General features: G+C 42.7%; 1 protein-coding gene and 1 non-coding gene across 3 annotated transcripts; one reads left to right on the top strand and one right to left on the bottom strand.

Annotated features, from left to right (window-relative positions):
- Positions 1 to 11,351: 11,351 nt before the first annotated feature.
- On the bottom strand, positions 11,352 to 60,996 carry SNX31 (sorting nexin 31). Of its 2 annotated transcripts, XM_063080098.1 has the most exons (14): positions 60,931 to 60,996; positions 60,770 to 60,844; positions 50,862 to 50,976; positions 47,700 to 47,764; positions 39,412 to 39,522; positions 35,548 to 35,638; positions 34,518 to 34,605; positions 32,937 to 33,006; positions 27,438 to 27,530; positions 26,398 to 26,601; positions 20,646 to 20,759; positions 17,644 to 17,721; positions 14,232 to 14,288; positions 11,352 to 11,447 (listed from the first exon to the last, which is right to left on the bottom strand). In XM_063080098.1, the coding sequence occupies exons 1-14, from the start codon at positions 60,994 to 60,996 to the stop codon at positions 11,352 to 11,354; spliced, it is 1,323 nt and encodes a 440-aa protein (XP_062936168.1). The 2 variants fall into 2 exon arrangements, with proteins under 2 accessions (XP_062936168.1, XP_062936169.1); XM_063080099.1 differs by lacking the exons at positions 47,700 to 47,764; positions 50,862 to 50,976; positions 60,770 to 60,844; positions 60,931 to 60,996 and adding an exon at positions 39,829 to 39,851 and having other exon boundaries at positions 39,412 to 39,523.
- On the top strand, positions 46,979 to 47,085 carry LOC134364289 (U6 spliceosomal RNA). The gene has a single exon (XR_010021831.1). It is a non-coding gene; the product is annotated as a U6 spliceosomal RNA (small nuclear RNA).
- Positions 60,997 to 67,393: the final 6,397 nt, after the last annotated feature.

Below are 67,393 nucleotides of genomic sequence, written 5' to 3'. Positions count from 1 at the left end.
TTTTTCTTCTTTTAGTTTATCAACTCCAATCCTACAGCCAAAACGACTTCCCCTGCACAGTGACCATTCCTCCTCTGAGTTCTAGCACCTCTTGCTCACCCAAACCACCCTCCAGGATATCTCCCGTCCATCCATTTAAGAACCTTCTACTCAGTCTGATAGTGTGTTCTTGGTAATGTCACATAAATGTTTAGGATTATTGTCAAATTTGAGAAAACCTATATCAAATTGCTTTCATACAAGAAGGATAGGATTTTCAGGGCATTTCACATTTTCTTGTTTGGTGACTAATCACAAATATTATTCTTTGAATTGATGACACTTTAATTTGTCATTGCATCTTCCTTGTGGTTGTGCATTGAGTTGACAATATTTTCACTGGTGCCCATAACTTGTGTCAAGTCAGCAAGGAATTTAAACCTTTTCCAAATGTGTTCATGTAATTCACTCCTCTTCATTTATTGGCTTGTCAAATAATCTGAGAGCCTATTTAGTACTTCTGTTCAAATTGATCTTTTTCTCTTCATGAATGACTGCTATTGTTTGATCTGAAAAAATGTAGGGACTGTGAAGACAGCTTCTTCTGGGATGAAATTAAGGGAATGAGCCACATGCTGCACATATTCTGTGACTCAGATGTCACCACATCTGGGGACTTTGACACAATGGGTATTAAGAGTGTTCATGGAAGCGATTCCTATACTACAACAATAACTTAATGCTGCGTGGAAGTGACCATGAACTACTTCAATATATCCCACTAGGTGCAAACCAAAGTATCTCCAACTGCATTTCTGCTTAGCCAGAGCCCAGAAATTCCTGTAGCCACTCCAATGCTACTCCACCAGAGGAGAAGAGTGCCTTGGAAGTCTGAGAGGAAAGAGACAGCAATCTTAATCAATTTTAGTTAAAATATTTTAATTTTGCAAGCTTTACAAAAATATATGACCATGTGAACAGAGTTCCAGAGTCCCTGCCAGGGTCCTGGAATGGGCTGTACAAAGGAGGGCTGGATATTAGTTTCCTATTGCCACTGTAAGAAATCACCACAAACTTAATGACTTAAACAACACTAATTAATTATCTTACAGTTCAAAGGGTCAGAAGTCCAAAATCAGCTTCACTGGCCTAAAATCAGTGTGTAGGCAGTGAGTGCTGCTTTCCTTCTGGGGGCTCTTGGGAGAATCTGTTTCCTTGACTTCTCTGGCTTCTAGAGGCCTCCTACATTACCTGGCTGTGGCCCCTTCCTCCATCTTCAAAGCCAGCAATGTAGCATCTTCTCTCCTGTCTTACTTCAGATGTCATCCTTGCATCTTCTTGTAGGGACAGAAAAGTGTAATACTTTTCCTCCCCATCATAAGGGTCACAGTGGACACTCCTGTAACAAAAAAACAGGTTAAAAAGAAAAAAGCAAGATGTGAGAGCGATCTGGCTGTGACATCTGTCACCCCACTGATCATCAGGGTTGATTCAGCTGATCTGGCTGGTTAGGCAGGTGTCCCCTTCCTCCCTCACTGCTCCATGTGCGTCCATCCCAAAGCTGCATGCTCAGTCAAAGAGGACGACCTTCCCGGATAAAGGAGAGAGCCGTTCCTTGATCAAGGGTATGCAAGTAGCTGTGCTCCCCTGCTAGAACCGCCAAACAAGATCTCAAGAAAAAAGCATAATAGATTTGCTTAGTCAAAGTTTTATGTGACATGGGAACCTTCAGAAATGAAGACCCAGAGACCCAAGGGAAAACTGTCCATTTTTATGCTCAGATTCAATGAAGAGTGGACAGCCATGTAGAAATGTGATTGGACAAAAGGGTATGATCTAATGGTAATAGACTTTGAGGGGAAAACCACCAAGGCCTGTCTGTTCAGATTCTTCTTGGCTTTTCTGGGTGGCATTCCTTTTCGGGTTTGGGACAGGACCCCTCCAGAACGAGGGTCTTATGACCTACTATCAGACAATTTATTGCCAACTCCTACACAGAAAGGCAGGGGAAGCTTAGAATAATATTTCTAAGTTTCATGACTGACTTTTGGGAAGAGGGATCTTAGTTTCTGTGACCCACCTCAGGGAAGAGGAATTCTAGTTTCTATGGCCTGACTTGCGGAGAACAAGAAGCAGGAGGTCAGAACAAGACTTTGCTTCTGAGGCCCTTCCAATGTCCTTTAGTACAACGAACTTAGCATGCCAAAGTGCCATACTTTGGGGTATCTTTTTCTGAGCCCCAACATTCTCTAACTTTGACTCTCCTTCCTCCTTATAAGGACTCGTATGCTTACATTGGGCACATTTGGATAATCCAGAATAATCTCCCCGTCTCAAGATCTTTAACTTAATCACATCTGCAAAATCCCTTGTTATCCAGCATACCACAGGGCCATGAAGCTTAAACCTCACTCTCTTTAGGTAAATCTGCCTGTTCTTCACTGCCAAATCTATTTGGTTGTGAATTCTGATAGGGAGGAATACGTGTAATTACATCTGGGATAAGTGTTATAAAGGAAAAGAGGAGAGATGCTATGAGGGCAAACAATATGGGACCTAACTGAGATAGAAGGACAGGAATGTCTTTGAATTACTGGTATTTATTCTGAAACTCAAAGCATAAGGGATTAATTATGCAGTGAACAAGGGAAGTGTTCCAGTCAGAGAGGACAGTAAGTGTGTCCTGTGAATGGTGATGGCAGAAGATCTATGTGGCTGCATTGTATCTCTACCGCTGAATCCTTGGCATTACCACAATGACTGGCACGTAGCACATGCTCAGGAATGTTAGCTTAGTGGTTCTCAACCCTGGAAGCAGATTACAATCAATGCAGAAGCTTAAAAATGACCTGTTCTCAGATGCTAGCCAAGACCAAGTTAGAATTGTTTGGAAGTGGGGCCCAGGCATCCATATTTTTAAAAGCTGCTCAGGCATTTCTAGTGTGCAGCCAGGATTGAGTTGAGAACCACTGTGTCAGATATAACAGAGTGAATGGATGAATGGATGAAAGGAAACATTTGCTTAGGGTACGATTTTCTTTTAGGAGGTTTTCTTATTAAGGAAAAGAAGGGTTTGGGCTGTATTGATTATATACTCCTATCTAGTCTTAGAAAATGCAGAAAGACTTTCAAAAACATAATTGAATGCTTATCAGAGGAGACTCTAGTGACCTAGCAACCATCCCAGTCTAACTAGTTGTACCTATAGAAAAGAGATGTGGGGCCGAGCCCGTGGGACACCCGGGAGAGTGCGGCGCTGGGAGCACGGAGACGCTCCCGCTGAGGGTTCGGATCCTATATAGGAATGGCCGGTGCACTCACTGGGTGAGTACCAGTCACGAAAAAGACAAAAAAAAAAAAGGGGATGTGGCTGGAACGGGGAGGTGCCTAAAAAGACACACCATACCTATAAAGTAAGAGGAATTTCTTCTTGTTTTTGAGCTCTACTTTCATGTTCCAGAAGTGTATTTTATTTTATTGTGGTACTAATGACTGACCACTAGAGGGAGACATGCTCCTGAAGAGCGCTGCTTCCCCAGGCCTGCCCCTCACAGGGGGCTAGTGTGCATCAGGTGTTTGAGAAAACACTGTGGGATCTCAGACACAGCCACACAGAATGGGTAGGGCCACAGAATATAAGACAAGTAGCACATATTTATCTACACCAAAGTTAAATTCATATCAGTTCTCCAACAGTTTTAAACATCTAAACCACCAGGAAAAAAATGGAGTATGTGTGCCAGACATTGTATTTATTTGCAAAATTGAGGAAAAACTTGAAGCCTAGGAGAGTAATATTTTCCTCCACCAACTGGCCCGACTAGAAAGTATTCAAGCAAAACTTTGTTAATTACAGAACAAAGATCTTAGATGTCCTTGAATTTCTGGAGTTACTAAGATAACAGCTGGACCCTGGAGAGAAAAGAGCTTGGCTCCTTGCCCCAACACCGACTTGTTTTTCTTTGAGCTCACCCACATGTGCCAGCACCAGGCAGATGTGCCCGCATATATTTGCACACATAATGTATGTGACAGGAACATGTACAGTGCTTAGTTCCAATAAACCCTCCCTTCCAAAAGTTAAGTGACTGATTGCTACCAAGGGAATACCTTTTGCAAAGATTTAAGCAAATGCTGTGCAAAGCCTTTAAAGGTGGCCAGTGAAATGCCGGGTTCAGTCAGGGGAGAAGAACTATTGTGAGTGTTCTGTGATAAGAGATTCATTATAGGAGTTCCACCTTACACATTCGTGGCAGGAGTCCAGGAAGTGAAGTCTTGGAAGGGGGTGCTGGAGGATCAGATAAAAATTCACAAATTAGTCTGTCTGAGGATTTTAGGAAGCCAAGCATGGCTTGAGTCCCACTAAAGTGTGACCACTGATGGGGAGCTGAAGAGGTGTGGGGAAGCTGTCACTTCTGTGTAGCTACTGCATCTTTGAGTTCTCCACTGAGCGTGTGGTGGTGGCCTGGGCTCTGGGGGTCAGCAGGGCCAGCAGTCAAGAAGAAGAGCTGGATATGGGGTGGAGGGGGTCAAGGACAAGCTAGAAACTGCAGTGTGCCTCTGCACCTGCATGTCACTATCTGGTTGTGAAAAGACCTCCAGAGGGTAACAGCCATTCTCTTACTGTCTCCCAGCTCTCATGCAAAGTCCTCTTTGGGCTCATTCTAAACTGGAACCATATAGGAGGAGATGCTGGGGAACGTAGTTCTCATCTTAGCCAAGCTGACAAAATAAAACAGAACAAACAATCCAGCACACATATAGGCTTTAATTCAGCAGATGAGAAAACCGAGGGCCATGGAAGTAGGTAACTTGCTCAACTCACTTTGATAACTAGAGGCAGAAACGAGCTCAGAATTCAGGTCAGAAGGATGATGAGCTGGGTCAGAGGAATCATCTTCCATCTCACTATCATGCCTCTCATCTTTTGTGGAACTTAAACACTCAACCCTTTCAAGCAGAAATTGTAGAAAAATTTCATTCGTCTCTACTGAGTCCCTTCCTAGGCTAAGAGTCTGTGAGTAGTCTGCGTACCGTCACTACACATAAATTAGACTATCTTGATTGCATAATCTCTGGGTACCCGGGTTACAGGGGCGCTTTGGTGAGAAGTTATGCCTGTGCCCAGCAGGTTTCAAAAGAACTGAACTATGAGATATGAGCTATTTAGCATTTGAAAGTAGAATTTTACTTGGGATATGTGAAAATTTGGATTCCAAAGTTCCTTGGAAATGAAGTCCCCCAAAGCACTGTTGCATACCATTGAAAAAGTCAATAAAAACTCTAAGTGCATAAGAAATGATGACGTCTTTGGTTAATTTGATTCTTTGAAACAAACTCTAGAAGTCAGTAGGTTTATAAATTTTCTCAGAAGCAGGCAAGGAAAGGCGACAGAAGATAATAACAAAAAAGCTCGTAGTCCCAGCTAGCTTTGCTTTTCTCCTTTCTTTTCTGGCCTTAAGTTTCCTTTCAAACCCTTTAATATCCCCACTCCTTTGAGACCATGCTAGTTCAGGGCTTGTTAAATCCTGACCCAGGAAAAGCTAAGGGTACATGCTGGTCCCTAAAGGCCCTGGGACTTCTGCTTGGTCCAGATAATGAGCAGCTTAGAAGATTCCAGCAATTTGTATTGCTAAAGGGTTCACTTCAACCACAGAATGGAGCTTATCTCACCCCAGGGACTCAAACTGAACTGGAAGTTTAGGCTTAGACCAATCTTAATTTTCACATTAATCTCTAAACAAATGACTGGCGATCACTCAAACAGAAGCAAGGCACAACTACTGTTCAGTCTTGAAACCTACTCCAGGAACCCTGTCAGACCTTGCCTCAGTTCTGCTGTCCTCCTCGCAAAACACTGGTCCTGTGGTTTCATTTCCACTTTTACAAAATCGTGATGCCAATGTCAGGGTAAAGCCTGAGGCTATTCTACTCTGACTTTTGAGGATACAGCCATACTCTGACAACAATTTTCTGCAAATACAACTGGACTAATACATCTTTTGAACTTATACTCCTGTCATACTCTGTTCATGCTGCTCTAACAAAAATACCACAGACTGGATAATTTATGAATATTAGAAATGTATTTCTCACAGTTCTGGAGGCCAGTTAGTCCAAGTTCAAGGTGCCAGCAGATTCAGTATCTGGTAAGTGCTTGATCTCTGCTTCCAAGATGGTGCTTTCTTTCTGTGTCTTTGCAGAAGGGCAAAAGGCATTAGGGTGCTCCCTTTAACCTCTAATATAAGGACACTGCTGTGGTCTGAATTGTGTCCCCCAAAGTCCACGTATTGGAAACTTCCCACTGTGACAAAGTTAAGAGGGTGGAGGTCTTATTATGCTAATTGAAAGATCAGGCCTTGAAGAGGTGACTTGATTGTGAGGACCATGCCCTCATAAATGGATTAATAAGTTAATGGTTTAATCGTGGTCATGGGCATGGTTCTGAGGGCTATAAGGAGAAGTGATGAGTTAGCTGTCTCTCTGCTGCTTCCATCTGCCATGTCATACCCTGCTTTGCTGTGAAGAGTCACTGCCCACCAACAAGGCCTTCACCAGATGTGTTCCCTGGACTTTGGACTTCCCAGCCTCTGAAACTGTAAGCAATAAATATTGTTTCTTTATAAATTACTCAGTTTCAGGTATTTTGTTACAAGCAACAGAAACAGACTAATACAGCCACTAATCTATTCATGAGAGAGGATCCCCCTGACTTAATCACTTCTCAAAAGGCCCATGACTTACTGCTGTCATCTGAGGGTTGAAGTTCCAACATATGAATTTTGGAGGGACACATACATTCAAACCATAGCAACTCTTAACAAGCAAGAAAGGAAACTTTTGATATTTTTATAGGAAATAAAAGGTGGATAAGTACTGCAAATGTCTCTTAGCCCATGCCCTTGTTTTAAGGCAAACAGAATGAGAAAAGACTCTAAACAAATGGCTACACATGACTTTCATATTTTAAAAACCTGAAAAATGTATGCCTTCCAGCTCACAGGATACATTAAAAAATAAATGGAGTTCATTGCTTTTTGTGTTTGTTTTTGTTTTGTTTTGTATTGTTTTAAGCCCCAGCTGAGGTAGTTTGCAATATGGCAGTTAAGATTTTAGGATTTTTCTATAGTGAATTCACTTCCTAACATCTCCTCACCCTATCTTCACTTTGAGCCACTGGAATGCATATCACTTCTTTTAATTTGGCAAACGAAAAGGCAAAAGAGATGAGGTAAGAAAAAAGGGGATAAAGAACATCTATAATAGAATCAAACAACCCACAGATAATTGCAAAAGAGTAACTAATACAGTACATAATTGATGAAAATCCAGTTACCTGTAAGTATCTTAGGTTTAACCACTGTGATATGTATTCCGTCAATACATGAAAATAAACCCTGATCTGCAATATTACTATTTTCTTCCTTAACATGGTGCTTGCTACTCAAGTTGCAGGGCGTGGAACTGCTTTCTTTTCGTGCATAAGTAGGTGCGCTTGTGGGCATATGTGCTTCTGGAGAGTGCTATGCTCCACCAGCGATTATGAGGCAATATCTAGGAATCAACTTGTCTCTAGGTGGTTGACTTTCACAACGTGTATGACAAGTTTAATAACTGCCATTTTACTGGTTTTAGTCATCATCTTTGTTCTGTGGAAAGTCAAGTTCTGAACTTCCCTTGGTTTGGACCCAGATACACATTTTCATCATTTCTTCCTCTGCACACCAGACCCTATCAGAAAGGGGAGCTCCCCAGAAATTCTGCCGGGACCAGCTTCCAGCAAGAATAAGAGCATGCACGTCCACAGCCACGCCAGCTCACGCTAACCAGCTTCACCCTGCTGCTCCCAGTGCCTCCGCGCCACACAACTGGTGCAGCCCCTGCTGACAGAGGGAAAACCCATTAGGAAGTACAGCCAACTCTGTGTTCCCACATTTCTGGGAAAGAAACCACATTTGGTGCAGGAACAGTGCAAAATCACTAGGGTCAGCGCCTTGAAATCAACTGAATGTCTAACCTCTTTCAAGATATGACACAAGTAAAGCCCATCTAGGCGTTAGCCTTTGCCCTACAGAAGAGTATGCGACCGAAGACCCAAGCCCACCACCCACATCAGGTACTTTTCCACAGCTCTAGTTTTTCTTCTCTGGAAAATTGTCATACAAAAGACTTACTTCATGAGAATACAATTATTAGCTATTATAAAGCAAATTATAAACAAAGTAAATCATACTTCAATAAAGTATAGGAAAAGTACAATTATACAGATTAAAAGCCCTCTTGTAAGGAATAATTGGTTAGCCATACTTTTTTCTAAGTTAACTCAACACGTCTTATTTTTGTGTGACAACAAAAACGTACCTACCTTTTTCTTGACATTTTTCTTGGATCACTGATGACAGGAACAAGACCCCCCTAGGAAGGGGCGAGGTACTCTCTGCTCCATCTCCCACAGTCCTGGGTCCACGCAGGCCACTCGTCAGCCTGTGTGACGGGCCACTGTACACATACCGCAGGAGGAGGGAGAAGTAAAAAGCATCTGGGAAAGCAGAGCTGCCTCTCTTGCTGAGTTTTCTTTTGTGGTTTTCATCTGTTTTCTATCGCAGAATCACTTTGGCCCATTTTCCCACCAAAGTGTGGAACCTATTTGGTTCTCCACAAACTAAGGCCACTTAGCTCTTTTCAGATTTACTTTGAGGGTAATCGGTAGGTAATTTCTAACTGAAATGTTTAACATAAAATTTGTTTAATTGTCCATGTGGGGATGTGTGCAAGCTGTAAGCTCACCACATAGTAACACAGACCGAGACCCAGCTGTGGGGAGGACGCAGCTCTTCAAACAAAGCCTGAAGGGCTTCCCTCTAGAGAACCGAAAGGGGCTCGGACAGTGGGCTGACCACAATTTAATCAGCTCTGCCCTTTTTTCTCATTATTATTTTTGTGAGATTTTCAAACTCAAATGTGTCTGCCTGTGGGCAAATCTCTTAGGCTAATTATCTTAGGAGCACGAACAGCAGGAAAAACACATATGCATGTCTAGAAGTGCAAAGAAGTGACCCTGATGAATGAAGACATGTCAGGAGAAAATGTGGCTGACTGGAGACCATGTTTGCAGGAATATGAGGAGTGAATCCACAGACAGACGAAAGCATAGACTGGAAATTTCCAGAGCCAGGCCACAACCCTTAGGGGTTACTTGAAGGATGTCAACAGTGGCCTACCTTACAAAGGCCACGCACCGGGTGACGTCTTCTCCAGTGCTGGTGGGAGCGGGTCCGCCCAGAGACAGGTCGTGGGGGGTCTCCCTGTCATCTTCTCCCAGGGCCTGCAGCAGGAAGGCCACTCTGGCAGTTGGGGCTCAGACTTTTTAACCAATGATCAAGTGTTTTGATCCAGAAGTGATTCAAACTCCCAAACTCCTAGATAAAAATAGCCCCTGTAATCCCCAAAGGGGTTAAGGGCCCCTTCTTCTCTCACACAACTAGTAAGGAATGGATCACTTTATAAAGTAGGTTTTGAGATGTGTTTTTTACTCCCCCAGTCTCTTCATTCATAGTATATACCATGGAATGCATGTCATCACATGCATTTTCCTCTCATATTCTCATCTCAATGTTTTAAAAAAAAGTTATTAAATACAACGCTTCTGTTTTTTGCCATCCTCAAATTAGTGATAAACTACTCTACATACATATGGGGATACTGCACTAGTTTCTGCACAATACTGATCCCTCTTACTGCTTAGCTTGCTCCTATTTCCTTAACCTGAAACTTTGCCAGCCCAGGGCAGGCTCGCTCCTTGCTTCCTGGACACTGCACCCACTCTCCCCTCTGTGCCCGTCCTCCCCTCTTCTAGCGTGCCCTCCCCTCTGCCCCCACATGGCTCTACTCTTTCTTCAAAGTCCCTCTTCCTCTGGGGCTTTCCTCATGGCCCCCCAGTTCCTTTAACCAAAGATCTACACTACACTTTTGACACTGACGGCACATTGTCTGGGATTACTCACTCTTATATGTCAAGTTGAAACATATGAACTATTTTTGACCTACAAAGACAGCAATTACATGTGCTTCAATTTAATATATGCATCTTCTTACCCCCCCAATACAATTCTCTTTGCATTCCTAGTGTCTAAAATAGTCCCTTACCCTCTTTGGGTAGGTGTTTGCTATTAAAAAGAGGTAGACCTTGAATATTCTTAAATTGGCAAAATAGTAGATAAGCTTCCATTTTAATCTGAAAATGATTCTAATCCATTAATATACTCACTATGGACGATTTGTTCGTGCTTTCCTCTGCAAAAATATCCTACTACAGCCTAAAATATAAATATAAAACTTTAAGGAACTGGAAGTTATGGCGATAGGCATTGATTTATAAATATTACAAGGTTTTATTTAATAGATTCTACATTTCAAAAAGACCATTCACAGAATTTTCATCAGTAAATTCTATATTCAGTAGAATATATTTCATATTTATCATATAATTAGTTACACAACCCAGTTAGAAAAGAACATTAGAATATTGCACTTCTAATTAGATTATATAGATTCCTCTGTCCCTGTTCCTTATTGTGGTCTTAATTCTATACTGAATTACATTAATTACGATGAGATAACTGCAACTGAATAAGGAAAAAATTTAGTGAGAAAAGAGTTAAGAGACTTATAAGGTATCTGATATTAAGTGCAGGGCCTTATTGCTTTCCAAAATAAAAACATCCAAAATAGCATGGTGATTACTGAACTTAATTCAATATTCTGAGTACAGAATACAGTTGTAACAGTGGAGAAACACAGAACTGGGCAGCCTATTACTTTAATTATGTCCAGACTGGTAGGCTCAGAATTATGCGAGGAACAAATCAGTATCCCATCACATCCTTGCTCTGTTTCTGTGGATAGATCAGTGAGGTCCAGGTTTCTTTTTCAATGATTCCTTTATCTAGACAGAGCCATGTTTTCCTTGCTAATGAGTCTCATCTTTAGAACTTGACCCCAAATGCATTTATATTTTATAATGAGCCTGTCATTCATGTAATATCAGAACATCTAAAGAGTTCATGAAGCCATTTAAAAATTTATTTTAGAGGAAAAAAATAGAATGAGCTTCATGTTAGTTGATTCAAATTTGCCACTTGTTATTTATGAGCCATTAAAAACAACCTTTATAACTTTGGTTATTATTTCTTTCTAATCTTGAGATTTACAGAGTGTTGCAGTCATCTTCATGAAAACAGTCTATCTTAATGCCAAAAAAATGGGAAGAGATCAAATTTCTTCCATTGATGGCAGGAAGCCCACCTTTAAGCCCCAGGCTCGTTCTGTTTTGGGACAGCGTTACAGGACATTTGAAATAGTGAGACTTGTCTTCAAAGACCTTCTTCCTTTATGGTCCTAAAAACACAGTCACCTTCAGCTTTCTTAACCTTGCTTTTTCTTGGTAGAAAACTGAAATAGTCTTTCTGCTGCAAGGTAAACAGGTCAGAAATGTAAATAAAGGAAATTATTTCCATAACAACCATAACAATAAAAAAGTCAAGGAGATTAAGACAATATTAAAAGGATAACCGAAAGGTGGCAATTGTTTAAGCAATGGTTATTTTAAATGGTTTTATCCTGTAGAAGCTTTATTTTGGGGTAGGTGTACCTATGTGAGGGCCGAGGAGAGTGCACCCTGACGGTATGCTGAGGTAGACATGTCCTGAGTGTGTTTCTGGGCCCTGGGATGTCATTCAGGTGACACTTAACTCTGCCTGTCTTGTACCTTGCTCCTCCATTAAAGCCATGTGACTTTCAATTTATAACCTCATCCAAAATCTTTAGTGCACACCCCACACAAATGCAGACTTTAAAAAAGTATTATGCTTATTTTAAAACATTTTAAGGGCTGGCCTGTGGTTCACTTGGGAGAGCCTGGTGCTGACAACACGAAGTCAATGGTTAAGATCCCCTCTCGGTCATCTTTTAAAAAAAACCCAAAAAACTAAAAACCAAAAACATTTTAAGAGGTTGCCACAAACCTTCAGTGACTGAGAAGTTTGCCTTTGGTATTTATGAAATCTCAAATAGGGCCAGGGGTAGTGGGCTTTGGCCCTTATAGAAAAAAGTGTGAGGCACCTCAATGGGCAGACAGGTTGAAAATTTTTTTCTAGGAGGGGTTTGTCTTGAGAGAGAGGCCCCACAATAGAGTGGTTAAAGGAACAAACAAATTTTATTTGTTAAACAACAAATAAAGACTGCTTGGGTTTGGATACTAGCTCTGCCACTTACTGGCTGTGTGACCCTGGGAAAGTTATTTAACCTCTCTGTTTCAGTTCCTTAGGCTGTAAACCAGAATAAAAATTGTACCAGGGTGGTTATAAGGATTAAATGAGTTTTATATGGAAAGTAACTATAACAGTGCCCAGCTCAGGATAAGGTAAGATCTATAAGAAGGTTTGCTAAATAAACTGGAATTCAATATAATTGGACACCAGGCTCCTTTCTGACATGCTGGTCCTGTTCAGAGCATGAGGTAGGTTTGTCTGTTTCAGAATTACCGCTCATCTGAGAGAACTGAATTAGCATTAGTGTTGACCATTGCTGTGTGTTGTGTTATCTGTTGACTAGGACAGTGGCCCTCAAACTTGAACAAGCATTAGACTCATATAGAGGGCTTGTTAAACAGGGACTGCTGGGCCCCTCCCCCAGAGTTGCTGATGCAGTAAGTTTTGGGCCTGAGAATTTGAATTTCTAGCAAGTTCCCAAGTGATGACGATGCCGCTGGTCTAGGGACCACACTTTGAGAACCACTGTTCTAGGATAATGGTTCTGGTCCTGGTTGTATATTAGAGCCGCTTGGGAAGCTTTTAAAAATTCCATTGCCCAGACTCCTCAGACCAATTAAATCAGAATCTCTGAGAGAGGGACCCAGCCATCATTAGTTTTAGTACTCCCCAAGCAATTCCATGTGCAGCCAAGGTTGAGAGCCTCTTCTCTATCTGTATGCTGCTGAAATGAATGAATTTAAATGATGGAGTGGTTTCCATCTACATTTTAAAAATAAAGACATTGAAGCTTGATGCGGTATGTCTAACTAGGGCTCTTGTCTATAAATGCTGATTTCCAAAGTCCTCACCTCAGATTTACTGACTCAGTCTTTAGGGGTGAGGCCCAGGAATCTGACTTTTAAGAAGCACTTCAGGAGTCCCTGATGCAGATCTAGGTTTTTTGATCTGCCTGAAGACTTACAGCCAGAAAGTGGTGGAGTTCCTATCTCTTGTCTCTGATCTAACCAGCCAGAAATGCTGTTATTATGAAAGAGAAAGCTTTGCATTTGTGCTTTTTTTTTCTTTACTGAGCTTATTGACTAAAGAAAGGACCTTATACGAGGGTACTTTCAAAAGTCCATGGAAAGATTTATATTATCTCTCAATTCTATTTTTCCATGAACTCTTGGAAGTACCCTCATTCACTTAGATACTTATAAATACTAATATACTAAGACCTTTATACACACACCAGACCCTGTGACAGGGACTGGATAAATAATAAATTCCATTGTAATGCAACTTAGAGGTCACCTTTATTTCATTGACCTACACTAGGATTTGGACATAGAAAGAATGAGTTAGCAAGGTAGTTGAGGACATAGTTCCAGGATCAGACTGCCTGCTTCCTTCCAACATTGATTGCTGTGCAACCTTGGGAAAGTGACTTCACTTCTCTGTGCCCTAGTTTCCTCAACTGATTTATATGGTCATGAAGAGAATGAATGCATTAATTCACATAAAAATGCTTGGAACTGTGCATGGTAATGATGAGTGCTTAATAATGTTGTCTATTACGTTTTTCTATTATTGTTATGTGCGCAGCAGACCTAAATGCTTGAAAAAGTATTATAAACTTAAAAAAGTTTTATATAGAGTACACTGCAGAAAACTGAAACTAAAATATACTAGATATACTAAAATACACAAACGAGAAAGATTTTCAAAAAAAATGTAGGGGGTGTAGAAGAAAGTCACTAAAGAATTTTGTATTCCTCTTGGAAATTTTCTATGTAAAAATTCTCTTAACCCTGTTGGGTGCTACAATAAAAATACTATCCTTCTGTGATGGCCCGCCAATTGGCCCAACCTACATAGAGGAGCTTCTGAGAAACAGAATTCTGGCTTATTCTTGGAAGTAGAATGACTTTGGTTAAAGGGAGAAAAAGGGAGGATTTATCAAAATTGTAATGCATCAATTACATAATTTTACTCACAGACCTGGCTTTGTCGAATGTGATATTTTTTACTTTTGCCTTCTTCCGGAACTTCAATCTGCTAAAAAGATTAGTAAAATGTCAGTCAGCAAAGCCAGAGAAGCAAGCACACAAATAATCTGTTTAACTAGCACAGCTCCCTTTGGGACCACAATAATCCTCTTAATGGTCCCAAAGGCTGCCTGTCAGCAGCCCACCTGCTTGTCCTCTGCGCCTTCCCCCTTCACTGTCCAGGGTCTCAATGTTACCGCAATTGAGTCCCCCAAAATTACGTGAAGTTTAATGTTTAACATTGGCAGTTGCCTATGGATTTTGTGACCTAACACAACTTCTAAAAGGATATCACACGAAATCAAATGTACTTCTAAATCCTGAAATAGTCCATAGAGCTCCAATCCATACACTGAATCAAAGCCACATGAGGCTCTGGTTCATCAAAAGGCACCATTAATCAAATGAAGAATCAAACTGAAGTTCAAGACCCTTGAACATATCTCATGCACATAAGGTAAACTTAATACACCAGTCAGAGTCCCAGCAGGGAACAGATGGCACAATCCTGGGATAAATGGGAGTTTTAAAAAGGATCTATTTAACTATTTAACGGAGGTGTGGGCAGGAATAGAGCAAATCAATGAAGGGATGTTGGGGCCCCCTGGGACCAGAAATGAGGGGGATGCAGGGGGGATTCTTGCCACCTCTAGGCTTTAAGGGGCAAGGGAAGCAGCTGTTACTGAATCCAGAGAGTAGCTGTAGGGAGAGATGGCCCAACAAGAGCTGTGGCCTGAAGGATACGCCAACCTCAGAGACCTACTTCAAACTCGCTTTCCCCACCCTCTGATCTCCTGCTGGGCTTCCCAGTAGGTGACCCCATAGAGAGCAAGGTCATGGTAACACAGGTCAGTCTCCCAGGGCACGAAGCAGGGTGGGGAAGAGTGTAGAGCAATTTAGAGGGACAGACAGGGAGTGTCTGGCATGCCCAGTGAATGGGACCTAGCCAGGGTTTGGGGGCTTTAAGGAGTTCTTAGACTCTTCATAAGGAACAAGAAAAGAACTATTATTACACAACTGTGCATTATGTGTATATGTCAAACATGGCAGAGTGCTCATCACTACAATTGTAAATGTCTCTGCACTAATTGCCTTTTCCTCCAACAAATGAGCTGCTTGACACAGGATCCTCAGTTTCTAGCCTGGACAGTACAGGCATTTGTAAATGATAGAATGAAGGGGTGAATTAATTAAGTTGTTTATTATTCATGAAAATATAGCATGGGACACTTCAAAATAAGTGGGATAAATAACATGACACTGCAAATGAGCATTACCTTTTATCGTTAAATTAATTTTGTTGTAAAATAAATTGCTTTAAGGAGGTACACATAAGACTCCTTTAGGTTAGTATTCTTAATAGAAATGTTCATATATACGAAGCCTATCTCAATAATTAGAAAAGAATCAGGGCTGGCTGGTTAGCTCAGTTGGTGTTCTAAGACCAGGGTGTTCTGAGACCAAGGTCAAGGGTTTGGATCCCCAAAATGGCCAGTCACACACACACACACAAATCAGTTATTAAGTCTCAGTAAGTAAGAAATGAATGATCTGATGTCTTATGTGTTTTACTACTGTTATTATTATTTTACAATATTACATTATAGTTTGTAAATAGTCTTGTGCTATGAAATATAAAACTTGTGGGAAAATTCTCAGAATTTTTCTCTCCTATTTTCCTTCCCCTCTTCTTCCCTATATCAAAATAAATAAAATAGAATCCACTACAAATATTAAGCAATTTCTGGTATAATCAGTTTCATCGACTTATTGCAGTAAGACTTTAAATTCTTGATATACTAGGGGGAATAAAGCTGGGAAGAAAAGTAAATCCTTTTTCCATAATATTCTTGCACTTTCTCTTTCATCACTAAAGTAGTTTCTGTTAAAAATATAAGCACTTATTCCCGCACAGTAATTCCCCCCTGGCTCTCTAAAACTTTGTCCTCCTAACTTCGTCCAACTAACTCTTTTTTTTTTTTTTTTTTTTTTCCGATCAGGGGATCGAAACCTTTGGCACGGTGTGGTCCACACCACGCTCAGCCAGTTAGCGCACCGGCCATCTCTATATAGGATCCGAACCCGCGGCCTCGGTGCTGATAGCACCGCACTCTCCCGAGTGAGCCACAGGACTGGCCCCAACTAACTCTTGCCCAATGAGTTTTAGCAGAAACTCTGCGTGAGACTTCTGAGATACCTCTTCAAAGAAAAGAAGTGAGTCCTTCTTTATACCCTCCTCACATTTGCTGCCTGGAATGTGGATGTAATGACTGGCACTCTAGCAGCCATCTTGGGGATAAGGTGAAAGCCACACAGTGAAGATGACACAGCAGAAAGGTCTCTGGTGACATTATGGAGCTGGAATCCCAGCCCTAGACTGCCTATCTCTGGGCTTGTTTTAGACAAAACAGAAGTTTGTTTCTCTGTCATCTAAGACACTGTTATACATAACTAAAACTAATCCTAACTAATACACTTTACTTTCAAGTAAAACAATCCTTGGGCCAGCCCGTGGCTCACTTGGGAGAGTGTAGTGCTGATAACTCCAAGGCCTTGGGTTCGGATTCCATATAGGAATGGCCGGTTTGCTCACTAGCTGAGCGTGGTGCTGACAACACCAAGCCAAGGGTTCAGATCCCCTTACTGGTCATCTAAAAAAAAAAAACAACAACAACAACAAATAAAACAATCCTTTATAATTCTGCTCTAGTTAAAAGTGGCAAATATGAACAAAATTGATTGAGGCTTTCATGTAGGAGCATAGCTTTAAGAAGAATGTTACAATTTTTTTTCTTCTGGTTTGTGGATAATACTGCCTTTAAGAAGAAAAAATATTTTTTCAGACAAGAAAAATAAAGTTTAATTTTACACTGAGAAAAAATGATAGTTTCTTTTACTCAATGGCTTCCTCCAACAGCTAAAGGCATTTTCATTTGGCACAATGGAAGTATCAAGAGGCTATGGATTCTTTCTAGAGACAAACTCTAGAGCTTGTTTAATATCTTTCCCACTGTGTTCAAGATTCTGATTTTATGATGGAGCTTTTATGATAAATCTGAGAGGATCCATGAGGCGGAGATAAAATGATACAGACTGAACGGTGAGGGTAAAAAAAAAAAAGAGTTCTCTGTAATCCAAAGAGGACTTCTCATTAGAAAAATGGATTAAATTATAACTCTTCCCACCATGCCATTCTGACTACTGAGCGCAGCAAGGGATGAAGAGCTCACTTCTGTGAAGTTTGGATCCCTCCCTTGAGGACCAGACCTGCTGCACCGGGGAATTCATGAGCACAGTTTGGTCTCCACATGTTGGCTGATGGTGAAAACTTAAAGTGAAAAATGTACACAGATAACAGCACTTACCATTTCTGGATTCTCGGCTGCTAGCTTTACCATCTTTTCTGAGAGCATCTTTTTCAAGCAGCTACTCAGCAAAAAAGCCTAAGAAATCCAGAGATAAAGAACTCTCTCAGCTGAAGAGATTTTCTTTCTCTTCCTTTCTCCTCATACCACAAGGCAGATTTTGAGCTCTGCCCTCCAACAGCATGTTTTCAAGAATTTAGATTTCTTCTTTAACTTCCAGAAATTTGCATAAGATGTTATTAGCAAGTAACCATAAATTTTCCCAATTACATGGATTATTTACAATAGGTTTTTAAAAGACAGATGAAAAATGGCCAGGATCTCATTACTAATCTTTTTGCTCTTAAAATTCCTTCCTTGCATCCTATATTTTCTATTATTTTGTAAGCAGATCATGTTTTATGAGCAACAAACAATAAAAACTACTTATTATTGTTAACCAAATAAACTGATGATGGTCAATCCTATACTTAATAGTATACATAATTGAGAGACCTATTATTGGGCATAAATAGTAATCTTTCTATTTGAAAGAATATATTAGCACCTTATTGCTTTTATTGAACTAAAAAAAATTAGTTGTTCTTCACTTTCTTATTTTTCCAGTATTTTTAATCACTCACTTTAAAGACTGATAGTTGCCTCCAATATCATCTGTGGCTTAATCATCATTGTTGGTGCTAAGACACACAGAGTTATACATCTTACTACCCAGTAGCTGGGCTTTCTTGTTCCAGGATCTTCATCCCTATGTGTCAAATTTAAGGTTCCCTTTGATTTTCCCATTTGTTCCTTTCCCACGAATCCTTCCTCTCTCTTGTTCTGCTCTTAATTCTTGGCTTGCAGTTTTCTCTTTTGGCACGACTAAAATTTGAGACAACCAAAGCTCAAAGCTTGAGGCTATAAGACCTTACAGGGATGGTCACCTTGCTGGAGGGGATAACGAGGAGGAGAGAGAGAAAACCCAGGTTGGAGTGGTAGCCAAAGTAGAAAGCTCTTAGAGAGGAAGATATAGAAAGCAGAACTAGAGGGAGAATGGGCTACACATGGGTAATATCTCAACATCTTGCAGGGCTGTAGAACATGATAGAAATTAATTTTATTTAAGGGGAAAGGAAGGAAGAAAGAAATAGGGGTTGCCACAAATAAGAAAAATAGTAGCAGACATGGAGTTTTTACACAAAGTTTGACTTACCAGTTTTGCTAAGAACTAGCCCTGTTTATCTGTTCACATATGTAACCTACACAAAACCAGAGTATGAAATAGTTAAACAACAAAACCCTGAGCTGATACGGGTAGGATGGATGTTTAATAGCATCCAGCAAAATCTGGACGGATTCCATATTCCTATACAATGTACACAAATATGCAGACTAGGACTTCGCTATAAACCAGGTCAGGCTTATCAAATGTAAAGGAACCAAGCTTTTGTTTAAAGGGCCAAGAATTGATTTGGGCCCAAGCCCTCATTTGTATCTGCAAGGCACACAAGCCATATTTCTGCATTTTGCAAAAGTACTCCTTGGGTGCACATCAATAAAACTCAAACTCCAAAGGAAATAAGACCTTACTAGGAATCCTTTAAAAGAATGTTTATTGTACCTCTCTATAAAGGCTTCAACTCATTTGCTACTGACTAGATTAAAAGACCATAATAAAATTTAACAGCACTTAGCATTCTGAAGAGGGGGTAATTTTATTGCCAAAATCTCTCTATATCTCTCCAAGTGACTGCAAATCTTGCCTCAGCAAACCATCCTACCCTAAGGATATTTGATATTCAAGGTGAACCTAAGGACCCATTTCTTTAGTCTAGGATTTTTATTTAGTACTTAGTGTTTTTCAGAGGACTCTGATATAACCACAACTACTGGATGTAGAGAGTTGAAAGGCAGCCTTGGTTACTGGAAACCAGAATGCTCCATGGAACTTAGTGTGACCACCAGGGACTCAAGCTGAATATAATATCAATGCAAAGATTATCTTGATATTTTGATTCCATTTTAGAACATCTGTAGTTTTGATTCCAATTTGAAATAGCTTAAGTTAGTTCAGTACAAAGAATTTTTTAGTTGGATTTGGTGTTTAGAAAATTAGATTTTTTTTTTTTTAAGGATTTCTACTACAATTTTAGTTATAAGCCTATGGCAGACATGCATAATTGGCTACCCAATAGCCATTGCCTCTTCTTCCCTCCTAAGAGAACCTGATTTTGTTTGGGATGGTAAAGAGCCCAGCCCCAGGCGATGACTCATGGTTACTCTAAGCCAATCATGAATCCTGTTCCTCTTTGCTAGATGCTTGGTTCTCAGACTACCTTGCAGCTAGGAGTGGTCATGTGACCCAGTTCTGGCCAATGAGACAGAATGCAATGTCTATTGGGGGTAGGGTAAAGCTTTTGCTGTCCAGATAATAGAGATGGCTTTTCATCTTCTTGGAAAAGGCCTAGAGGATGATAGAGATGCCAATCATCTACTTTCAGTATCCTTATTGAGATAATAAAAATCTGTATTGTCTAAGCCAGGGGCAACAAATAAATCCAAATGACCACTTATTTTTGTAAATAAAGTTTTATTGGAACACAACCAGACCCATCTTTTTATGTATTAGCTATGTCTGCTTTTAACAGAGTTGAGTAGTTGCAACACAGACCACGTGGACCGCAAATCCTAAAATATTTACCATCTGGCCTTTTAAGAAAATGTTTGCCGACTCCTAGTATAAGCTACTGTTCACTAAGTCTTCCACCCCTTGGAAACTAAATTCATTTCTAACTGATATAAAGGCCATGGTGACTAGTAAAATAAAACAAGACAACAAACAAACATAAAAGGTATACAGTCCAAAAATAACATAAAAGGTATTACAGTCCAAAAAGAGAGTGGGTAGCATACTCTAGTGCCCTGCTCCAGTTGGTTTAGGGTAATGTGCTTTGTCCACCCCAGCAAGCAAGACTGCACTTCAGCACAGAAGGTTTTCATGCTCTGCCCTGAGAACTCACCTGCTTGGTGTAAATGACAATCCACTGCCAGTGACTATCCTCGCTGTATTGAAATCTGAGCTCTAAGTTCTGGTTGAGAGTTTGCTGGGGCCCATCCATATCCAGCAGAGTCCCCTACAAGGGAAAAGATATTATTTGATATTCAATAGAATTTAAGTGCCCATTAGTGTGTCAGGCAAAATATCAAAATGAGTGAGACTGTCCCTATTTCCAAGAAGCTGTCAGTCTACTGAAGAACCACAAAAGTAAATCACCAAACTTTGATGCAGTAAGTGTTACAAGGGAAGCAGGTCCATGGATGTAAATAGAATGGACACCTAACCCAGGCTAGGAGGGTAAAGACATGCTTCCTGGAGGGAGGGGCATCTGAGCAGAAGTAGAAGCTATCCAAGTTTGTTGTGGTGGTTTTGTTTTGTGGGCAGGGGAGGGGAGAGGTAATTCCTGGTAGAAGAAATAGCAAGAGCAAATACACTGAGGCCCAAGGGGCCTGGCATGGCAGAGACATTGCAAGGGGTCAAGTGTGGCTGAAGCAGGGGCTCCAGGCAGGGAGGGTGGAGAGGGGGCTTAGAGAGACAGGGTAAGGCCAGATCTTAAAAGCCTGGTAGGGAGCATCTGTGATTTTTAAGCTATATGCATCTATCTCTCTTTCTCCTAAAAATGGAGTCTCAAATTCCTTGGGAAAGCCATCCCTCTTCCACTGTAGGCTATCTATGTAGGACTGTCAGGGAATGACAAGTCAGAGGGTGACGTATAACTCAAGCTTGGGCCCACTGGACAGATACTCTCTGTGCCCCTCATCTGATTCCAGAGTAGAGAAACCCAAGGAGTAGGCCCTGATAAAGAGTTCCTGTTTCCTTGGAACCTTGAGCTCCTTTGGTTCCTGACTCTCTTAAGCCTGCCAATAAATTGCTTTTTTCCACTAGAATCAGATGTGTTAACTTCTATTGCTTGGCATCACAGAGCCTTAACTCCTACAGATAAGTTAAGGATTCTGGACTTTATCTTGAGGTCAACAGACATTCATTAAGATATTTTTTAAGTATATTATAGTACTTTATTACAGTAAAGTAATTATAGTTAGATTTATATTTTAGAAATATTGGTCTGACCGCATCAATGGAAAAAGTGAATTGGGAAATACTGTTTTCAGACACTGAACAACAGATAATGCAGGACCGTTAACCCAGAGAGAAGGAAAACAGATAAGATCCCCACAATTATCCCAGCTTGCTGTCTGGAGGAGTTTCCAGGATATGGCATAAAAAAGGGGAACCCAAACAGAGCCCAGAGGTCTTGCTGAGTTGAGGTGAAGGAGATAAGAGTTTAAGAAGTTGAGGTTAGAATTTGGAGGACAGAATACCAAAGAGGAGGGCTTTATACGCAGAATTCCAGAGAGCACTCTCAAATCTTTGGCTGAATAATAATCTATGCATACATGGACTGAAACTCCACGAGCCTAAGGAAGAAATCACTGACAAGCATTAGGTTGAATGATTCCAGGAGCTCACAATCAAGGCTGGAAAGAGTTCATGTTTTCATCAGCCAGAGCAGAGAGACCATAATAGATAATAACAGTAGAGAGACAATAATAGGATAGAGTCTTAAAAATAGTAGCTAATAAAAAAAGGGCTTAGTTAGCTCCTGACTACAGACTGCTCTGGTCCTGCTTTAAGAAAGCTTAAAAGCAAACCTCAAGAAAGTAAAACCAATCCCAAGTAACTTAACTGCATGCCAGAACAGAGTCTAATACTCTTAAAAGGAATACAATAAAATCTAACATTCAACAATATGAAATGCACAATATTCAGCATACCACAAAAAATATTACTGGCATGCAAGGGAGGAGGAAAGTATAATCTGCAAACAGGAGAAAAAGTCAATAGAAACAGACCCAGGGCCGACCCCGTGGCTCACTCAGGAGAGTGCAGCGCTGGGAGCGCAGCGGCACTCCCACCTTGAGTTCGGATCCTATGTGGGGATGGCCGGTGCGCTCGCTGGCTGAGCGCGGTGTGGGTGACACCAAGCCAAGGGTTGTGATCCCCTTAGCTGTCACAAAAAGAAAAAAAAAAAAAAAGAAAAGAAACAGACCCAGAAATGTCAGCAATAATGGAATTAGTAGATGAAAATATTAAAACAGTTATTTAAAATATGCTCCACATAATCAAGATTTTAGAGAAAAACATAAACATAAGGACAGAAATGCAAAATATAAAAAAGACATAAGTGGAACTTCTAGAGATGAAAAATACAATATTAGAAGTAAAAATGCACTGGATAGGATAAACAGCACTGTTAGACATTGCAGAAGAACAGATCAATGATCTTGAAGCTGTAGCAATAGAAACCACCCAATACAAAGCCCAGTGAGAAAAAAAGACTGAAATAAATAAAAACACAATGAGATACTACTTCACACCCATTGGGTTGGCTATAATAAAAAATCAGATAATAGCAAGTACTGGCAAGGACGTGGAGAAACTGGAACCCTCATACACTAATGACGGGGATATAAACCCTCAAAAACTGCGGGTGGGGATATAACTGCCAGCCTATTTTCCAAAATGGAAAACAGCTCCTCGAGAAGTTAAACATAGAATTATAATTTGATTCAGCAATTCCACTCCTAGGTATATAACCAAGAGAAATGAAAACATATGTCCACAAAAAAGCTTATGCATAAATGTTCATAAGAGCATAATTCAACCCAAGCAACCCAAATGTCCATCAGTGGATGAACGGATAGATAAAATGTGGTATATCCATAAAGTGGAACATTATTTGGCTATAAAAAGAAATAAAGTACTGATACATGCTACAACAAGGATGAACTCAGAAACATCATGCCAAGGAAAAAGCTTGTCACAAAGACCACATATTATATAATTCCATTAATAAGAAATGTCCAAAATAGGCAAATCTAATCTATAGACACAAAAAGTAGATTAGTGGGTTTTTTTTTTTCCCAGGGCTGGTGGGTTTTGGGGAATGGGGAAGTGACAGCTAAAGGGTATGGGAACTTCTTTTTTAGGTAATGAAAGTGTTCTAAAATTGATTGTGGTGATGGTCACCCAGTTTTGTGAATATACTAAATGCCATTGAGTAGTACACTTTATATGGGTGAATTATATGGTATATAAATTATATCTCAATAAAACTGTTATGAAGAAAGAAAATGATTGTGTGGTATTGGTGGAGGAACAGACACATAGATCAGTAGAACAGAACAGAGAACCCAGGGGCTGGCCTGTTATCTCAGTTGGTTAGAGCACAGTGCTATAACACCAAGGTCAAGTGTTTGGTTCCCTGTATTGGCCAGCCACCAAAAAAAAAAAAAAAACCACAAAAAAATGCAGAATAGAGAACCCAGAAACAGACCTACACAAACAATCCCAACTGATTTTTGATAAAGGTGCAAAAGCCATTCAACTGAAGAAAGATAGCATTTCAATAGTGCTAGAGCAACTGGACTTCCATAGGCAAAGAAAAAAGGAACCTTGTCTTAAGTTTCATAACTTATACAAAAATTAACTCAAAATTGATCATAGACTTACATGTAAAACCTGTAACTTTTATAAGCTTTTAGAGAAAAAAAAACTATAGAAAATGTCTTCAGGATCTAAGGAACAAATTCTTGGACTGGATATCAAAAGCACAATTCATAAAGAGAAAAATTAGATTTCATCAAAATTAAAATTTTTGCTCTGTGAAAGACCCTGTCAAGAGGATGAAAAACTGCAGAGTGAGAGAAAATATTTGCAAACCAGCTGGCCAACAAAGGACTAGTATCTAGAATAAAGAAGTCTCAAAACTCAACAGTAAAAAACTAAACAATCCAATTAGAAAATGAATAAAAGAGGAGACATTTCACCAGAGAAGATGTACAGATGGCAAATAAGCACATGAAAAGATGTTCAACATTATTAGCCATGAGGGAAATGTAAATTAAAATCACACTGAGATACCACTACACACCTATCAGAATAGCAGAAATAAAAAATGGTGCCAACACCAAATGCTGGGGAGGCTGCAGAGAAACTGGATCACTCATACAATGCAAAATGGTAAAGGTACAGCCACTCCTAAAAGTAGTTTGGCGGTTTCTTAAAAAACTAAACATGAAATTACCATATGACCCAGCAATTGCACTCTTAGGAATTTACCCTAGAGAAACGAAGACTTGTGGTCAAAAATACATGAATATGTATAGCAGCTCTATTCATAATAGCTAAAAATTGAAAATAACCAAATGTTCTTCAATGAGTGAATGGTTTAACAAACTTTGCCACATCCATACTATGGGATACTGCTCAGCAATAAACAGAAACAAACTACTGATATATACAACAACCTGGATGACCTTCCAAAGAATTAGGCTAAGGAAAAAAACAAAACAAAACAAAACAAAAATAACAATCCCTAAAGTCACTGACATTTATAGAGTTCTCTCCCAGTAGCAGAAGGCACATTCTTTTTAAGTGCATATGGAAATTCACCAAGATAGATCAAGTTTTGGGCCATAAAACAAGTCTTCCTAGGTTTAAGTGGACTGAACTCATACAACGTATTTTCTCTGACCCCAAGGGGAAAAGAGGAGGTTTGGGAGAAGGGTCAGGAAGCTGTCCAGTCCATCCGTGCAGGGACTGTTGAGAACACCTGGGAGGGTGGAGAGGAAGGGAGATTTTGGTCAGACAGCAAGGTAGGAGAGTGGATGGGTCTCCATCAGCATTAAACATGTAGTGTAAAAGAGAGCAAAGTCGATAATTCTAAGATTTCTGGTTTGGCAGTTAGGGGGTGGTGGTGGAAGTCCCATCTATCAAGATGGAAACTCCAGGACAGACGTAAGAAGGAGGGTCTGAGTCTGCGATGTCTGTGAGGCACTGGGGAAGGCATCCAGAGGCAGTAACAAACACTGGGGCTCGGCAAGGGTTTTGAGCAATTGATTTCAGAGAGTACACAGAGGAAAGATGCTGGAAATGGCACCCCAAGAAACACCAGCATTTCAGGAATGGTCAGAGGGAGAAGCAGCCCCCAAAATAGGGGAGGACAGAGAGGGAGTGTGAGAAGACAGAAATGGTCGACAGAATCAAATGCCACGGAGAGGTCAAGCACTCGGCCAGCTAACCCCGTCCCCCCACCGTAGTCCATGGATTTAACCAGTGGGTGTCCCGATTGCTCTAGCAGCTTTTGTCCTCTACTAGTTAATGTCAGTTTCCTGTGTAAAGAGGATAATCCCACTTAGCCTACTGAGTTCTTGTGAGAATTTAATTAAATGATGTGGCAGTGCTCAGCACAGCACCTGGTACATGGTAAACACTCAATATATCTGATCACTGGGTTTCTCTTGCAAGGAGACAGCAATGTAAGCATGATGCCAGGGATCCTTAAGAAGAGCTCTGCTGGTCAGTCTTCATTTTCCAAGGGCAGAGATCTTGTCAGCACCAAGCACATAGTAAGTGCTCAATAAATAGTAACTGTTATTACTATCTGCTATTGTTACTATGGCCACCCTATGTGCAGGAGGGAGGCCTGCTGTTGGAAGGTGGGAAGAGCCGTGTTGCTACTGCTCTGGACAGGGAACCTGCTCCAGACTATAGATAGGTTTTATAATCAGGTGATCTTTAACGTGGCTTACAGGCCACCCCATTAAAGGTATTCATTCAAATGGCAAACCTGTCTCCCTAGTGTGAACACTGTGGTCCAAGAACAACAGGATTTTAAAATCACGGGCAAAGCAAGGTGCCGAGATACTCACAAGGAAAGTGACCTGCCAGCACTTCACCCTGCTCATATGGAAAACGACGTCCAGGGTCTGGTTGTCAGGCAGGGTTATGCAGCAGCTGATCTCGTCATTGCCCACCGAAAGAATGGCCCCACAGCCCGGTTCTGGGTAGTCACAGGTACAGGGGTCCAGCTGCATGTATCCATAGTGCTGTACCTCCCGGGACAGCTCCAAAAACTGCTCCAAAAGTGGGGTGAGGGGTAGAGGAAGCAAGACCATTTGAAGCAGATGGAAACCTCACCTCAGAAGCTACAGACATTCTAGTAGCACACTGAGAATTGAGCCGTAGTAACTGTAACAATGCCCCTTGTGCTCTCTGACAACAAGCCCTGGAAAGTTCACAGTGTGTCCTGCCGGGGCAGGGGCCATTCCTGCACCATTCACCGGCATGCCCCTGCTCCGGTTACAGTGCTTGGTGCAGAGTGGGAATGAAAATACTCCCTGAGTGTAGGAAGAAAAGAGCGGTGTGGATAAAAGAAGATCTAAATATGGATGTTTAGAAGTATATCCTGAGGAACAACAGAACACTACTCAGGGACAGGGGATGTTGGCTGCAGTGCTCAGGGACCTGCAGCCCAAACCATAGCAGGTGCTGTGAATACACAGAGCGTGTATAAATTAGACACAATCCTGGACCGCATGGTGCTTGCTGCCAAAGTGATTTATAGCAGCAAAAGCTGGAAACAACCTGACTTCCAATAATAAGAAACTGGTTAGCTAAACAATAACATAACCATAAAATGAACTACTCTGTAGTCACTAAAAATAATGTGGAGGATGTACATTAATTAGCTTGGCAAAAGACTCACAATATACTGTCTGTATTTTTTAGAATCTTTAAACAATAAAGTTTAATTAATTCTATAACCAGAAAAATCAATGAAGGTATTCTCATTTTTAAAGAGTCTCACTTTTAGTGCTTGAGGGGTCTACAAATTACAGAAACAGCTCAATTTCAATATGTTTCTTTAACTCCCTTCCAGGGATTTCTCTTGAAACAACATTTGATTTACCTTTGTTTGATTGTCTTCTTTCTGCAGAGCCTCTAATTTCTGCCTCTGCTCCTGTGTGGGTCTAGCCCATTCTTTTTCAATGTCCTGCATTGCCTTAAAACAACAAAAGCTGTAAAATTAGCAACCTTAGAGGAATTAATCTGACAAAAACATACTCACGTACAAAGGGCTATAAAAACAGATCCAAGCAGATATATATAAGGATTCAGCACGTTATTAAGGTTACTTTTTAAATTAGTGGTAGGAAGAGATTGTTGAACAGTTTGGGGACAATTGGCAACACTTGACAAAATAAAATTAGCTCTTTCCCCACACCAATCAAATAAATTCTCAATAGATTAAATATTTAAATGTAAATAACCATAAAAGAACCAGAAAAAAATAAAGGTGAATATTTTTATCTGATCTTGAAGTAGAGGACATCTTTTTAAAATATAAAGACAAAATATTTCCCCTATTCCTGCAGCGATTTGTTAAAAATAATAATAAAAGAATAATTAAAAAAAGACAAAATATAATAAGTAATGGAGTTTGGATGTGTTGTCCCCTCCAAAACTCATGTGGAAATTTGATCTCCAATGTGGCAGTGTTGGAAACTGATTGAGTCATGGGGGCGGATCCCTCATGAATGGATTAATGCTCTCCCTGGGGTAGGGGGGATTAATGAGAGAGTTCTCGCTCGGTTAGTTCCAGCGAGAGCTTGTTGCTTAAAAAAGACCCTGGCACCTTCTGTCTCTCTCTCTTGCTTCCTGTCGCCATGTGATCTGCTTGTACCCACCAGTTGCCTGCCACTTTCCGCCATGAGTAGAAACAGCCTGAGGCCGGTGCCAGATGCAGCTGTCCCTGAATCATAAGCCAAATAAACCTCTTTCCTTTATAAATTACCCAGTCCCAGGTAGTTCTGTTGTAGCAACACAAAACGGACTAATACAATAAGGAAATAGTCATATATAATTACATGAAAACGTAAAACTTCTGTATATAAAAACCACCAGGAATAAAATGAAGAAGCAAATGGCAAACCAGGAAAAATGACTGCATCATATATGGCAAAGAGTTAATATTTATATAAAGCAATAGGAAAAATGTAAATATCCCCAATAGGAAAACAGACAGAAGATATGTATTGGCAGTTGACCCCCCCCCAAAAAAAATCCAAATGACAAACTAGTAATCAAAGAATTTTTTGTTTCTTAACTTGGCAAAGACTAACACATTTAAAATCAGAATTGGCAAAGTTTAGGGACCCAGGACATTCCACATAGGACTGATGGGATTTAAATTGGTAGAACTTTATAGAGGTAATTTGGCAATACAAATCTAAAACCACCTACAAGAATCATAAACATAGATGAGGGAAAAATATATTGATAAGGCCATTACTGCTATTGCACGAAGTAATGAAAGTGCTTACTATGTGTCAGGCAATGTCTAATTGCTCTAAAACAAAAGTCAATCCTTATAGCGACCCTATGAAGTAGGTGCTGTTATGAAATGCCCCAAAACAGGTAATTGAGTTTGGATATAACCAAATAATAGGTTACTCTATCGTTAAAAATTATATAGAATATTTGACAACATGGGAAAACACCATGATGTATTGATATATGAAAAAAATATCAATTACAAAGTAAGAGTATAGTGAGCACAGTAGTAGATCCCAGTTTTTAAAAAACAAAAAATAGAAAACAAAAACAAAACACTTTGTATGCTTACTTATGAATCAAAAAAATAGGTGTGCTTATAAATGAAATATATATGAAATAAACACACCAAAAAAGTTAACTGTTTATGTGTATAGCTGATTTAAGATTTGGGGTGTCATTTACTTTTGTTTTTGAGCTCTTCCATATTGGCACACTTTTTATGAGATGAAAACAAATTTTACACTTAAAAAAATTAAAATTGAACATATTATTGGGTCCTATCTGCTCATTGTTGGGTAACTAACTGCCAACAGCAAGTGTTCCCAGACTCCAAATCACTAATGAGTTTCTCCGTTGCTTCCTAGTCCATTGCAGGTTTAAGCAGAACACTAGCTCAAAGGCAGAAATGACCTGGAGGACAACTGCCCCCTATGGAAGCTCATCAGGACTGTTGTGAAGCAAAATGAAAAATAGAAGTAATAAAGCCTGTTGTCTGCAGCCAGCTCTAGGCACCTTTCTCTGCGCTCTCCCCTGTCCTCCTGGCACCCAGCGCCCGTCTCCCTCAGCCACGTCGGCTGGGATTAGCTGTGCGTCTCATCAGCAGCATACACTTCACCTGTGCTCCTTTGATTTCTCACGATTGAAAATAATTTGTCATTGTTCCTCAGTTAGACTATCAACCTCTCAGGAAGATCCTGTGTCCTTCATCTCAGTGTATCTTGCCCAGTGTCCTACATACAGCGAACACTCAATAACTCTTGGCCAATTACATGTGCTTATTATTACATCTTAGTCTAAACGTTAAGTCCCTGTGTTATGTCCCTTGGTGATGCTGGCAGGTTCTGCCTTATCTCCAAGAGGAGAATGAAAAGCTGAATACATTTCTGACATTGCTGTTTAGGTTGGGGGAAAAGAATATGAGTTAACAGAGAAGAAAAATAATACTTGTTGAGAGTGTGTTTTAGATAAGGTTTTCTCATTGACTTTTCCCAACTGTTCTAAGGGGTAGGAACAATTACCACCATTTTACAGATGGGTAAATTGAGGTTCAGAGAGGTTATGACATTCAAGATGGTCCAGCTAGTAAGTGGCAGGAGTTAGATTAAACCTAGGCCTGACCACCACACCAAGCCCTCCTGCCCTTGCCAAGCCACTGAATTGCTCCCAGGTAGGCAGCTGCACACCCCAAGGCTTTCTCCTTACTACTGTTCTCAAATCTGAACCTACATACTATAACAGAATGGAATCAGCATGGGCCTGAAGAACTAAATGTCTTTTTCTTTCCTGAATTCTACTTGAGGTTAGAGCCCTGTAAGGACTATTAGTCCAGGGCAACAATGTCAAAGAGAAGGCATGGCTAAATAAAGCAGTAAACAGGAATCACTGCAGTAGGCACTGACTGAAGACATACCATTCATCGGGGCGCCCGGGATCCTTAAACATAGAGATTTACATGTCTTACAGCAGAGGTGACCTGTTTTTGTTTCACTGCTTTTGAAAAGAGTAAACCCTGGTTATGTGTTTATAAGTTGTCACTCAGATGCATTATATATAGAACTTCACTCCAAGTAGGTCCAGACAATGAATGAGTCAAATCCAGAAAAATGTCTCTTCTCAGTTACATGGTTCCTGAAGACTGGCTGATGGGGACATATGCAGAACCCAATTTTAAAAATCAAGTGAAACCACAGAAGCCGTGGTTTTCATGAGTTTCAGTCGGACACACTCCAGTGCACTCTTCAGAAGATGCCACAGTGAGAAATGGAGAACACGTGCCTTTCAGAGGAAGACAGCAGCCACTCGGCTCTGGCTAGTTGAAGAACAGTGGAGGAAGGCTAGGGACCTGTGTGCAGGTGGGGTCCTGCATGAGGACACCAGGCCATGGGGGTGTTAGGAGGCTAAAGGTCAGCCCACACTCTTGTCACCACGCCATGGGCCCCGACGTGAGGCTAGGCCCCCGGCAGGAGGGGGCACCTATTTCTAACTTGCACAAAGTTACTGCACGAGCCAGCAGTGGCCCTGCTGAAATGCAGAATTGACCCAGGCTTCAATATTTTTGAGAAAACCCAGAAATTTATACTTTTATATGCAATCTCTCATTTTCTTAATGTCACTCAAGTTAAAAGGAAGGAGAAGAAAAGAAAAAGGTGTGGGGATCCAATTGGCTCTTTGGATATCAGCAGGCACATCTACTTTAGAAAAATCAAAGGAATATCCCTTAATGGTTAATTATGATGACTCCATTATTTATCAGAACTCAAGAGAGCTTTTTGTATTAACTTTTTAAAAGGATAACCACTTCTCACTCATTCATATATCCTAGACACCCAGGACATGGGAGGAAGGAGACAGCCTCTGCCCTTGGCCATTCAAACTTGATGTTTCTCTATAAAAATGTGGATGGCACCAACTGCCTTATAGTTATTATGAAGCTTAAATGAAACAATGCATTTAAAACAATTAATACAATGCCAGGCCCGCCATGGGATTCAATGCTGACATTGTGCCAGGAACAGTTCTAGTTTCTGGGGATGTAGCAGTGAATAAATAAATACTTCCCTACACAGAGAAATCATTCTAGGAGACAGAGAGACAGTAAACAGATATATAGATACGCACATATGCACATGCACACGCACACGTACATACACTGTCAGATGGTGGAAATGCTAAGGAGGAGATGAAACAAGTACAGCAGGATTTGGGGTTTAGTCTGAGAGAGATGCAATACTTTGGCAGGGTTTAAACAGGGCAAGAATATGACCCACCACCCTGCCTGCTGATTGAGAACAGATTGTGGGATATTGAAAGAAGTTTCTGAATGTCCCTCCCTGAATTGTCAAGCCAGGCCCAGAAAGAATCAGGTCTCTGAAGATGGTGACTTGGTGACAGTGAACACTTGGGGGCAGCTGGTGAAGCAGGTGGAGAACTGTGGTGGGGTCCCAGAGGTGGTGTCATTGAGGCAGCATCTGCGTACCATCTTAACTGCTTAGTAGAACCTTCACCACATGAGGCCAGGGAAAGGAAAAGAGGACAAACCCTGAATTTACCTTTTTGGAGACTGGGGGATAGAAGTAGTCAAGACCACCTACATAATTTGCAGGGCCTACCTAGTGCAAAATGAAAATATGGGGTCCCCTGTTCAAAGATCATTAAGAATTTCAAGATGGGAACAACAGATCATTAACCAAGCACAGGCCCTTCCAAGCGCAGGGCCCAGTGAAAATGCTCAGGCCATTTGTCCATGAAGCCACCTGGGGCAGCTGTGCTGCTTGTTGGCTCAGGGGAAAGAAGGTTATGCCAGAGTGAGATTTAGGGACCATGTGTGACCTTAACCTATCAGGGATATCCTTTCTAGGCTCATGTCACATTAGCCTAGTGTGACACTCCTAGTGTGTGCAGAGTGTCCAGCTGCAAATTCAGAGACTGATTGCTAAAACAGTTGTACAAGTCTTTTTTTCTGTCTCTGAACTCCTCTACTACTTTTTAAAAATTTTTGACTTATTTTATCATCGTAAAATATTTTCAACATAACACTTATCATTTTAACTATTTGTAAGTGTATGATTTAGTGGCATCATATACACTCACAGTGTTGTATAACCATCACCACTATCTCTACCTACAACTTTTCATCATCCTCCAATAAAGACCCTGCACCCATTAAACAATGACTTCTCCTTCCCCACTTCCTCCAGTCCGTAGTAACCTCTATTCTACTTTCTGTCTCTACGAATTTGTCTATTGTAGGAAGGGAGGTAGAATTCTTAACGACTACAATTTTTTTTGGAATGATTCCAAACCAAAATGGCCCACAATCTATGGTGTTGTGAGAGTTCTTGCTGACCCTCACCTGCATGTAGAGCAGATCTACGGCCCCTCCGCAGTCCATCAGCATGGAGTCGAGGGATGGATCCATATACCTGCACAATTCAGGAGCGTCAAATTAATTCATATGACATGGCTAATGGGCACGCCAGAGAGTAAGTGCTCTCCAACGTGGTGGCCTCTGCCTTAGGAGGCAGCACCCCCTTTTCTAACAAAGCCACACACCTATACTTGCTTAGCCTTCAATTTGTCCCTCCACCTCTTCTGTTTCCTGTTTTCATTATACTGTAAGCTCTTGCCTGATGGGCCTTGAGAGTAAAGACGCAAAAAATAAAGCTTTAGGGGAATGGTCTGAATCCCTGTTTGGGCTCAGCCTCACTCTTGGGCACCAAGTCTTGGATTCCCTTTCCACACCCAATACCTGGCACAGTCACCTGCCCCATACGTGCCCATACCATATCTGCTATCCTGTACCCAGTCCACCTCGTCTGTCACCTAAGCTGTTCTGGGGACCTCCTGCCCAGGCTTTCCACCTCAGTTGTGTTCCCTCAGTCTCTCTCCCCACATTCTAAACTTTCAGACTCCCATAGTCCCAGGAGTTAGATCATTTATCTAACTGAAGGAGCTGAGTCCTTCTCCCTTCTCAGGGTTCCATGCCACAAGATTTTGACCGTTTCTCGGAATACTTTCAAACAGCTGTATATAAACTTGAAATATCCTAGTTTTGCTCAGAATATCCTTCCAAAATTCAAAGCCACAAACTGGAGCTTTAGCAAAGTGTCACAAGGTCAAGCTAACTACTATTCCTAGATTTCAAAAACACCTTTCTTTACAGATTCTGTGCTCAGATGACTGAATAACTCGGCTGGGAGAGAGTGAACCTAAATAGCAGCCCAATACTGCCATGGTAATCACTGGGAACTACAGATTAGAGGATTGGGAGAGGGTAAGTGTCCTGCTTCCCACTGTTATTTTCTGTTCGTTTGCTCTCTATAGGACCCCCTATTTCCGGGGGAAATAATGGTATCTTCTGCAGAGGGACACTTGTGTCCTATCAATCCAGGAATATCGGTGGCCCTGGGACATACTCTTTAGGAATGTAAGCCTAATACTTAAGAGTTCAAATTCATTGCAAATTGGCTGAGCCCACCTTTTGCCTTCAGGGAATACCACAGTTCAACAGATGAATCAGACCTGCTCGTAACCATCAACAAATTTCTTCAATTAATACAGTCAGTAACCAGGGCAAACCCACAGCCAGCCATTTCTCACTATTACCCATTTCAATCCCCTCTCTGCCCGTTTTTCAAGCCTTACTTTCTTGTTTGCCGCGGGGTAGAGATAAAGAACGCACGGCCACCTGGAATGGCCCTGGAATGTTCCCATGAGACCAGTGGAAGTCATCCTCCATTTGCTATTTTTTAGGACAAACACTCTGGTTCATTTCACACTCCCTCTTCTTCATTACTTTCCAGTTAACCTTCCGCCAAGATCCTGGTCTCTCCTGCTGTCGGCTGTGAGTGGATGTGGTGTGACACTGACAAGCTCTGATCAGCAGTGGTCAGACATCCCCAAGCCCCTCCTGTCACCTTAAGCACTTACTCACCACTTTCTGAGCCCGACCTTGCAACCTTCCACTTCAGAACTCCAAAGGCTAACATACGGGAGTTCAAAGTCTGCCAATTTTTTCATAACTGGAGGAAGGAGAAAGGCAGCATTACTGGATGAAAGAGGACAGGTAGTTTATACACAGAAGCTTTAAGATGAGAAAGTGAGACATTATTGGTAAGAATAAAATCACAAAACAATATTTTCTTGCATTTACACGAAATTTTTAACTTTCTGAAGTTCATTCAAAAAATAAATATTATTTGATCCTCATAAAATACCAGCACCCTGAGTAGGGGATATTTTACACTATGATATAGATAAATAGAAAAGTCCACAGATATCCAGCACCTTCGCCAGCACACAGCTCCGAGCCACTGAGCCAAACTCTTTAACTTCCAACTCAAAACAACCTCCCCACAGCTTCTTGAGGATGTATATTTACAACTTGAGGATAACTGATACCATGTCACAACTTTAAAAACCTTGTAATGTCTAGAACATATTGGAGAGAAAAGCAAAAGCTATGTGTATCGTATTGCCATCTTTCACTATCTCATTACACTTTTTTGTAAAGAATAAAAATGTATTTGTATCATCTACATTTTATAAATAGTCCTCGAAAAGGAGAGACGATGCTGTGGTGGGATATCCTGATACTTGGAGTCTAGAACTGCATTCACAAAAAGGTTGTGGCATGGCTGGTGGTCAGGGGCCAGGCCCAGGGGAAAAGGGGAGAGGGACATCAGGACAGGGACTGTGGGAGGCACAGAGGAAGTGCAGCTACTGGAATGATCTGAGGTCCTGCTCCTGACCGTGCCACCTCTCTGAGCTGCTCGTCCCCCACTCACCCTGAACAAGGACGCAACCTCTCATCCCCTGAACCTTTGGTGCAGGGACTGAGAACAGTGGGAGGGACCACACACTTGAGGGTGAGGGGCCCCTCAGCTGTGACTCCCGCATCCACTGGGCTGAGCCCCTGCTCACACCCACCCACCCCACGTCCTGGCTGCCCTCATTCCTCTTACCAGAGAGCTTGTCCTCCTTGCAAAACCGAATGAGAAAGAGACCAAAGTAGCTCAAGAGCTCCCGACACAGTCCAATTTTGTGTGACACCACCTTTAACCAAAGACAAGCAAAAGAAGGGAAAGTTAAGCGTGGCCACTGTGCTTCCAAACTGTGACATGCAGAATTAAAATTGCCTGTACACATCAATAAAACATGCTTTCATGGGCTAGTGGGCATTCAAAGAAATCTTTTTGGAATCTAAAAATGGTATATAATCATTTTAGAGAATTTAGAAATACATAAAATTAGAGTGAAGAAAATAAAAATCAGTCCCACAATAGACAGAGACTGGCCTCAGTTGAGGCTGGTTGTCCCATTTCAGATGTGGATGCGTTTCCCCAATCATCTTGGTCTCTACTGTCCCCTGGAGGGCAGCAGCCATTCTCCACCAACATCTGTCCCGCTGTGATATCTGCCCTGGGGCTCACACATAAGTATGACTTCCTCTTGTCTGGATTACCAGATACTGGGAAAAGGGTCATTCTCCACTGCTCAGCTAGCGTATAAAAGTGCACGTGCTACTATCTTCCTTTGGCACCCAGGCCTGCTTCTCTTTGATGTTTCTTGTGATGGTCAAGTGTAATTTATGATGGCGTTTGCTCAGTGAAAACCTCAGATCCCAGGCATGGGCTGCCTTCATTTCATATTCTTCTTCGTATCAAAGGCTTTCATTTCAACCCCAGTGATTTCATTTTTGCCATCGGGTCATCAGGCTGTAACCTCACACGTGCATCCATTCACGTTCTCTTAGCAGGAATTCCACACCACCACAGGCTATCTCCCCCCACCTACCCAGCCCGGCCTCTCTGTAACCCTGGGATGGCAAGTGATTTCTTTGCATTCCCAGTCTTAACTCGCGAATCACCTTTATAACACACGAGGATTTGCCTTCAAAGCACTGCGCACGAGCTGACTCTAACCACAGCTCCCAATTCTCTAGGTGGCAGTTGTACAAATGCCAGGTGCAAAGGGATACTTTTCTTGTTAGGGATTTGTAAATTATCTCATGATGCAGTCTGACCAGGCAGCTGGTATGAGTGGATCTTCCCAGCATAGCTTTGGAAATAAACAAGAGCCGAGGAATGGTTTCACTACTTTCACTCAACGTGCATTCGCGTTCTTTCTATCATGCCCTTGCAAAACACCCAAAACCAAAGCACATGTTCTTCTGTGCATGGGGGTGAGTGAATGTGTGTGGTAGGTATTAGAGTAGTAAAGATATCTTTTCCTAGAGTAAACCTGACCCATGTCCACTCGGATTAGATTTCTCGCTTTTCTGACTCATTTAGTGAAATCAACAAGTTTACATGCCATGGCAGACAGAGAAGTGGGGGGACAAAAAGGAGACTGGAGAAGCCTTTTATAATTCATAAAGACATAAATGCAAACACCTTCTTTTGAGAGAAGTGAGCATCGCAAAAAGAGACACAGTAATATTTTCCCTCTTAGCAAATGTTGATGATGACTCAAAACAAATACCATCAGTAAACTACAGTAGCACTAGATTTTTAGTTTGTTGCCAGCCCTTAAAGAGCAGGAGGGGGTGAGGTGGACGGGGGAAGCAAAGTGTGAGTGGCAGCAAGTATGCTGGGAAAGATGCAGAAAAATGTTTTTAATTACAAAATTTAAATTACAGTTCTGGGCAAACTAGAGAATTCCCCAGTCCCTGGAAGGGAATTGACATCTACGGCTGGCCAAGTGCTCACTTTTCCTTTTATGGAAACTCTACCACTTCTAAGGTAGAACCTCCAGTTAAACTTACCTAATCTAATGATGTCAGTGTCGTGGGTTTGAATTTCCCACAAGCCAATGTGATTGGAAGAGGAAAAAGCATGTTTCCCAAAGACCATAAATGTATCTCATCAAATCTATGCTGTTAATTTCAAGGGACACTGGACAAAACAGATGGTACTGTGGAACCCTGGACTAAGCCCTACTCAGTACTTATGCAGCACTCCCTCTAATATCAATAACACCACCAATAGTGATTAATAACCATACTGCCCCTGTTTAGGGAACATGAACTATTTCTATAATCACTTAGACGTTGTCTTGAAAGGTTAAGCAACTTAACCAAATTCACACAGCTACTATGAGGCAGTGCTAAAATTTGAATCCAGGGCTCATCCTGACCCCAGCAGATAGGAGACCCCAAGCTACCACCACCACCAACTTCAGCTGTAGGTATGGCTGGTTTGACCTGTGAGCCCAGCGTGTGAAAAACATGTCAATGATGATGTCTTCAGGCGGGCAGGTGCTCTCCAGTTCTGCACAGTCCCCACCATTTCCAAATTATCTCCCATCGTGAGGCTGCACCCAAGTTTCCCGTCTGGCCCCGGACACATCTGAGCTTGTGGCCTCCACTCTCACTATTACTGTCCTTCTCCCCTTCATTTATGTGTCTGTCTAACACTTTGTAGGTCCTGGGAAGTCAATCTAGGAAAATGTGTTTTTGTTTCTTGGGTATAAATCCCCTCACACATCAAGGGCCTTTGAGGATTTTCAGAAAGACTGTCTGGAAATTAACACAGAAGATTAGCAAGGCTGGAATCAAGGAGACTAGTTAGGGGCAGCTATGAAATGTTGAGGGCTGGAACTAAGGTCAGGGCGTGGGGATGGGGTGGAGGCAATGGAAAGGCAATGAATATGAGAGAGCTTTGGGGTACAGGCTTAGTGGGACCTGGGGGTGAAGGAGGAGGGGCCTAGGAGAACTTCTCCATTGATGGTCTCAGCAACTGGCTGCTGCTGAGACCATTCAACCATGCCAGAAACACAGAAGTCTAGACAAGATAGGGGTGGGATGTACTCGGTGACTTTAGTAGAAAGAAAGGTCCAAAATAGTCATTCTTGGGCAGGACCAAGATCTAGATAATGGGTGTTTCCTAATCCAGGGAAGCAAACTGCTCCTCTCAAGCCAGGAGGGCAAGGGCAGGCTTGGACCTCCAGGCTGGGAAGAGGAGTCAGATGCTGACTGGGTCTTAGGTAAAGGCAGCCTGAGGGCAGGAGCCCACCAGGGAGCACTCCCATGTTGTGTCCCAGCTCAGAAGAGGTCAGAAACCCTAACCCCAGCATCCCAGAAACTTCCCAACTTCCTCAATATTTATAACTCTTTATTCTCCTGTATGTTTCTCTGGAAGATTAGAACTAAAACCCTCCAAAGGAAAAGGGCCAGGAGCCAGTCCTTAGGAGCAGCATGTGGGTATGAGAAGATAGCATCCCCTCTGCAGCCCAGCTGGGCAGAGGAGGAAAGGTCGAGAGGCAGAGCTGGGGACGCCACATCCAAAGAAGACAGGATGCTTTCTGGGGCTCGTCCTTGTAATGCTCAGAGAGTTGACTAAAACTGTGCCTGGTATTAGACCTGACAGAGACAGAGCACCGGCGTAAGTTTTCCCTGTGGGGGAGGAGGAGCCTTCCAGAAATCCCATCACCCTCAGCCAGGACCCGTCACCACCCACCAGGGTGTGGCCTGTTTCAGACTCATCTAGGTTCTGCCCTCCCTCCTGCTCCCAACCATGGGGCATCCATTAATTAGGCAATTTGCATATTTCCAGGCCACATCCCTGGCTAAGTTCCAGGGAAGTGACAGCAGCTATAGGAAGCCCTAAGAGATCTCTGGAAAATCGATGCCCACAGGGAGGGTAAAAGTCAAAGAGACCATGGAGGATTGGCTGAATCTCAGGGTCCTTGGTCAGTCTCCCAGTAAATCTCAACACCTCTGCAGAAAAGTCATCCACGGAGTAAAGCAATAGACAGAAAGCTTCCAGAAATAACAATATGCTAGTCCCTGCTTTTCAAACAGAATTATTCCTAAATTCAAAGTTTACCTCCAGGACTCTTTCAGCAGTATCTGATGTCAGGATTTCAACTTTAATACTCCTTCCATCGGGCAGAAATATATTCAGAGAAGCTTTTTCGGTACTGATGTTAAATGTGTTCTGTAATCAAAAGGAAAGCAAAATAAACTTCCACAGTATCCTTCAAACTGCAAGTGAACAATCAGTAGCTTCCTGTCCCTGGAGCTCTTCAGGCATACAGCACCTGAGGCACACAAGAGCCCAGTGCAGATATGGGAGGGGGCGGTTAGTGGTTAGAGGGGGTGAGGAGGGGTGTGGAGAGGGGCTGAGGCAAAGCAATAACATGAAGCTTGAATAATTTCCAAATAAACAACATAGCATCCATTTTGGAGGAAAAGGTTTTGATAAAATCCTTTATATCCTGGATAGGCTCAGAATTAACTCTCCCATTTTTGAATATTTCCAAGCATCCCTAAAAGTTCATATCTCAGATACTTTCTGACACTAAATGTGTGGGGTTTTTCTTCGCAGCAACCAGTTCTTCAATTCTTGGATCCCAAGTGGGTATCCAACAATGCAATCATAACACAGTTACCTGGAGTTAACATCAGATGCCCAAGTTAAAGGGCTCAGTTTCACAAGACTGCCCCACTTCAGATTTCGAGGTTAAGAAACCTCGAAACCCTCCAATACCATGGGCTGTCTTAACACATTTTAAAACATGTGCTCTTTTCAATTGAATATAACAACCAGAGAAATCTTTAAATTTCTCAGGGAGATCAATGTACTTTGGTGATATTCTGCCCTGAGGCAGAGAAATGTCTGATAGCCATGGTGCTTACCCAAGACAATCCATACATGGACTCTCCAAGCTCTAAACTTCCAACAAACTTAATGATGGGCCCTAATCACTTCTTTATAAGGGAAATGGAAAACATTCTTAAGAGGAAATAGGAGGGCCGGCCCATGGCTCACTCGGGAGAGTGAGGTGCTGATAACACCAAGGCCACGGGTTCGGATCCTATATAGGGATGGCCGGTTTGCTCACTGGCGGAGTGTGGTGCTGACAACACCAAGTCAAGGGTTAAGATCCCCTTACCGATCATCTTTAAGAAAAAAAAAAAAAGGAAATAGGGAAACAGTCACTTCCCAGAGCCCCCAAGCACAGCCACAATGGACAAAACTTCCTGAATAAGTAAGTTGCCCCTAACTTCCCAGGCACACAAAACCCACTCCAAATGCCTTCTCAGTCTTCTTTTTCTCAAACATGTAGTTTCACACGGGGCCCTAGAACACTCCAGTTTAAGAACCAGGAACATAAAAATGTCTACAGTCTAAAAACTTTTGTTTTGCCTTTTCAATAGTCCCTTTACCTCTAAGGTGATCACAGGGCAAAAAGCCAGAGCATAGTAAGTCGGAGGAGATCTAGATACACAAAACAAGGGGGATCAAACAGGGGACAAGGGTGGGTGGGCTACCACCATTCTAAAGTATCTCATTACATCAGTGGAACAGAGGGTTCTGGATCCAGGCTCCCGAGGTTTGGACCACACAGCTCTTTAACTTATTAGGTGAGTGCCCTTGGACAAGTTACTTTTGCTGCAGAAGTGATAATAATAACATCTCCCTCAGCAAGCTGTGAGAAATAAATGAGGTACTGCACATAAAGCACTGGGGCTAGCCGGTTAGACGCCCCTTCAGAGGCAAAACCCCTCTTATTACTGCAGCTTGGCTTTGGCCATCCTTGATAGAGGCTTTCCTTGGAAGGGCTCCTGGAAGGTCACACATATTCATGTTTTTAATATACTGTGTCTTTACCCAGAGGCAGAAAGACGCTCTTGGGTATGCTGAGCCCCGGAGAGCCAGGCCTGGAGCATATGATTATTTGGCAATAAGCACTTGGAAACTGCAGGCTGCTGCACTCATCCCATACAGTGAGAATACCCAGGCAGAGAAACCACCTAATCCCTGCTTCTTGGGCTCCCTTCATGGTCTGGCAAATCCACAAATCACCACTGCTCATTCCGGTCCTGCCAGCCTCCCACCAGCCCTGCAGGAGCAATATTGCTGCAAGCTCAGCCAGCCATTTCTCTCCTGTATTTACTGTAGCTTTTTACTACCAATAAATCACTCTGGCCCTGGAGGGGTCAGGGGAAGAGTCTACTGGCAGTGGGAGCAGACTCACCCCAATAATAAGTGTCTACTGCTTCCTTTCCACTAATGTCAGGCCTGAGTCTCCCCAGACCTCGAGATGTTATGTTTGTTGTTTTTTCCTCCCCAATGGGAAAAATGAAAAAACAAAAACTAGAGTATATATAATCTTCCCTCCCTACCCACCCCGGAAACCTGCAAATACCAGCTTAGATGTCACTTCCTTTAGATTTTCCAGACCATGGTACCCTCTGTCTCCCAGTCAAACACTCATCCTGTGGCAGTGCCCCCAGCCCTCTTCTCACCAGGTCACACATAGAAAATGACGATATTTGTACTACACACTGGGATAAGTAGGCACGAAGCCACTGCAGGTGGTGGCATGAAATCTCAACACATCTCTAACCCTTTCCTGGAACACGATCCAATATCATAGTGCTCGGTCCAGTATCACAGTGTCGGTCCTACAGCATGGTGCCCAGTCCTCTAGGTCCCAATTGTAGTGCTTGGTCATGTATCATAGTACTCACTGCATTTAAGACCATGCCCAGTGACTTTTATCTCCCCAACAAGATAGTAAACTCCATGAACCAGACTGGGTATTATTACTCATGTGTCCCCCATCTCTAGAGCTGTGCTGGCTCACAGCACCCATCCAATACATAGCTGTCAACTGTACAAACTATAAATGACAGGATAAAGAAGGACAGGGCATAATGAACACATGACCACCTTCCTGATTCAAACTTAATTTTCTTTTCAAAATCGCACTGTAGATTCAGAAAGCTGCATCACTACTTGCAAGAGCCTACGGTGAGTTATGGCAGAAAAGGCATGACATAAAGCCACAGTTTATAATTCAACAGTTTATAATTCAAAAGGAAGCAGAGAGCAAAAAGTTGGAAAACTTCCAACCTGGCCATGAAAGCAAGGGTGTAGCGCAGTGACCGTTAACTAAGGAAATTAGTACAGAAGAAAAGGAAAAGGGCATAAAGATTTAGAAAGTTTGCAGCAGCCTGGCCATGTGGTAGAGAATGAGAGAAAGGCCTTGAAAGCATTTCAGAGATCTTCAAGGTTTTGTCTTCCACTACAGGCTCAGAGGACTAGGGAGACAGAATGCCTCGGGGAACAGGCATGAGGCACCCTCCACAGGCTCACTGCCCAGGGCCACCTAGGGAAGCTGCTTCCAGCACCGACACCCTGGCTGCTTTGGCTACTCTAGCTATGACTAAATTGACCCCAGGTGTGGCTGGATCTGAAGCTTTGGAAAACACAAACCGGAAGCCTTGGCAGAGTCCATGTGGTGTTAGATCTGCAGGCTTGCAGAATGCCAGAGCTGTGGAGGTTTGGGAACCTCCACTCTGATTTCAAAGGCTGTATGGAAAAGCCTGGGGACCCAGGAAGAGATCTGTCACAGGGGTGGATTCACCACATAGACCCTCTGCTAGAGCAATGTTGAGCAGAAACATGGGGTCGGAGTTGCAGCAGAGAAACCCCAACATCTTCATGCCTAGTGAAACCGTGGGAACAGGACCGCTATGGAGACCCCAGATCTGTGGAGCTACCAGTGTGCGATGCCAGCCTGGGAGAGCTAAAGCATCACCTGAGACCAGGAAAGCCTTAGAAGTGGAGCTGCCTGAGGACCTGGAGACCCAACCCCCACACCAGCATGCAGAGGAGGTCGAACATAGAGTCAAGGTACATGATTCACCAGCTTTGATATTTAATAATGCCTGCCCTGCTGGGTTTCGGACTTGTCTGGGACCTGTTATTCCTTTCTTTTGGCCTATTTCTCCCTTTTGGAATGGGAATATGTACCCTATGTTTGTCCCACCATTGTATCTTGGAAGTAGATAACTTGTTTTGATTTCATAGATGGGACTTTGGAGTTGAAATAAGTTAAGACTTCAGGGACAGAATGAGTGTATTTACCTGTGAGAAGGACATGAACTTTGGGGGCCAGGGGCGGAATGCTGTGAATCGATTGAATTGTGTCTCCAAAGTTCATATATTAGAAGCTTAATTCCCGCTGTAACTGTTGAGGGTAGGAAATCCTATTACGGTAATTGAAAGGTAGGGCCTTGAAGAGGTGATTAGATTGTAGGACCATGCCCTACTGAATGGATTAGTAATGGTGGTCAGAGGTGTGGTTCTGAGGGCTTTAAAAGAAAAGCACATAAGAGGTTAGTCTCTCTCTGCTCTGCCATTTTCTGCCATGTGAGACCCCTGGATCGCTGTTTCTACCACCAAGGCTCTCACCAGATGTGTTCCCTGGACTTTGGACTTCCCAGCCTCAGAAACTGTAAGCAATAAATTTCATTTTCTAATTTTAAAAAATCATACTGTAAAACCTCCTTTATGAACATCTTCAGGAGCAAAGATACCTCTGTCCTGCTCTACTTTTGGAGGCAAATAGAAAACAATTAGAAGGAAAACCATCTGTGAAGAAACTTGACAACAGCCCAGAAGCTGAACCCCTGGGTTTTCAGAAGGGCTGCCAAGTGCAGTGAAAATCGCACCTGATGTGTCAGGAGGGCAGCAGAGATCTCGAGGTGCTGCGAGGCTCAGCATGTAAGGGAGCACAGCTCTGAGCCCCATCTGACACCACCTAGTGGCAGGGGAGGCTGGAGAGGTGTGCAGACACTCCATCATGGCAAAAGCCATCTCTCAGCATGGCTGGGAGGAGAAAAAGGGACTGGCATGAATAAAGGTGTGACTACCTCATAAGTGTTAACATGATTTAAGGGTATCAGTTCATTTAATCCTCAAAGCAACCTTACAATAAAGGAGCTCTTCTACCCATTTTCCAGATAGGGAAACTGACATATAACGAGGCTAAGTAAATTGCCCCAATTCACATAAATCAAAAGTAGGGCAGCCAAAATTTGAACCTAGTCCATCTCACTCCTGAGTCAGAACTCAACCACTAAGCTGATTCTGGTGATGTTGATCTTAGTCAACAGAAGGATTTAGAATGCCAGATCATGACAGAAGGAGGTGTTATGGCTTCCCTGCTGGGCAGACTGCTTGGGCTTTGGAGCAGAGTGGTAGTGAGGAAATGCTCTGAAACATGAGGTAAGATCCATAGAAATACAACAGATTCAACCGACTCAATGCAGCCCCTCCCCAACGCTGTGTGTCAGCAGACAGCTAGCTCACAAAGAAGAGTGTTTTCAAAACTGAACAATGACCTGGAAAGAACTAGCAAGGGACATATGCAAAAATCCTGCAAGAAAGGAGGAAAGAAATGTGCTTGAATAAAGGCAAAAAGAATCCCTGAAAAATTATGCCACTAAGCAGATGAAAATGATGGATGCATTAACAAAAACACGGCTTCTATGAACAAAGACCTCAAAGAGCAAAAACCTCAAGAAAGATGTAAGATAAAAGGGCATAAAAAAGAGCTGGCTAAGTTTATGGAAGAAATGGAAGAGAAAAATAAAGCCATTACGAATCTGAAAATCACATCAGAAGCAGCAAGAAGAGACACTGCAAAATGCAGCTGGGGACATAAGTCTTTTGCTTAAAGTTACAAAGGTAAAATACTAAGAGAACTAAATAAAATCAGGGAAAAACCTTTCCAATCATCAGAAAAAAAAAAAAAAAAAAGGTACACAAAGCAAATCTCTAAAACCTTGATACCCCATGAACTATTTTTAAAAAACACTGAGAGCAAAACCCATAATGTACTCCAAAAAGATGACAGAACTAAGGTCTAACTTACCTTTATATGTACTGATACAAAATAATCTGCAAGATGTAAGTTTTAATAAGCAATGTTCAAAAAGTGTGCCGAGTATGTGCTTATTTGTAAAATAAAATGTGTATATATATATATATATGTTTGTATATGCACAAAAATGTGTAGAAAGAACGCATTAAACTGAATTAACAGTTGTCCCTGAGGAGGGGGACTGCCGGGGAGAAAAAGGTACTTTTCATTTTCACTTTAGTGCTGTTTGAATTTTATTACCATCACCACACCATCACCACCTCAGCAACAAATTTTCAAAGAAAAAGAGAGTATGTGTATATTTAAACCACCAAGCGTTTGTGAAAACATGAACACAGCAGAAAGCTCTAGGTTCATTTCTCAGGTTGAGTGGGTCAGTAAATATATCAACACCCTAACCCCTGTTTAAACGAAATTTGCTCTAGTTTTTGCAAATCTGATGAAGGTATCATTCCTCCCCTCACTAGGAATCCAGTTCAATAGTATCATACAATAGTACAACTTCAGTCCTTTCAGAGCTATTCCATGCAGTCAAGCTCATACACACTGGCATAAAAATGTTTCCATAGGTACAATTAGACTGATGTACTAAACAAATGGACTTACTTAGCAATGTTTCGGTTCTAGGAGGCAAATGCCAGTGGTTCATTAACCCAATAAAGGAAAGGGGCTGCTATGTGTCATTCTGTTTACGCTGAATTTTCTCCATGATCCATTTACAATAAAGTTAGGAGCAGAGAATATACAAGAAGCAACAGCTGCTATGGCCCACATTGGCACACTTGGAAATCTCAGCTACAGAACTAGGGTCACAGACCCTACGGATCCCTTAATGATAAAAGCTGTAGTTCTTTTTCTACACTCTAAGGCTGTCTTTCTCATGGCCAGTTTTGAGATGTATGATGCTTAGACTGCAGGAAAAGATATCTGCTTATTTAAATGAGCCAAATGTTGAGTGACACACTTCATTTTCCATCTAGAATCTAAACCTCCAAAAGAACAGAATAGAAACCCATCTCCAATCTACTCGAAAAGAATATGTTTTACCCAAGTCCAGGCTCTGAGGGGCTGGTGGCCAGAAGCACGCACCTGCACACGGGCATGCACATATTGTTACCGACAGGCTAGGCTCAGCTTGCCCTCTTGTATTAAACAAATGACCCTAAAGTCCAAAAGTTGGTGTAAGAATTGGAAGGTTTATTCAGATTACTGGTACTCAACTAAATGTCTAACCAAGCAAACAAACAAAGAGAAAAGAGGAGCAGTGGGGTCCAGTTTATCCTAGTCCCAATTGGCGAGGCCAACCTATTCCATTAACAGTAATTGAAAAAAGCAGTTCTCCCCACTGTTTTCAGCATAAAGAAGAAAAGTATCAACTAGATTTAAATCAGAGAAACAAAGCATAGTCAGGAGCCCTCCAGGGTGCACCTATACAGAACAGAAGAGGGCTCGGAAAATCAGAAACAAAGTGTAGCTGGGAGCCCTCCAGGGTGCACCTACATAGTAGGGGATACAATCCAACCAAGCAGCAGAAGAGGGCTCAGAAAATCAGAGAAAGGTAAAGAGAACAAAGCATTGCCTTGTCAGAATTTAGGCCAGGGACTCCAGGAGAGAGATCTACTAGCAGCAGAGGCATGGGAGCAAAATAGTCCCAGTGGCTACTTGCCTCTTGCAGCTAGAGTCTTCTCTGGTGTCCAAAGTTTTCCAGTTTTTGTGCTCGCTTTGGCAGCACATATACTAAAATTGGAACGATACAGAGAAGATTAGCATGGCCCCTGCGCAAACTTTTCCAGTTTTTGCCAGTGATTAAATTAGGCTCTCGGATTCCAAAGTCATAGAAATAAACAATGTACCCAACAGTAAAGCAAGCAATGCTTTATTAAAAGAGGAGATAAACTTATGCATAAGGCGAGTAGCGACAGTAAAGCTAGCCTCCCGAGGGTCTTTCATAGGGAAAGGAGTTAAGGAGTATAGCCCAGCGTCACTGGAGGTGGTCCATTCTGTTCTTCCTTGTTGCGTCATGGGCACATGCTCAGTAGGTCCAAAATGGCAGTGGTGTTCATCATTGTCACCCCAGGAGGGTCATTGTAGCAGTCACCTTGATGCTTTGTGCACAGGTAGGAATTCCTAAAGGGGTCCTAAGGTTAATCTGTAACTTTTACAATTATAGTAAACAAGCCTTGGGGAGGGGGTTTGCAACTTAGTAAATATGTTTCCTCTCTTATCTCAGTCTGTTTTGTCAGGGCAGCCCATGGGGTAATCATTTGCCCAGGGGGGTCTCATGACTGAAGAGTGGAAAAATAACAAATTGTCCTCTGCAGGGAAAATGGAGTCAGTTTGGCTCACAGGCCTAGCCTTACTCTGTTTCAATATGGTTAACAAAGAGACAGGTTCTGCAGAGAAATACGGCCTTAGGAAGGAAGAGCAAGCTTACCAGCTGAACCAGTTTTAAAAACTCAATGAAGACATCACTTCTCAACACGTTTGGGTCCACGGTTACTGAAAAACATTGACAGCAAGCCGGGTTAGCACGGGCTGGGCTGACCCTTCTCTAGCAACCGCTCCCACCTCTAGGGGGTGCCCCATGCCTTGCCGGTGCACTGCTGTGCCCCTGAAGGTGGAGGACATTGTCACCTCTCAGATACAGGAAAATCCACAAAGCTTGCCTCCTGCAGGCAGCCTTGACAGCAACATGAACCCATCACACCCATCAGGGTGACACTGTTCCCAGGAATCTCACTTTACCCATGCACACATACTGCTCAGCATCCATTTGGCTGCCCTACCAGGATGATAGTGAAGTTCCTGCAAAGAAGCAAAAGCATCTTCAAACTTGGGTCTAGACTCCCAGCTTAGCAAAACACTTGGTAATTTGAAAAGTTTAAATCAACCAGGAAACATGGATTGAGAGCACCTCTTTGAATGATGGAGCTCTTGAGAGGTTACCAAACAAAGCCACGATAAGGCAGTCAGGGAAATTTAAATTGGTTTATTCTTCTATACTAATAAGAATGTTACCCCCTTGGTTTTGAAGCTCCAGACACCCATTGCCAGGTGCTGGGGCCAGAGTAGATGCACAGACACAAGGCACTGCCCTGCCTGGTCCCTCCTGTCTTACCCCTTTCCCACAGGTCCTCCTCTAGACCCCCCATTTTAGCTAAATTTATATATATGCAACACTGGTATTAAATTTCCTTCCTTTCTTTTCTTTTTGTTGCTGTTTTACTGATTTCATCAAATAAGCTCCACTAGCATTCAAAACCAGCACTGACTGACATCATCACAGGTTATGCCTTTCCCCGACAGTGCCATGCTTTTCAAAATTAAGAAAGCGAACTTCTCTGACATAAGAGATGTTTTATAAAAGGCATTCCCTCTCTTCTAAGAGGTAAATGCAGGAGGGAAAAAGCCCTTGCCTTATTTTCTGGAACATATATAGCATACAGGCAAACTATATTTATTAGCATGGATTCTTGGAGATGAGGAAAGTTGTTGAAAAAAGTATTCATCCAACGAATATTTACCTTTTGGCTATGAAGTATCAGGCTAAGCACTTAGTGTAGTTTAGTTCATTTCGTCTTTATAACAAACCCTGAGGTAAATATTATCTCCATAAAGAAACAGGCTCAGAGGTAAGTGTCACACAGCCAGTGAGGAGCAAAAGTGGAATTTGACTCTAGGTCTGATTCTAGAGCCTGTGCTCTCCGTTGTGAGGCTAAGCTGCACCGTCTCCTCACTTTACCTTGTCCAAGAGGATACATGAGTCAAATGGATGATATGCATAAAAACCAGGTCTGGGGGCCGGCCCCGTGGCTCACTCGGGAGAGTGCCGCGCTGGAAGCGCAGCGGCGCTCCCGCCGCGGGTTCGGATCCTATATAGGGATGGCTGAGCGCGGTGTGGGCGACACCAAGCCAAGGGTTGCGATCCCCTTACCGGTCACAAAAAAAAAAAACAAAAAAAAAACCCAGGTCTGGAAAAGTGATCCCTTAAGCACTGTGATCATTTGTGAAAAGGCCAGATATTAAAGGAATATTTTGCCAGGATGGAGAAAGCAAACCTATAGAGAATGAAAATTCAAAAGATATTACATTTCAGCTTGATAAGGCTTATTCAAAAGTCTAAAAAGAAATGATTGTGAAATAGATGGCTTCTAGGATTTTCCTATGTTTAAGAAAAATATGCAGCCATGAAAAATAATGAGGTAAATCTACAATTGCTGATGTAGAATGATCTCTAATAATCTATAGAGTGATATACTTGAAGAGGACAAAATGAACATACAGAAGAAAAAACTTTTCTCTTTAGCTATGAAGGACATTAGCGTCATAGTTGGTAAAGTCTGAATAAAGTTTCCAGATAACATTATTGTACCAATGCTGATTTCCTGATTTTGATAACTATACTGTGGTTATATGAGAGCTTGTCCTTGATCTTAGCAAACACACGCAGAAGCATTTGAGGATAAAATGGCTTAGGTGTGTAATGCTCAAGTGTCCCCCCCAAATTAAATGTATACATTCATAATGTACACATACACACATGGGAAAAAATGGTAATGCAAATGTAGAATGTTGACATTTGGGAAATCTGGGTGAGGGGTATACAGAAATTCTTTGCACTATTTTTGCAACTTTTCTGTAAAACTTTTTCTGTAGACTTTCAGAATAAAAAGTTTAAAAATAATCAGGTACAGAAAAGTGTGTATTTCTGTATTAACAAAAAGAGATCTACATACACACAGACCGCTTGTGGAATACACAAGCCGCTTGCAATAGTGTTTACTTCTGGAGGCCTGGGGGCCTGGAGTGGGAGGGAAACTTACCTTTCATTGTATGTTCTTTTGTGCATTTTATATTTTAAAACATATTATGTGTATAGACTGTTTTCCAATTTTAAAAACTTTAAGTATTTTAATGCCACTTTTGCTATTTCCCGTCGAACCCCTCTTTTCTGTGAGAGCTTAATCCTGCCAGCCACAGTTTGGCTGTACACAGCATTTTCAGGATACAGACAATGGGTGAGACTGTTGCACTATAAGCCTCATAGGGGCCAGAGCAGACCTGTGGAGCGTCCCTGGTGTCTTAGTGTAGCTTCCTGCTGAGGACCGAGATGGAGGTACCATATCTGGCACTGCTAATAAAGATCTCTGATGTCCTCTGGGAGCTGCTCTGTAAACAGTTCATCTCATCCCTTTGTTTAGTCTTAATCCAGACAACACTTCTTTGACTTCCACAATCAAAGCCAACATACAGCACCTGAGGACAAATCTGAACGTAAACTATTTTTAAAGCCAAATACAAAGAACATACATTGTGTAATTCCAAACATATGAAATGTTCAGAATAGGCAAAGATAGAGATAAAAATTAGAGTAGTAGTTGCAGGGCCTGGCGGGGGAGGGGAATGGAGAGTGACTGCTCATGGTACAGGCTTCTTTTGGGGGTGATGACAATGTTCTAAAATTAGACTATGGTGATGGTTGTACAATTATATAAATATGTTAAAAACCATTGAATTTTATATGTTATATGGGTGAATTTTGTGGTGTGGAACTTATATCTCAATAAATATGTAAAAAAAAAATCCAAATACATACCGTTTTGCAAATATTGTTCCAACTGGTCTCTCCTCTCATCAGCCATAGAGGCAGTCATTGCCAGATAGTACTTTGGTGGAAAGGGCGGCAGGCAATTTCCAAAGACCCGCCTCAGCTAAAAGATCCAGAAAACACACAGTTAGGGCAAGCGGGCCTCCAGCGCAGGGCTGATGAGATACTAAAGCTTCCTCACAGGGCAAACCTCATCACAGAACTTTATTTAAAATTAATCCTTCCTGGTGGCTAAAAGGAGGAAAAGAGGATAATTTGATTTTTTTTTTAAGGAGGGATTCTAGAGATGCTATTAAGACATACCTCAGACTGAGAACTCCAGGCTAAGTATGGTAGAGTTGGGGTGTATTGTTATTTTTCATTTGTTTTGCAAGATTACCGACCACTCACATCAGACAATATTTCCTTAATTCATTCATCCCTAGTATCTGTGATATCAATGAAGATAGCTAGCAATGCCACCTCCCCTCCACCAAATCTGAACTTGACAAATGTTTATAATTGTGCTCTCTAATAAGGTCGCCACTAGCCACCTGCGGCTAATGAGCACTTGAAATGAGGCCACTCTGGATTGAGATGTGCTGTAAGTGTAAAAGACACTCCAGATTTTGAAGATTTGGTTCAAGGAAAAGAGAATGTAAAACACCTCACTGGTAATCTTTTATGCTGGTTACATGTTGAAATGATAATATTTTAGATATACTGGATTAAATAAAATATACTATTAAAAGTAATTCCACTTCTTTTTACTCCTTTTAATATGGCTACCAGAAAAATCTTAAATTACGTGTGTGGCTCACTTTATATTTCTATTAGACAGTGCTGGTTACAGAATTCTTATAAGACTGACATAAATTCCAATAGAAACCAAGTCAGGCCCTTCCCTCCACCCACGTATATATGACCCAAGACCATAGAGGTAATTATTTTTATGCAAACTAAACAGCAGATGCATAAAAAATAATTTTTAATTGTAACACCAAGGTCAAGGGTTTGGATCCCTGTACTGGCCAGCAGCCAAAAAAAAATGATAACAGGGGCCAGCCCGTGGCTCACTCGGGAGAGTGTGGTGCTGATAACACCAAGGCCACGGGTTCGGATCCTATATAGGGATGGCCGGTTGGCTCACTGGGTGAGTGTGGTGCAGACAACACCAAGTCAAGGGTTAAGATCCCCTTACCAGTCATCTTTAAAATAAATAAATAAATAAATACAATAATAATAATAATAATTTAAATTAAGATAACGAAAAGGGTGTCTTCTTTGCTCCAGCCCTACTCTTACAGAGGCAGCTTGAAGGTAAGGCACAGCATAATTCTCTTTCAAACAAGAAAGAGGAAACCAATCAGGTTTTTTGTTTGTTTGCTTTTTGGCAGCTGGATGGTGTGGGGATCCAAACCCTTGACCTTGGTGTTATCAACAGTGCACTCTAATCAACTGAGGTAACCTGCCAGTCCTGGTTTTAACATGTTACCTCTGGAGCAGCTATCTTACTACTACCATAGTCAGTGCTAAGAAATGAGGCCGCAAACAGACAAGAATTTTAATTCCATGGTCTTTGTCACAAATACAGTGTGTAGGTGACAAATATTCTCTTTGCATAGACCCTAACTTCAAAATACGTAGAGAATCTGACCACTTCTCTCCGTCCTCACTGCCATCATCCTGGTCCAGGTCGCTGCTGTTTCTTTTCTAGAGCGCTGCAATAGCCTCCCAGCAAGTCTCCCTGCTTCCACCCTTGACCCCCTTTCATCTCTTCCTAACACAGCATCTAAGGTGACAGTTTACAAATCTGAGTCAGATCATTCCACTGTTCTGCTCAACATCTTGTGTATCTTCACATCTTACTCAAGAAAAAGCCCAAATTCTTACAGTGGCTTAGAACTGTGCCATCAAATATGGTGGTCAATAGTTACCTGTGAGTAAATTTAAGCTTTAATTAATTAAAATGAATAAAGTTTAAAAATTCAGTTTTTCAATCATATTAGCCACATTTCGAGTGCTCAGTAGCCATTCGAAATGTGACAAGCTGCTGTTGAATTGAACAAAAGAGATAGAGAGCATTTCCATCAGCATAGAAAGGTCTACTGGACAGTGTTGCTCTAATGTCTAGAAGGTTACTAACCGCCCACCTGTGGGCAAAATACAGCTCCCTGATGCATTTGTTTGGTGGTTGTTTGTGTTGTTTAGAGAATCTGATGCCAGGGATCCATGGAGAAATGGCTGATTCTAGGACAAGATGAGCCTGGAGCATCATGTAGTGCCAGAAAGTAAGGAAGTGCTCAAAACAAACAAACAAAATCAACCGTGGGGGGACGTCAGAGACACAGGATCGAGTTGAAAGAGTTCCCATGAGCTGGAACAATTTGAACAAAGTAAAGTGGTATTGAAGTATAACTCAAAGTATAAAGTAAATGTCCATGAGTTCATACAGATATAAATTATTGAATAAATAAATAGAAAAGAAGAGATAAATCTCCTGTGCAGAATTCCAAATAATTTATGTCGATATTCATTCCTCCTGGGGAGGGGAGCATAAATCCCCCCTCTTTAAGTGTCAGCTGCACACAGTGACTTCCTTCCAAAGAGTACACTATGGAAAAGGAGGAGAAAGAGTAACTTTACAGTGGAGAAACCTGACACATGCTCCCTGAGCCAGGTGATGGAGGTCAACGTCAACAGCAGTAAGTCATGCTGACAGCAGGTACCCTTGATATGATGTGATGAGAAGGGCACTTTACCTCTGGGATCTTCATCCCCAAAACCAATAACCCCAGTCTCATCGTGTGAAAAACTTCAGACAAATTCCAACAGAGGGGCTAACGCTCAGCTGGTTAGAGCACAGTGGTATAACATCGAGGTCAAGTGTTTGTATTCACATACTGGCCAGCTGCCAAAATAAACAAATAAATAAAAGCATTTTCTTTAAAAAAGAAAAAAAAATCTAATAGAGAAGCATTCTACAAAATATCTCATCAATACTCTTCAAAACTGACAAGGTCATTAAAAACAAGGAACGTCTGAGAAATTGTCACAGTCAGACTAGGAGACATGACAACTAAATACAATGTGGTTTCCTGGCTGGGATGCTGGAGCAGAAACAGGACATTAGGTAGAAACTAAGGAAATCTGAATAAGCTATGGACTGTAGTTAATAATAATGTGTCAATACTGATTAATTGTAACAAATGGACCATACTAATGGCAAACTATTAATCATAGAAGAAACTGGGTGCGGAGTAAATGGAAACTCTCTGTACTATCTTTTCTGTAAGCTAAAACTGTTCCAAAAACTAATTAAAACAAAACAAAACAAAACAAAACAAAACAAAAAACCGATGTTCTGGCTTCTCTTGAAAAATCAGAAGATCTGGAATCAGTGGGTCCACATTCTCTCAAGCGACCGTCCTGGAGACACATGCAGCTCCCACCACTCCCCACGTCTCTCACCTGATCCTCATCTCTCACTTAAATTACTTTCCTGCCCCCTGCAGTCATTTAAGCATGCAGCCTCTCATCTAAACCTAGTATAAAATATTATAGCAAGGGCCGGCCCGTGGCTCACTTGGGAGAGCGTGGTGCTGACAACACCAAGTCAAGGGTTAAGACCCCCTTACCGTCATCTTAAAAAAAAAAAAAAAATTATAGCAATAATTCTGTTTCTCTTAAACTCAAGAAAATTTTCCTGCTATGCCAGAGACTGAAAAGAGGCATGGCAGGTGAAGCATCATCCCAGGCAGGACTGCTCAAACAACCTGGGATTGACGCACCCCGTCCCTGCTAATGCCATTAAACAGAAGTGGAAATCTGTCCTCTCTGTATGCAATTATTTCTTGATTAACTGATCTTTAAAAAGCAATTGTTTTCCTTGGCATGTGTTCATAAATGTCACTGATGCTCCCAAGTTGGTTCTAATCACAGTGACCTTGAGACAATAGGGCTGCCTGAGTTGTCCATATGCAGGAGAGCATCTTAGGGAAGCCCTGGGGCCAAGAGCTGGGAAAAAGTCTACAAGGATTAAGATTTTAATACCCATCACAGAGCTGGTTTTACAACCTGTGCTGACTTCCCAAGGAATCTTTCTCCTCCCTTCTCTAATATTGGTCTAAGGAGGAAGATATATATACAGTAAACTGACTAGTTAAGTCGGCCAGAAGTCAACCATGAACTCCACAAGTTCAACTCTACCAACAGAGAACCTTTTCTATGGGTCTCAGCGCAGAAGTTTTAACAGTCTCTATCAAAACCATTAGCATGTTTAGAATTATCTGGTACTAGCGTTCGGCTCAATCTCTCTTTCAAAAACTATTTAAGGGGATCAAAAGGAAAACACACCTCTTCTGCTCGTTTATTATAAGGTGTTCCTTGTTGGGGTTTTTTGGAAGACTATGTTCAGATAATATATTTTTATTTTTATTTATTTATTTATTTTTGTCTTTTTCGTGACCGGCACTCAGCCAGTGAGTGCACCGGCCATTCCTATATAGGATCCGAACCCGCGGCGGGAGCGTCGCCGCACTCCCAGCGCCGCACTCTCCCGAGTGAGCCACGGGCTCAGCCCAGATAATATATTTTTAAATCCCAGAACAATCTCCTGCACCAGCTTCCCCATTGTGCAGTTCTTTCTCTTAATATGAGGAGAACTTTACTGGCCAGTTGAGAATGTCACCTCCTTCCCCTGCCTTACTGCACTGGTAGCCCCTCACCTCACCCCCCCTCAATACCTATCCTAGAGTGGTGACAACCTGGTACGAGCAGAATCAGATACAAAATGTGTCCTTTCTCCAATCCGTTTCTAATGCTGACTCATTCATCCCCTCTCCAAGTCCCCTTGTAATTGAAAACCTAGATTTACCAGATAAAGGGCAACTGCTCAAAGCAGTCTGGGTTGCGGCATCTAGTACCAAAGAACATTAGCCTGGAGCTTGTATATTATCCCACTAGTTCCTCAAAACAGCCTAGTTAGGCAGATGGATCATTATCACCATGAACATTGTCACCCTTCCACCTGGCCATGGGAGTAACGTGAGGCTCAGGGAGATGAAGTGACCTCAAACTAGGTCCTACAGGCTAATGAGAGGCAGAACTTGGTCTCGGTCTTTTCACTGCCATCATTATCACCATATCATGTTTTCCACCAAATCTCTATTAAGCAACTACTCAGGCAGATTCCATGCCGGGTGTTCTATACTCACCAGCCTTCATTTGTCCTTCCATTCAAATACATGGTTTTTGCTCCTAAATAATCGGGGGAGACAAAATACACACACAAAAAGAGGAACAAGGCAACATCTAAACACAAAGTGGAACAGGAATCAGAGAAAGGCATCTCATGCAATCAGGGACTTTCTGAAGGAGGTGGGTCTTAAGTGAGCTTTGAGAAAGGGCTGGTGGCTGACAAGTAGACCAGAAACCAGGAGTCTTCCCAGGCAGGGGAAGCGAGCCAGGGAATGGGTGACAATGGCTGGGTCAGCCTAATAGGAACAGGAGCTTTGAGTGGAAAAAGAGGGGGTATCAGGTTAGATGAGAGTGGGGAAGGAGCCAGGTTGGGTCAGCACCTGGCAGGGAGGAGAACAGAACCTACCCTCCTGCTGAACTGTCCTTTCCAATCTTCCCCAGCTTGTCCCCATTGCAGTGTCTGATGCTGACAGAGTGCAAGGAAGCAGGCATCCCGTTCACAGAGCCCCGTATCACTTACACGGGATGGCCCCATCTGCAACACCTGGCCAAGACGGGCTGATTAAACGTCTCCTTCCCAGATTTCCTTAAATCCATTTCAGTGGGGGTGGTGCAGGCAAGGTGATAAATCAAACTGGCTTTATTTATCTAAAGCCACAGAAAGAAGTTGGAGAGGGTCAATCCACATGGCAGAGAGATGGACAGCATTCACAGCATGGGGCGAGCTACCAGACCTGGAGGGAGCCTCACTGGGGGGACAGAGCCGCAGGTGATGATGTCAGAGAGCGTGGGCCACAGCTAATGTCATGGAAACACACCCACCCCTTCCCCAGGTCCAATCGTTGATGTACTAGCTCTCCACATGCCCTGGCTGAGACGGATGAGGGGCAACCTCACCTGGGCCAGTGCTGCTGCTCAATCTCAGAATTATTCAATATACAAGATATAAATCCAGTTCTTAAGGTCGCGTATTATAGGTGCTAAAAAGTCATAGTCTTCACTTAACTTAACACAGTGCATGCATATAATAGAAACTTACTAAATATTTCTTAAGTAAATGAAGAACCATTCAATTCTAAGGATAAAATTTCTACTCTATCAGGATGATGAACTTTCCAGGAAATCATTAGAAATAAAATTATCAATCACCAAACACACACAGACAGATGGGGTCTTTATATTGTTCCCTTTTTTATAGGACTTTATATTAGATTAAGAATTCTGAGCCTTTTCATATCCTCCACTGAATAGGAAGAATAAAAACTAGCTGAAAAGTGGCTGGGAGAGGTCACCTAACCTTTCAGTCTCAGACGTAGGATGGCCAGATACAATACAAGATGCCCAGTTAAGCAGGTCCCAAATAGCGCATGGGACATACTCATACTAAAAAATTGTTTATTGTTCACATGAAATTCAAATTTAACCAGGGATCCTGTGTTTTTATTTGCTAAACCTGGCAACCTTACTCAGATTCTCTATCTATAAAATGAGAGTGATAATAATCACACTACTAACCTTACGGGGGCTTTCTGGGAAGCTCAAATAGAATCCTGTGCCTGGAACTCTGATGACAGAGAGTAGACCGTAGACCTTGATTTCCTGGGGCCACATGTGGGTGGAGGGGATCCAGGGCAAAGAGGACAAGGGGGCTTTTAGAATGAGAGAACTGTTCTTTATCTTGATTGTGGTGATAATTGTATATATTTGCCAAAATTTATCACACCAAACACCTAAAATTGGGGGATTTTATTACATTATCCCAGAATATAGTTTTTAAAAGAACATCACTTTAGGACTCAATCAGTGGACTCCTTAATTGTTTTACTGATATGATTTATTCTGTCAACTTAATAAGAAACCATAAAATGTAATGGGTCAGATCAGGTTCTGGAGATCAAATCCTGGCTCTAACAGTAAGACTTTGGGCAAATTATGCCTCAGTTTCCTCATCTGTTAAATGAGGCTAATATAATCTTAGCTCTAGGACTGCTGTAAAAATTAAACAAGCTATTATTAAATTTAAAGTTTTTGACACCAACCTTAGCATTTGTAACTGTTTAATTGTTAGGTATTGTTTTAAATTAATAATAAATATCAATAGCTACCTAAGACCTAAAAAGTTTCTCTAAAATGAAGTTGTTTGTATAGAAAGGGTGAAAATGATAAGCATAAGATATAAAGAAGTTAGAAACTAGACAAAGAAATCTCTGCTTTAGGGTTTTGAAAAATCTGGGACAAATACAAAGTATTTAATATCTATTGCATAGCCCACCAAGGATACTGAGCTGTGGCAATTCAACACTTAAGAGCCCACTGTGGTGAATAACAATGTTTCTTGCTCATGATTTCCCAAACAGAAGATGATCAAGAGGTACTCACTTCATGTCTCTGCTTCTGGACCTGCTAGAAATTGATATACCCAAGTTTTCTTGAAAATAAGCATTTTCCTGAGTCTGTTGGTTAAAGAGGACCAGATTCAGGAATTGCTGAAAGCTCTGAGTCAGTGAATGCATACTGAGCATGTGTTAAGTGCCAGGCTCTGTGAGAAACCGGCCCCTCCTCTTCACCAGCACCCTTAGAGGCTGACATCCATAACGACCCACTTGCATATTATTTCTGGTAAGAAAAATGAAGGTCAGAGAAGAGGGGAGGCGACCAGCCAGAAAGCAGTCAGTCAGGCCCACACAGTCCCTGCTGTGTCCTGCTCTGCACCTTGGGATGGCTCCCTCCCCACTCCTGCTTCACGTTTTAGGAGGACACATAAGGGTGAGAGAGGATATCCTGACTTCCACCTCCAAAGGGCTAAAACATCTATCCTTTCTCTTCCTCCGAGATCCCCATCTGCCTTCCTCTGCGGTCCTCCCAACTCCCCAGATGTGTTTCGGTCACAAGCAGCTTCTCAGCCTTCAGCACATCACCTCCATGTGGGTGGCCCACCACAGACACCGCAGTAACCACGGCTGCTGCGAGAGTGGCTAGGTGTCACAACCACCATGCAGATGGCCCACCAGCCACTGGAGTTCATTGACACAAGGAGAGTCACCAGCAGAGACCAAAGAAAAGAAGAGAATGTCTCTCTCCACAAAGGCCATTTCAGAGTGACAGAAGAAGCATCTGCTCTATGATAATATTGAGGGACCTGATAACATCTCTCAGCATTGGACAGATCATCTAGGCAACAATCAACAGAGTAACCATTATTCTTTCAGAGGGAGAGAAGAAATCTAGGGTTATCGGAGGGGGGACGATGGAGTGAGGGGGGATAGGGAGAGATTGGACAAGGGGCATAAGATTAAGTACAATTTGTAACAATTATATATATATATATACATATATATACATATATGTGTGTGTATATATATATATATAAAGACAAGCAGAGAGAATAAAAGAAAAGATCATTTCACATTCCTTTAATCTTATGGTTTCCTCACAGGCAAGTAAGACTAGGTAAGCTCTAGTCTGGAAGAAGAACATGCAACAAAGACGTTTGCACAGCAAAAAAAAAAAAAAAAGAAGAAGTCCAAATCCACGCCCTTCTTCAGTCATTTGACAATCACTCCTGAGGACCGACTTACTGCCAGGCGCTAGTAATACAAAGATGACCACTCGACTAGTACCATGTTACAACTGTTTTCTTGTTGACTCCAAGATACTTAAATCATACCTTGAAAATGGCCTTTTTCAATGCACTGTGATGTGTGAGCAAGGTGGCTTGCTGCAGTCACGATTTCAACAGTAGAAACATCTGACTGAGCTGTCTGTCCACAGGAGATGGTTAAATGAAGCATGGTGAACACACTCACTAGGAACCCAGAGACTGTCTGAAAGGACTCTCCCCCCACAATGTTAATATCTGTGGCCTCTGGGCAAGTGTTTTCTGTCTCCTCTATACTTTTCTTTTTAACTTTTGGTATGTGCTCTCTATAATTTAAAATCTAAAAAAAAAGAAAGAGAAAAAGAAAAAAAAAACTATTCATGGATGGGGGGGGGGGAAGGAAGGTGGAGTTTATTTCCAAACTTCCATTTACTCCTCTAACCCATTTCGAAGACCTATAACACTTCCTTATAAGAAAAATAAAACTAAATCCATTAGAGCAGACTAATAAATCAGCGTGCCTCCCACAGAAAATACTATCAGGACATCAGAGTGAGAAACTATGGTGGGAAATGGCCTAACATGATAAGTTACCTGTTTCCTGGCTTCCCAGCGTGCCAGCACTTGAAGGCCAGGAATCGGGCAGTTTGGAAATAAAAACAGACACATCTTTTTAAAGGGGGTAAGCGTAAGAAACTCTGGAGAGACCCGAGATTGAATATCCACGTACAAGATTCCTAAGACTCTGACACCTTGGTCTCCACTCGGCTTGCCTATTTTGAAGGGGAACGTCGTCCTGGGGAACAGCTGGCACTGAAATGGAGCCCACTGGCTCCGGCTCCCTCCCAGGTAGGGGTCATGAGGCTGGAGAGGGGCTGGGAGAAGCCCCTGCGCGCTGCTCCGTCACCTCAGGGCTGTGCATGATCAGGAGTCACACGTGTATTCATCGAGTTGCACGCCAAGCAACTCACAATTCTCACCCGACCTTGTCTCACGGATTAGGAGCCTGAGGTCCCGACAGGTCCACTGCCTTGCCAGTCTCGCCACCCGAGCCTCGTGGGCAGCCTTTTCCCCACCTGTCTCAGGTGCACGGGCTGGTACCCGCGTCCGACCCGCTCACCCGCTCGTTCCAGCGATGCAGCTGGCTGTAGCGCACCCTGCAGAAGAGGAACCCGTCCAGGTACACGGAGTACAGCTGCAAGCACACGCGCCGTCGGGTGAGCCAAGAGAGCAGGGGAGTCCCGGCCCTCCCCGCCCAGCCCGACCCGGGCCCCGGCGCACCACGTGGCGGCCGCCCAGCGCGCCGGGCCGCTGCTGGGACAGCGCGATGCAGAAGTGCGTCTTCATGGCGGCGGCGCGGAGCCCGGCGGCCGTGGCTGGTGCTCGCGCAGGGGCCGGGCCGCGCCTCCTCCCGGTGCCCGCACCTCCAGCCGCGCCGCTCGGGCCCCGGGACAGACGCGGGCGGGGCGAGTCTACGGCCGCCCCCAGCCCCCGCCCCGTCCCGCCCGCCCGCCCGCCCGCCTGCGCGGACCGGGGAAGGAAAGTGTGTGTGTGCGCGTGTGTGCGTGTGTCTCTCTCAGTGTGCCTGTGTGTGTGTGTGTGTGTGTGTGTGTCTCTCAGTGTGTCTGTGTGTGTGTGTGTGTGTGTCTTTGTGTGTGTGTCTGTGTGTGTATATGTGTGTGTGTCTGTGTCTGTGTGTGTCTGTGTGTCTGTGTGTGTGTGCGTGTGTGTCTTGTGTGTGTCTGTGTGTGTATGTGTGTGTCTGTGTCTGTGTGTGTGTCTGTCTCTGTGTGTGTCTCTCAGTGTGTCTGTGTGTGTGTGTCTGTGTGTGTGTCTCTCAGTGTGTCTGTGTGTCTGTGTGTGTGTGTGTCTGTGTGTGTGTGTCTGTGTCTGTGTGTGTCTGTGTGTGTGTATGTGTGTGTCTGTGTGTGTGTCTGTCTGTCTGTCTCTGTGTGTGTGTATCTGTGTGTGTGTGTGTGTGTGTGCTCCAGGGTTTTCATCAGATTTTCAGGGTGTTTCTGAACCCTCAAAAGGTAAGAATCCTTGCTCCAGCCACATCCGTGTCCTGTACACGTGCCAAACGCACACCAACTATGGCCACCCCAACTCCCGCGTCTCAGGGTTGGCCTGTTTGCTCCCTGGGGGCACAGCCGAGGAAAACCCGGCCTTCTCCGAGTGTGTGTGGCAGGGCTGGTTGTGATCTCTGTGGCCTGGAGTGTCTACTCCCTCTTTCAATGGATCTGTGGGGGTGAGGGTGGGGTGATCACATTTGGACCCTACCGCACACTCCAACTGTTGACACTTTTTCTAAGTAGGTGCCCTGAGAGGCTTGAAAAGGTTTGTGTCCCATTACCCACCTACACTGCCTGCAGTACACTATGAATTAAGATTTTTAAAAAAATACATAAATCTAGTTATTACCCTATGACTAGCACATTGTATTAGCTTCAGTTTTTTGTGTTAACGTTTGTTACACGTAAGATGTGCCACATGTGTGTAACCTCTCTTTAGTATTTTTTCAGAACTTTTTTTCCCTTAACATACCAGAAACCTCAAAAAATGGAAGTGGCTTGTGCCTCTCTTGATCCCTGAGCAGCCCTGGTTTCCGTAGGTACTGGCACCCAGTTAGCTGGGTTCCCGTAAACTCTTTGTTCTCTGGATTATGCACCCCAAGTCCTTTCAACAGTCTCTCATTTTAGTTGCTGTGGGATATAATCCTCCTAATTCTCTGATTTTTAGTTAAACCAGACTAGCATTCCTCCCACCTTGCTATGGTCACTGCAGTGGAGAGAATCAGCAGTCACACAAGCCAGCCTGTTATGCAGCACGCCTGGGCCAATTCCATTCTCTCTCCTCTCCTTTGATCCTCTTGTAGTCCTCCAGGTAAACATTAGAGCGATGTCCTACCAATGACAAAATAGGCCCAGCAAGTGGAGTAACTTTTCCAAGGTCACAGACTATTTTTTCATACTTCTGAGCAGTTTACTGCAAGTTTTAATCAGAATCATTGAAAATCCTTTAAAATGCCCTCATTGCTGGGGTAATAGCTGGGTGCCTGAAATGGGAATCTGAAACTAGGGAAGGAAAACCAGCATTTGCCCACTGCCCAGTCTTTCCTGCAGGCTTACAGTGTGCCAGGCCCTGGTGTACATTACGCCCTTGAGTTTCACAGTAGCCCATGAGCTAGGAGCCACTGGCATTTGTGGTTTTACAGAAAAGGGAATTGAGACTTAGGGCCATTAAGTTAGGGAGGCAGTGCAACGTAGTAGCTAAGAGAACTGGCAACAGGAATTCCCAACCCATTTAGTGGCATCTAGGTGAGGAGCCTTGGGCAAGTTAGTGAACCCTTTAAGCTGCAGCTTCCTCTTCTGTGAAATCGTGTTAGTAACTGTACTCACTTCGAGGGACTTTTCAGTCCAGGGCCTTAGGGTTTCCCCCCTGCCTTAAGGTTTTCCCACTGCTTGTGGGCCATTTCTGATCTGCAGGGCTGTCCTACACCAAGGCCAGGGGTGTCCCTGAGTGCCTCCTGGGGCAAAGGCTCATCAGGGAGGCTCTGGGATGTGGCCCAGTCTTCAGGGCAAAGTGGCACACCCTGGTCAGGCCCAGAAGTTTTCTGGGAACTTTCTTCCACATGTAGATGGCAGGGGGAAGTGGGAGAGGGGCCCTGGCTCCACCCCACAGCAATGTCCAAACAGGGCCATTTCCTTCCTTTTACTAATTCCACCCCTGAAGCTAAACTGGAAGAGGATTGGCCTCTCCAAGTCCCTGACTTCCTCCATCCCTGACCTCTGTTCCTGCCAGTCAGCTGTTATTCACTCATTCAGTCAGTGAGCGTTATTGAGCTCCTCCTGTGTACCCAGCACTGTGCAAGGTACAATACTCCAACATGACCAAGAGATAAGTATACTAATAATAGCTGACACTTTTTGAGTCAGTGTTCTGAACACTTTACATGAATGAAGTCATTTAATTCTCACAAATGCCTGAAGTAGGTACTGATATTATTCTCATTTTATAGATGGGGAGACAGAGGCAATTAAGAAACTTGCTCTGAATTGCAGAATTTGCAAGTTGGTTGAGTGGGGATATGAAGCGAGTAGCCTGTCTCTGGAGCCTCTGCTCTGTGAAGCTGCTTCTCAAGGGTGCCTTGTAAAATCTGAACCATTACTTTACAGGCATGCCCTTACAGTTTTTAATTCTTAATGGAGTTTTAAATAAATAAACTTTCATGGTGCTCAATTTCTGAATCAATTCTATATTGTTTCCAAGGGGTATTTTAATTTACTCTGTGCCTGGCACATGGTCAGCATTCAAGAAGAGCTTAACATTCCTTCATTCAAGGAGCATTCATCAAGTACCCCTTATGGGCTGGGCACTGCAATGACAATGGTGGACATGACAGCCTCAGTCCCCTAACTTTACTTAACCTGCAACCTAGTTTACAGTTTTAAAAAAAGAAGCGATTTCTGTAGTGTGGTCCATAGGATTACAGAACAAGAATACTATATACTGCTTTTGTAAGCCTTTAAAAAAAAATTTTTTTTTATTAAAAGATGACCAGTAAGGGGATCTTAACCCTTGACTTGGTGTTGTCAGCACCACGCTCTCCCAAGTGAGATAACCGGCCATCCCTATATAGGTAACTGAACCCGTGGCCTTGGTTTTATCAGCACCACACTCTCCCGAGTGAGCCACGGGCTGGCCCTTGTAAGCCTTCTAAGCATTACTTGCATGTAGCCTCTCATCTACTTCGTGTGTAATCTTTTTGGTCCCTTGGTATCTGGTACCCACACTCTTTTGGGGGTGTGGATGTGAGGTATGGCTTTGTCTTGCTGTGGAACTTTCCACCTCTCCCAAGTCCTTCACACCCTTGGGCCTCGGGAATGGGCAGTGTGGTAGGGTCCACTAGGGGCCACCATGATGGTTTCTAATGGCTGGCACTCTTGGGGGCACCATCTAATGCGCATTATGGGTGTCCTTTGCTCCTCTTTTCTTATAGCTCAGGCTTTGGGCACCTCATCCCAATTGTCAAAGCCATGGACTCAATGAACTAAGGCACTTGAGCAAACATGGTGGGCAGTTTTTTGGGCAAACATATGAAGGGATAGGAGCCATAATATGAGGCGTAGGGTTAACTCTTCCTGCCATGTCTTTCTTCATCTGCTAGTGTCCTCTTTTCTCCCTTGAGGTTTGGACAGATGAGTCAGAAAGGTAAGGCTGAAGAGCCTGGGCTGTGTATCTCTCTTGATCTTGACTTTACCTGTATTGGGCTCTGTTGAGTGCCCTAGGGGCCTTTGGAATTTGAGAAAACATACAAAATTATAGAATACATAGAGCTGCAAAATCACACCAGTAATGGCAAGTTCTGAAATGTCCATGGTTCCTGAATGATTTTCTGGTCTGGAACACCTAAACCCAGACTCTGACTGTAGTTGGTTGAATAGTGTTCTCCAAAAATTCATGTCTACTTGGAACCTCAGAATGTGACCTTTTTTGGAAATAGGGTCTTTGCAGATACAATCAAGGTAAGGGTTGAGAAGAGATCCTACAGGATTAGGGTGGCTCTCAATCCAATGAGAGTGTCTTTATAAGACACAGAAAAGGACACACACACAAACACAGAGAACAAGACCACATGAAGATGGAAACAGAGAGTGGAGTGATGCTGCCACAAGCCAAAGAACAGCTGAGGCCACCAGAAACTGGCAAGAGGCAAGGAAGTTTCTCCTGCAGAGCCTCCAGAGGGATCATGGCCCTGCCAACACCTTGACTTCAGTCTTCTGACTCCAGAACTGTGAGAGAACTCATTTCTGGGGTTGTAAGCCACCCAGTTTGTAGTACTTTGTTATGGCAGCCCCGAGGAAAAAAACCACAGTGCCCCTAAGGCAACAATTAGCCTCATGCCAAAGTAGAGAGGGCTGAGCCCCTTGGCCATGTGTGTGTCTGGAGGAGAATGAAACAGACAGGGAGCAGCCCAGAGGAAAGGAGATCTGTGATCTGAGGACAATGTCCTGAAAATGATAACGAGACTGGCAACCCTTTGCAGCACTCACTGTGGCCAGGCATGACTCTGCATGCTAACATAAACATGCTCATTTAATCCTTGCAATGACCATATGAGCTTGGTGTGATTGTTATCCCTGTTTTATAGGAGATGAAACTGAGGCAGAGAGAAATTAATCACTGGCTCAACGTCACACAGCTTGTAAGAAGGGAGCCAGGATTCAAATCCAGGCAGTCTGGCTCCAAAGTCCTTGCTCCTAATCATTTCTTCAAACAAAAATAACTTGTCAGTCCATATGGGAGGAAGTCTGGAAAATCAAAGGTCCCCAGATTTAGGGGATGACATCAGGAAGAGATTACTCTATGGAAGTGGAATTGCTGGAAATGGAGCCATTGCAGAAGTGACCCTCCAGAGCGGACCTGTGCATGTGCTGCTGAGAAGTTCAGTTCCATACGAGGGCCTCTGCATAGGTGCAGCATTAGGTGTGGAAATTGAAAGATGAAGACGTGAAATGTGGAATATACATAAAGCAAATGTATTTCACAGGGGCTGGTTTTCCAAAGCCTTGCAGTTTCCAGTTTGGCCTAGCTTCTTAAAAGTACGTATAAAATGTTGACCTTGCAGGGGACAGGAAACTTTTCCCAGGCTAGTCTCTGCTGTAAGATAAAGAATTGCAGCACAGCAAGGTTTGTCTGGCTCAAAGACAGGTTACTGATTGATATGTAAAGATACTGGGAAATTGCTGTAAGAAGAGAATGCTTGCTAAGATCAAGCTTTTGTTGGTGGATCAACTTAACTTCTTGAAAATTGCATTATGGAAGGTCACCTTGCTTGTTTTACTGAATGTTACCAGCTTCTATTGTTAAACTTGTTAAACTATACTTGGCAAAAACCCCACCTATGTTCACTTCCTGTAACTTCCTGGTCTGGAGAATAAATGTGGGAAGAGAGCCTCAATTCGGGGTTGATTTCCAAAATGGAAGGAATGCCTCTCTCTTGAGGGTTCTGGGAGATTAACCCCTTTTCGGGGCTTCTCACTGCTCAGAAGAGATGGGCTTTGAGTAATCTTTGGTGGCTCCATCACCCAGGGGAAAAGGGGTGACAGATCCATGGGAGGCAAAGCAACAGTGAAAGATGAAGATGGAAGACAGCCTCACTGCCTGGTGGGGAGGCAGACACATAACTGCCAAGCACAGGCCCCGCAGTGAGTTCAGGGGCAGAGCAACATCCGGCGTGCCGCAACAACACACGGGAGGGACATCAGCCCAGCCAGCATGGAGGGAGGAGAGAGGGAGGAAAGGCTTTCTGGAGAAGGTGATGTTTGACAGGGATCTTTCCCGAAGAGCAGAAGTCAACTGGTAAGAGCATTCTAGGAAAGCAAAACAGCAACAGCCTAGAATGATTAAACAAAACAAACAAAAACAAACACAAACAACCGGGGAGTTTGTTGGTACAAGGAAATAAAGGGGAGGCCAGAAGAGGTGGAGATGAGGCTGGAGAGGGAGGCAGGCTGATATTGTGAAGGCCGTAGCTGCTGGGCTAAGAAGCTTGGAGTCTGCCCTGCAGGTGAAGAAGAGCTACCGAAGGGTTTTAAACAGGGAGAGGGTGCGGGCAGGGTGCGCTCTGGATGGATGTCTCTGGCGAGTGTGCAGAGAAGGAAGAGGCTATAGCATAACCTGAGGCTCAGACCAGCAAGGAAGTGTCTCATGAAAGGAAACTGAAGAACATGAGTCCTGTAAG

Source organism: Cynocephalus volans, chromosome 15 (assembly GCF_027409185.1).
Source record: "Cynocephalus volans isolate mCynVol1 chromosome 15, mCynVol1.pri, whole genome shotgun sequence".
Lineage (NCBI taxonomy): Eukaryota > Metazoa > Chordata > Mammalia > Dermoptera > Cynocephalidae > Cynocephalus > Cynocephalus volans.
Note: the sequence above shows the minus strand (reverse complement) of the source record. Positions and strands in the feature narration are given on the sequence as shown.

What these genes read in the sequence shown, in the direction of transcription:
- SNX31 (XM_063080098.1), bottom strand. Translation starts at nt 60,996, where the DNA reads ATGAAGACGCACTTCTGCATCGCGCTGTCCCAGCAGCGGCCCGGCGCG. An exon ending in TAGATCTGCTCTACATGCAG is followed by an intron (nt 27,531 to 32,936) that starts GTGAGGGTCAGC and finishes TGTTGTTTTAAG; the next exon opens with GCAATGCAGGACATTGAAAA. An exon ending in GCTGGCAGGTCACTTTCCTT is followed by an intron (nt 20,760 to 26,397) that starts GTGAGTATCTCG and finishes TTTCCCTTGTAG; the next exon opens with GGGACTCTGCTGGATATGGA.